This window comes from Taudactylus pleione, unplaced genomic scaffold, assembly GCF_031769625.1.
Source record: "Taudactylus pleione unplaced genomic scaffold, aTauple2 ptg000284l, whole genome shotgun sequence".
NCBI lineage: Eukaryota > Metazoa > Chordata > Amphibia > Anura > Myobatrachidae > Taudactylus > Taudactylus pleione.
Window position 1 is genome coordinate 1,614,771 of NW_028284686.1, and position 72,089 is coordinate 1,686,859.

Genomic DNA, 72,089 nt, shown 5'->3' on the forward strand with positions numbered 1-72,089 from the left:
CTCTTTGCTGTTGCTACCACTCTTAGCTGCCCAGGACACTGACATAGCATTATCATTGCTGTCATTAACATACTCCAAATACATCTCTTGCACCCAGGCCACTGAGGGAAAGATATCCTCTTGAGGTAAGTATCTCATCAAAGATAAGGGCGTTTCACTTGGATGTGCCTGCAGACTTGGAGCTTGACTACCCTAAAATATGACCTTGAGCTTGTTTATTTCTATAATTGGAGGTTCCAGCAGCACAGCACATCTATCGAAATGTAGTAGCCATTCGGGTAAACTCGGTGCTTCTCAAAAGGGGATGACCGTCCTCTTTAGAAAATTGCGCAGCTTTGGGAGGAATGTAAATTGGGTAATCTCAGGAGATGTGGACTGGAGCTACATTAATGACGTCAGCCAATGTTATTTATTAATGTGGTGAAATGTACACTGCATTTTAGTGTCAAATGTTCATATTTTAAATAAGTTTGGAAATATAACTCTGCATAGCCTCCTAGTGCCCAGAGGGACGGGCAGTCCTTCAAGCCATGGGTCCCCAGAGGTTTCCTCCACAGGGGTTTTTTCCTCTCCTGAGTGCTTCAAGGATGATTCTTCGTGAGTCATGAGGCTTCCACCATCTTGGTCTTCTTATAGGACAAGCTTGTAAGAGCCTCCAGCTAATCTTGGGCACTAATTTATTTTACAATGCAGAGTAAAAATAAAGTGTTGTTTTCCTTGTGCTAAAAATTCATAATAAATATATTTTAAAATTGATTTTGCTTGATGTGGTCTTTGTTTTTTTCATAATGGAGGTTCTTAGAAGGTTAAGAGGCTGTGAGGTCTAGCAAAGTAATTGAGGTGATAAACTCTTCTTACAGTAAATACTGTATATCTGCTACTATAGAATCAGGAATATGGTCTTACTCCGTACTTGTTGTTACCCACTTGTCTAGTTTACAACAATGGTAAAATGAGTTATATGGAAAATATTAAGAGGATCCAGTGACGTTTTGCAATTTCTTTACAAAGAAACAACATCTGACCAAAACAAAGAAGAAACTCAAATAAAAACAAAAATGTTATGTTCATTTCATGACACTCACAAAACACTAAAGGCCTTGTATTCTGAATGACATAAAATATTTCTATGAAGCTCATATGGATTACTGGCACCTGAGGAGCGATATGATAACTTTAGGCTGTGGTAAGGGTCCCAATGACAAAAACTTTGTTTGCACACAATCCGGGTCAAGATTTTACAGGGATTCCCTACCGTGTATTTCTTTTCTCATATAAATATTAAGTAATGAATATATTCAAATAATCTTAATACAGAACATGGTGCAATTTATATGTTGGTACTACTAAGACTGCTTATCCAATTCATCATTTGCTACATTTCCAATCTTCTGCTTTCTTTCACCCAAAATCTGTTTCACGCCTCCCAGAACTATCCTGTAACTAGAATTGAGATTTGATAATATTGGCACTACATAATTGTTTAAGGTGATGACCTGATGGCGATGTGCAGGATATGGCGGTAGTACATGATGTCATTGGGGAAGTAGTCCAGTCCAGAAAGGACACAAAAAATGAAAGAGATCAGGTGAAATTGAAATAATATAAAATTTTTCTAACATGTATACTCTTCTGTGCTGGAGAAAAAGAAGCAAACGACATATGGAAGGTTACAGTCCCTTTAAATAGCAACTATTAAGGATGGTTTTCAAGGCATTTCTTAAAGAGGTTGGATACCCTGTCCAACTGCATTATTTAATGCAATCATCCTGCAGACTCGGAAGCAGTGGGGTGCACCTGCAAAACAGGTAGCCATTATGAATGGATTAAAAATGACATATTTGGCTCACATTCACTTCCGAGATGCCTAATTGAGTCTGCCAAGTCCCAGGCAATTGCTCAATGTTATGATCCTGTGCTGTTGACACGATAAGAAGAAAACCCAAAGCAAGGGGTCCTCCTGTCACCTAGTCCAAGCCTATTCTGCAGGGGGATGTGCGCCTCTTCCCTAGGAAAGAAAAGAGCCAGAGGCATCACTAGGGCCTTTGGAGCCCAGAGCAAGTTGAAGAACGGCGTGCCCCGCACCCCCACAGACACACATAGAGAAAGATATCTGCGCGCCCCATGGCGCGCTGCAAAAAAAATGGATGTGGTCACATACCAAAGGGGCATGTCCATTAAAAATGGGGCGTGCCAACATGGCACACCACCCATTTCTTGTCACTCTGGGAACATTACTTTCCATTCCATATATACCTTACCTATACGGTGGTTTCTCAGAATGTGGAACCTCTGAAGAAATATATCCTCCATGGGAAGACGGCGTCCTCAGTCAGCATTTATTATTCATGTAGGTCACATCGTCCGGAAGATGCCTGTTTGTGTGGGAATATTAACAAGGTCATCGTCTTACAACAGCGGTTCAACCAGACTCGTTTCCCCTGTCTACCTTCCTGCACCCTGCATCTCTTAGCCTCACCATCTCCCTCTTCATCGTCTCTCAGCACACCATAACCTCCCCAGACACACACACGCAGACCCACACTGACAAAAGCCTACACAGACACACACACCTTTTCCACACAAATGCAGCCAGCCAAATAAATAAAACGGCTCGCGCATGCAGGCGCTTTTAGCACTACAAGTGCCTGCATACCCATGGCTGAAAAATCACGTTGCAGCTTGAAGAAATCATCCAGGACCAGCTGGGACCTGTAGTGCCACAGAAAAAAAACACATATAAACTAGATATGTGTGCCGGACCATTTCTTTCTTTTTTTTTTGCACACAAAGCCACTTGTGAGTCTGGACACAGCCCCTTTAATCAGCAAAGTATAGCGCAGCATACATCAGCGAGCAGTGTGCACCCTATATACAGTCACTTTACCAGCACAGCCACTTGTGAGTCTCTGGACTCAGCACTTAATCAGCAGAGTATAACGCAGCATACATCAGCGTACAGTGTGCCCCCTTACACAGTCACTTTGCCAGCACAGCCACCTGTGAGTCTCTGGACACAGCACTTAATCAACAGAGTATAACGCAGCATACATCAGCGTACAGTGTGCCCCCTTACACAGTCACTTTGCCAGCACAGCCACCTGTGAGTCTCTGGACACAGCACTTAATCAGCAGAGTATAGCGCAGCATCTATCAGCGTGCAGTGTGCCCCCTCACAAAATCACTTTGCCATCACAGCCAACTCTAAACGACCCCCAGAGTGTACGTATATTTAGCACAGTGGGCCTAATCTGTATAGTGGCCAAACATAACAGGGATATATTGCATACTGATCAAGTTACATTAGGCTAAACTGAATATTTATCAATCCTGAAAGTCTACTGTATAATGGGCATAATGGGTCCTCCACTGTATCTTCATCATTGCCAATTATATTCTATACTGGGAACAGAGACTATTGGGGAAATTCAATTAGCAGCACGTTTCCATCAGAATATTGCACGCTGGTGTAATGCTGGTCATCCTGCAGGAAATCCTCGCTCGGCTTTGCTCACACCTATAAAGGTGCAGAAATAACTAGCCTTGGCCTAGCTATTAATGTCATTTCAATATATAAATATCCTAAGAATATTTTCATTTCAATTGTGTTTTTTATATTAATTCAATCCCTTGCTTGTTTTCTACCCAAGTAGCAGTCTTGAAAAATAAAAATTGGACAGAAGCAGCAGGTTAATGAAATGAGAAAGAGCTGCTACGAACTGATTGATTCAATGAGTGGATGCAGTAAAAGAGAACTTTGGCGAATAATGAGATGGCAAAGGGACAGATGTGTAATAAATGGCAGGTGTATCATGGGAAGCAGAGGTGATGCAGAATATAAACATATCACACATCAGTAGAGATTATTTTGTGCACTTCTCCTTTAAGGAATGTAGAACACGAGTGAGGTCATGCTGTGATGTCATAATGGTAGCTCTTTGCTGTTGCTACCACCCTTATCTGCCCAGGACACTGACATAGCATTATCATTGCTGTCATTAACATACTCCAAATACATCTCTTGCACCCAGGCCACTGAGGGAAAGATATCCTCTTGAGGTAAGTATCTCATCAAAGATAAGGGCGTTTCACTTGGATGTGCCTGCAGACTTGGAGCTTGACTACCCTAAAATATGACCTTGAGCTTGTTTATTTCTATAATTGGAGGTTCTAGCAGCACAGCACATCTATCGAAATGTAGTAGCCATTCGGGTAAACTCGGTGCTTCTCAAAAGGGGATGACCGTCCTCTTCAGAAAATTGCGCAGCTTTGGGAGGAATGTAAATTGGGTAATCTCAGGAGATGTGGACTGGAGCTACATTAATGACGTCAGCCAATGTTATTTATTAATGTGGTGAAATGTATACTGCATTTTAGTGTCAAATGTTCATATATTAAATAAGTTTAGAAATATAACTCTGCATAGCCTCCTAGTGCCCAGAGGGACGGGCAGTCCTTCAAGCCATGGGTCCCCAGAGGTTTCCTCCATAGGGGGTTTTTCCTCTCCTGAGTGCTTGAAGGATGATTCTTTGTGAGTCATGAGGCTTCCAACATCTTGGTCTTCTTATAGGACAAGCTTGTAAGAGCCTCCGGCTAATCTTGGGCACTAATTTATTTTACAATGCAGAGTAAAAATAAAGTGTTGTTTTCCTTGTGCTAAAAATTCATAATAAATATATTTTAAAATTGATTTTGCTTGATGTGGTCTTTGTTTTTTTCATAATGGAGGTTCTTAGAAGGTTAAGAGGCTGTGAGGTCTAGCAAAGTAAATGAGGTGATAAACTCTTCTTACAGTAAATACTGTATATCTGCTACTATAGAATCAGGAATATGGTCTTACTCCGTACTTGTTGTTACCCACTTGTCTAGTTTACAACAATGGTAAAATGAGTTATATGGAAAATATTAAGAGGATCCAGTGACGTTTTGCAATTTCTTTACAAAGAAACAACATCTGACCAAAACAAAGAAGAAACTAAAATAAAAACAAAAATGTTATGTTCATTTCTTGACACTCACAAAACACTAAAGGCCTTGTATTCTGAATGACATAAAATATTTCTATGAAGCTCATATGGATTACTGGCACCTGAGGAGCGATATGATAACTTTAGGCTGTGGTAAGGGTCCCAATGACAAAAACTTTGTTTGCACACAATCCGGGTCAAGATTTTACAGAGATTCCCTACCATGTATTTCTTTTCTCATATAAATATTAAGTAATGAATATATTCAAATAATCTTAATACAGAACATGGTGCAATTTATATGTTGGTACTACTAAGACTGCTTATCCAATTCATAATTTGCTACATTTCCAATCTTCTGCTTTCTTTCACCCAAAATCTGTTTCACGCCTCCCAGAACTATCCTGTAACTAGAATTGAGATTTGATAATATTGGCACTACATAATTGTTTAAGGTGATGACCTGATGGTGATGTGCAGGATATGGCGGTAGTACATGATGTCATTGGGGAAGTGGTCCAGTCCAGAAGGACACAAAAAATGAAAGAGATCAGGTGAAATTGAAATAATATAAAATTTTTCTAACATGTATACTCTTCTGTGCTGGAGAAAATGAAGCAAACGACATATGGAAAGTTACAGTCCCTTTAAATAGCAACTATTTAGGATGGTTTTCAAGGCATTTCTTAAAGAGGTTGGATACCCTGTCCAACTGCATTATTTAATGCAATCATCCTGCAGACTCGGAAGCAGTGGGGTGCACCTGCAAAACAGGTAGCCATTATGAATGGATTAAAAATGACATATTTGGCTCACATTCACTTCCGAGATGCCTAATTGAGTCTGCCAAGTCCCAGGCAATTGCTCAATGTTATGATCCTGTGCTGTTGACACGATAAGAAGAAAACCCAAAGCAAGGGGTCCTCCTGTCACCTAGTCCAAGCCTATTCTGCAGGGGGATGTGCGCCTCTTCCCTAGGAAAGAAAAGAGCCAGAGGCATCACTAGGGCCTTTGGAGCCCAGAGCAAGTTGAAGAACGGCGTGCCCCGCACCCCCACAGACATATATAGAGAAATATATCTGCGCGCCCCACGGCGCGCAGCAAAAAAAATGGATGTGGTCACATACCAAAGGGGCATGTCCATTAAAAATGGGGCGTGCCAACATGGCACACCACCCATTTCTTGTCACTCTGGGAACATTACTTTCCATTCCATATATACCTTACCTATACGGTGGTTTCTCAGAATGTGGAACCTCTGAAGAAATATATCCTCCATGGGAAGACGGCGTCCTCAGTCAGCATTTATTATTCATGTAGGTCACATCGTCCGGAAGATGCCTGTTTGTGTGGGAATATTAACAAGGTCATCGTCTTACAACAGCGGTTCAACCAGACTCGTTTCCCCTGTCTACCTTCCTGCACCCTGCATCTCTTAGCCTCACCATCTCCCTCTTCATCGTCTCTCAGCACACCATAACCTCCCCAGACACACACACGCAGACCCACACTGACAAAAGCCTACACAGACACACACACCTTTTCCACACAAATGCAGCCAGCCAAATAAATAAAACGGCTCGCGCATGCAGGCGCTTTTAGCACTACAAGTGCCTGCATACCCATGGCTGAAAAATCACGTTGCAGCTTGAAGAAATCATCCAGGACCAGCTGGGACCTGTAGTGCCACAGAAAAAAAACACATATAAACTAGATATGTGTGCCGGACCATTTCTTTCTTTTTTTTTTGCACACAAAGCCACTTGTGAGTCTGGACACAGCCCCTTTAATCAGCAAAGTATAGCGCAGCATACATCAGCGAGCAGTGTGCACCCTATATACAGTCACTTTACCAGCACAGCCACTTGTGAGTCTCTGGACTCAGCACTTAATCAGCAGAGTATAACGCAGCATACATCAGCGTACAGTGTGCCCCCTTACACAGTCACTTTGCCAGCACAGCCACCTGTGAGTCTCTGGACACAGCACTTAATCAACAGAGTATAACGCAGCATACATCAGCGTACAGTGTGCCCCCTTACACAGTCACTTTGCCAGCACAGCCACCTGTGAGTCTCTGGACACAGCACTTAATCAGCAGAGTATAGCGCAGCATCTATCAGCATGCAGTGTGCCCCCTCACAAAATCACTTTGCCAGCACAGCCAACTCTAAACGACCCCCAGAGTGTACGTATATTTAGCACAGTGGGCCTAATCTGTATAGTGGCCAAACATAACAGGGATATATTGCATACTGATCAAGTTACATTAGGCTAAACTGAATATTTATCAATCCTGAAAGTCTACTGTATAATGGGCATAATGGGTCCTCCACTGTATCTTCATCATTGCCAATTATATTCTATACTGGGAACAGAGACTATTGGGGAAATTCAATTAGCAGCACGTTTCCATCAGAATATTGCACGCTGGTGTAATGCTGGTCATCCTGCAGGAAATCCTCGCTCGGCTTTGCTCACACCTATAAAGGTGCAGAAATAACTAGCCTTGGCCTAGCTATTAATGTCATTTCAATATATAAATATCCTAAGAATATTTTCATTTCAATTGTGTTTTTTATATTAATTCAATCCCTTGCTTGTTTTCTACCCAAGTAGCAGTCTTGAAAAATAAAAATTGGACAGAAGCAGCAGGTTAATGAAATGAGAAAGAGCTGCTACGAACTGATTGATTCAATGAGTGGATGCAGTAAAAGAGAACTTTGGCGAATAATGAGATGGCAAAGGGACAGATGTGTAATAAATGGCAGGTGTATCATGGGAAGCAGAGGTGATGCAGAATATAAACATATCACACATCAGTAGAGATTATTTTGTGCACTTCTCCTTTAAGGAATGTAGAACACGAGTGAGGTCATGCTGTGATGTCATAATGGTAGCTCTTTGCTGTTGCTACCACCCTTAGCTGCCCAGGACACTGACATAGCATTATCATTGCTGTCATTAACATACTCCAAATACATCTCTTGCACCCAGGCCACTGAGGGAAAGATATCCTCTTGAGGTAAGTATCTCATCAAAGATAAGGGCGTTTCACTTGGATGTGCCTGCAGACTTGGAGCTTGACTACCCTAAAATATGACCTTGAGCTTGTTTATTTCTATAATTGGAGGTTCTAGCAGCACAGCACATCTATCGAAATGTAGTAGCCATTCGGGTAAACTCGGTGCTTCTCAAAAGGGGATGACCGTCCTCTTCAGAAAATTGCGCAGCTTTGGGAGGAATGTAAATTGGGTAATCTCAGGAGATGTGGACTGGAGCTACATTAATGACGTCAGCCAATGTTATTTATTAATGTGGTGAAATGTATACTGCATTTTAGTGTCAAATGTTCATATTTTAAATAAGTTTAGAAATATAACTCTGCATAGCCTCCTAGTGCCCAGAGGGACGGGCAGTCCTTCAAGCCATGGGTCCCCAGAGGTTTCCTCCATAGGGGGTTTTTCCTCTCCTGAGTGCTTGAAGGATGATTCTTTGTGAGTCATGAGGCTTCCAACATCTTGGTCTTCTTATAGGACAAGCTTGTAAGAGCCTCCGGCTAATCTTGGGCACTAATTTATTTTACAATGCAGAGTAAAAATAAAGTGTTGTTTTCCTTGTGCTAAAAATTCATAATAAATATATTTTAAAATTGATTTTGCTTGATGTGGTCTTTGTTTTTTTCATAATGGAGGTTCTTAGAAGGTTAAGAGGCTGTGAGGTCTAGCAAAGTAAATGAGGTGATAAACTCTTCTTACAGTAAATACTGTATATCTGCTACTATAGAATCAGGAATATGGTCTTACTCCGTACTTGTTGTTACCCACTTGTCTAGTTTACAACAATGGTAAAATGAGTTATATGGAAAATATTAAGAGGATCCAGTGACGTTTTGCAATTTCTTTACAAAGAAACAACATCTGACCAAAACAAAGAAGAAACTAAAATAAAAACAAAAATGTTATGTTCATTTCTTGACACTCACAAAACACTAAAGGCCTTGTATTCTGAATGACATAAAATATTTCTATGAAGCTCATATGGATTACTGGCACCTGAGGAGCGATATGATAACTTTAGGCTGTGGTAAGGGTCCCAATGACAAAAACTTTGTTTGCACACAATCCGGGTCAAGATTTTACAGAGATTCCCTACCATGTATTTCTTTTCTCATATAAATATTAAGTAATGAATATATTCAAATAATCTTAATACAGAACATGGTGCAATTTATATGTTGGTACTACTAAGACTGCTTATCCAATTCATAATTTGCTACATTTCCAATCTTCTGCTTTCTTTCACCCAAAATCTGTTTCACGCCTCCCAGAACTATCCTGTAACTAGAATTGAGATTTGATAATATTGGCACTACATAATTGTTTAAGGTGATGACCTGATGGTGATGTGCAGGATATGGCGGTAGTACATGATGTCATTGGGGAAGTGGTCCAGTCCAGAAAGGACACAAAAAATGAAAGAGATCAGGTGAAATTGAAATAATATAAAATTTTTCTAACATGTATACTCTTCTGTGCTGGAGAAAATGAAGCAAACGACATATGGAAGGTTACAGTCCCTTTAAATAGCAACTATTTAGGATGGTTTTCAAGGCATTTCTTAAAGAGGTTGGATACCCTGTCCAACTGCATTATTTAATGCAATCATCCTGCAGACTCGGAAGCAGTGGGGTGCACCTGCAAAACAGGTAGCCATTATGAATGGATTAAAAATGACATATTTGGCTCACATTCACTTCCGAGATGCCTAATTGAGTCTGCCAAGTCCCAGGCAATTGCTCAATGTTATGATCCTGTGCTGTTGACACGATAAGAAGAAAACCCAAAGCAAGGGGTCCTCCTGTCACCTAGTCCAAGCCTATTCTGCAGGGGGATGTGCGCCTCTTCCCTAGGAAAGAAAAGAGCCAGAGGCATCACTAGGGCCTTTGGAGCCCAGAGCAAGTTGAAGAACGGCGTGCCCCGCACCCCCACAGACATATATAGAGAAATATATCTGCGCGCCCCACGGCGCGCAGCAAAAAAAATGGATGTGGTCACATACCAAAGGGGCATGTCCATTAAAAATGGGGCGTGCCAACATGGCACACCACCCATTTCTTGTCACTCTGGGAACATTACTTTCCATTCCATATATACCTTACCTATACGGTGGTTTCTCAGAATGTGGAACCTCTGAAGAAATATATCCTCCATGGGAAGACGGCGTCCTCAGTCAGCATTTATTATTCATGTAGGTCACATCGTCCGGAAGATGCCTGTTTGTGTGGGAATATTAACAAGGTCATCGTCTTACAACAGCGGTTCAACCAGACTCGTTTCCCCTGTCTACCTTCCTGCACCCTGCATCTCTTAGCCTCACCATCTCCCTCTTCATCGTCTCTCAGCACACCATAACCTCCCCAGACACACACACGCAGACCCACACTGACAAAAGCCTACACAGACACACACACCTTTTCCACACAAATGCAGCCAGCCAAATAAATAAAACGGCTCGCGCATGCAGGCGCTTTTAGCACTACAAGTGCCTGCATACCTATGGCTGAAAAATCACGTTGCAGGATGAAGAAATCATCCAGGACCAGCTGGGACCTGTAGTGCCACAGAAAAAAAACACATATAAACTAGATATGTGTGCCGGACCATTTCTTTCTTTTTTTTTTGCACACAAAGCCACTTGTGAGTCTGGACACAGCCCCTTTAATCAGCAAAGTATAGCGCAGCATACATCAGCGAGCAGTGTGCACCCTATATACAGTCACTTTACCAGCACAGCCACTTGTGAGTCTCTGGACACAGCACTTAATCAGCAGAGTATAACGCAGCATACATCAGCATACAGTGTGCCCCCTTACACAGTCACTTTGCCAGCACATCCACCTGTGAGTCTCTGGACACAGCACTTAATCAGCAGAGTATAACGCAGCATACATCAGCGTACAGTGTGCCCCCTTACACAGTCACTTTGCCAGCACAGCCACCTGTGAGTCTCTGGACACAGCACTTAATCAGCAGAGTATAGCGCAGCATCTATCAGCGTGCAGTGTGCCCCCTCACAAAATCACTTTGCCAGCACAGCCAACTCTAAACGACCCCCAGAGTGTACGTATATTTAGCACAGTGGGCCTAATCTGTATAGTGGCCAAACATAACAGGGATATATTGCATACTGATCAAGTTACATTAGGCTAAACTGAATATTTATCAATCCTGAAAGTCTACTGTATAATGGGCATAATGGGTCCTCCACTGTATCTTCATCATTGCCAATTATATTCTATACTGGGAACAGAGACTATTGGGGAAATTCAATTAGCAGCACGTTTCCATCAGAATATTGCACGCTGGTGTAATGCTGGTCATCCTGCAGGAAATCCTCGCTCGGCTTTGCTCACACCTATAAAGGTGCAGAAATAACTAGCCTTGGCCTAGCTATTAATGTCATTTCAATATAGAAATATCCTAAGAATATTTTCATTTCAATTGTGTTTTTTATATTAATTCAATCCCTTGCTTGTTTTCCACCCAAGTAGCAGTCTTGAAAAATAAAAATTGGACAGAAGCAGCAGGTTAATGAGATGAGAAAGAGCTGCTACGAACTGATTGATTCAATGAGTGGATGCAGTAAAAGAGAACTTTGGCGAATAATGAGATGGCAAAGGGACAGATGTGTAATAAATGGCAGGTGTATCATGGGAAGCAGAGGTGATGCAGAATATAAACATATCACACATCAGTAGAGATTATTTTGTGCACTTCTCCTTTAAGAAATGTAGAACACGAGTGAGGTCATGCTGTGATGTCATAATGGTAGCTCTTTGCTGTTGCTACCACCCTTAGCTGCCCAGGACACTGACATAGCATTATCATTGCTGTCATTAACATACTCCAAATACATCTCTTGCACCCAGGCCACTGAGGGAAAGATATCTTCTTGAGGTAAGTATCTCATCAAAGATAAGGGCGTTTCACTTGGATGTGCCTGCAGACTTGGAGCTTGACTACCCTAAAATATGACCTTGAGCTTGTTTATTTCTATAATTGGAGGTTCTAGCAGCACAGCAAATCTATCGAAATGTAGTAGCCATTCGGGTAAACTCAGTGCTTCTCAAAAGGGGATGACCGTCCTCTTCAGAAAATTGCGCAGCTTTGGGAGGAATGTAAATTGGGTAATCTCAGGAGATGTGGACTGGAGCTACATTAATGACGTCAGCCAATGTTATTTATTAATGTGGTGAAATGTATACTGCATTTTAGTGTCAAATGTTCATATTTTAAATAAGTTTGGAAATATAACTCTGCATAGCCTCCTAGTGCCCAGAGGGACAGGCAGTCCTTCAAGCCATGGGTCCCCAGAGGTTTCCTCCACAGGGGGTTTTTCCTCTCCTGAGTGCTTGAAGGATGATTCTTTGTGAGTCATGAGGCTTCCAACATCTTGGTCTTCTTATAGGACAAGCTTGTAAGAGCCTCCGGCTAATCTTGGGCACTAATTTATTTTACAATGCAGAGTAAAAATAAAGTGTTGTTTTCCTTGTGCTAAAAATTCATAATAAATATATTTTAAAATTGATTTTGCTTGATGTGGTCTTTGTTTTTTTCATAATGGAGGTTCTTAGAAGGTTAAGAGGCTGTGAGGTCTAGCAAAGTAAATGAGGTGATAAACTCTTCTTACAGTAAATACTGTATATCTGCTACTATAGAATCAGGAATATGGTCTTACTCCGTACTTGTTGTTACCCACTTGTCTAGTTTACAACAATGGTAAAATGAGTTATATGGAAAATATTAAGAGGATCCAGTGACGTTTTGCAATTTCTTTACAAAGAAACAACATCTGACCAAAACAAAGAAGAAACTAAAATAAAAACAAAAATGTTATGTTCATTTCATGACACTCACAAAACACTAAAGGCCTTGTATTCTGAATGACATAAAATATTTCTATGAAGCTCATATGGATTACTGGCACCTGAGGAGCGATATGATAACTTTAGGCTGTGGTAAGGGTCCCAATGACAAAAACTTTGTTTGCACACAATCCGGGTCAAGATTTTACAGGGATTCCCTACCGTGTATTTCTTTTCTCATATAAATATTAAGTAATGAATATATTCAAATAATCTTAATACAGAACATGGTGCAATTTATATGTTGGTACTACTAAGACTGCTTATCCAATTCATCATTTGCTACATTTCCAATCTTCTGCTTTCTTTCACCCAAAATCTGTTTCACGCCTCCCAGAACTATCCTGTAACTAGAATTGAGATTTGATAATATTCGCACTACATAATTGTTTAAGGTGATGACCTGATGGCGATGTGCAGGATATGGCGGTAGTACATGATGTCATTGGGGAAGTGGTCCAGTCCAGAAAGGACACAAAAAATGAAAGAGATCAGGTGAAATTGAAATAATATAAAATTTTTCTAACATGTATACTCTTCTGTGCTGGAGAAAATGAAGCAAACGACATATGGAAGGTTACAGTCCCTTTAAATAGCAACTATTTAGGATGGTTTTCAAGGCATTTCTTAAAGAGGTTGGATACCCTGTCCAACTGCATTATTTAATGCAATCATCCTGCAGACTCGGAAGCAGTGGGGTGCACCTGCAAAACAGGTAGCCATTATGAATGGATTAAAAATGACATATTTGGCTCACATTCACTTCCGAGATGCCTAATTGAGTCTGCCAAGTCCCAGGCAATTGCTCAATGTTATGATCCTGTGCTGTTGACACGATAAGAAGAAAACCCAAAGCAAGGGGTCCTCCTGTCACCTAGTCCAAGCCTATTCTGCAGGGGGATGTGCGCCTCTTCCCTAGGAAAGAAAAGAGCCAGAGGCATCACTAGGGCCTTTGGAGCCCAGAGCAAGTTGAAGAACGGCGTGCCCCGCACCCCCACAGACACACATAGAGAAATATATCTGCGCGCCCCATGGCGCGCAGCAAAAAAAATGGATGTGGTCACATACCAAAGGGGCGTGTCCATTAAAAATGGGGCGTGCCAACATGGCACACCACCCATTTCTTGTCACTCTGGGAACATTACTTTCCATTCCATATATACCTTACCTATACGGTGGTTTCTCACAATGTGGAACCTCTGAAGAAATATATCCTCCATGGGAAGACGGAGTCCTCAGTCAGCATTTATTATTCATGTAGGTCACATCGTCCGGAAGATGCCTGTTTGTGTGGGAATATTAACAAGGTCATCGTCTTACAACAGCGGTTCAACCAGACTCGTTTCCCCTGTCTACCTTCCTGCACCCTGCATCTCTTAGCCTCACCATCTCCCTCTTCATCGTCTCTCAGCACACCATAACCTCCCCAGACACACACACGCAGACCCACACTGACAAAAGCCTACACAGACACACACACCTTTTCCACACAAATGCAGCCAGCCAAATAAATAAAACGGCTCGCGCATGCAGGCGCTTTTTAGCACTACAAGTGCCTGCATACCCATGGATGAAAAATCACGTTGCAGCTTGAAGAAATCATCCAGGACCAGCTGGGACCTGTAGTGCCACAGAAAAAAAACACATATAAACTAGATATGTGTGCCGGACCATTTCTTTCTTTTTTTTTTGCACACAAAGCCACTTGTGAGTCTGGACACAGCCCCTTTAATCAGCAAAGTATAGCGCAGCATACATCAGCGAGCAGTGTGCACCCTATATACAGTCACTTTACCAGCACAGCCACTTGTGAGTCTCTGGACACAGCACTTAATCAGCAGAGTATAACGCAGCATACATCAGCGTACAGTGTGCCCCCTTACACAGTCACTTTGCCAGCACAGCCACCTGTGAGTCTCTGGACACAGCACTTAATCAACAGAGTATAACGCAGCATACATCAGCGTACAGTGTGCCCCCTTACACAGTCACTTTGCCAGCACAGCCACCTGTGAGTCTCTGGACACAGCACTTAATCAGCAGAGTATAGCACAGCATCTATCAGCGTGCAGTGTGCCCCCTCACAAAATCACTTTGCCAGCACAGCCAACTCTAAACGACCCCCAGAGTGTACGTATATTTAGCACACTGGGCCTAATCTGTATAGTGGCCAAACATAACAGGGATATATTGCATACTGATCAAGTTACATTAGGCTAAACTGAATATTTATCAATCCTGAAAGTCTACTGTATAATGGGCATAATGGGTCCTCCACTGTATCTTCATCATTGCCAATTATATTCTATACTGGGAACAGAGACTATTGGGGAAATTCAATTAGCAGCACGTTTCCATCAGAATATTGCACGCTGGTGTAATGCTGGTCATCCTGCAGGAAATCCTCGCTCGGCTTTGCTCACACCTATAAAGGTGCAGAAATAACTAGCCTTGGCCTAGCTATTAATGTCATTTCAATATATAAATATCCTAAGAATATTTTCATTTCAATTGTGTTTTTTATATTAATTCAATCCCTTGCTTGTTTTCTACCCAAGTAGCAGTCTTGAAAAATAAAAATTGGACAGAAGCAGCAGGTTAATGAAATGAGAAAGAGCTGCTACGAACTGATTGATTCAATGAGTGGATGCAGTAAAAGAGAACTTTGGCGAATAATGAGATGGCAAAGGGACAGATGTGTAATAAATGGCAGGTGTATCATGGGAAGCAGAGGTGATGCAGAATATAAACATATCACACATCAGTAGAGATTATTTTGTGCACTTCTCCTTTAAGGAATGTAGAACACGAGTGAGGTCATGCTGTGATGTCATAATGGTAGCTCTTTGCTGTTGCTACCACCCTTAGCTGCCCAGGACACTGACATAGCATTATCATTGCTGTCATTAACATACTCCAAATACATCTCTTGCACCCAGGCCACTGAGGGAAAGATATCCTCTTGAGGTAAGTATCTCATCAAAGATAAGGGCGTTTCACTTGGATGTGCCTGCAGACTTGGAGCTTGACTACCCTAAAATATGACCTTGAGCTTGTTTATTTCTATAATTGGAGGTTCTAGCAGCACAGCACATCTATCGAAATGTAGTAGCCATTCGGGTAAACTCGGTGCTTCTCAAAAGGGGATGACCGTCCTCTTCAGAAAATTGCGCAGCTTTGGGAGGAATGTAAATTGGGTAATCTCAGGAGATGTGGACTGGAGCTACATTAATGACGTCAGCCAATGTTATTTATTAATGTGGTGAAATGTACACTGCATTTTAGTGTCAAATGTTCATATTTTAAATAAGTTTGGAAATATAACTCTGCATAGCCTCCTAGTGCCCAGAGGGATGGGCAGTCCTTCAAGCCATGGGTCCCCAGAGGTTTCCTCCACAGGGGGTTTTTCCTCTCCTGAGTGCTTGAAGGATGATTCTTTGTGAGTCATGAGGCTTCCAACATCTTGGTCTTCTTATAGGACAAGCTTGTAAGAGCCTCTGGCTAATCTTGGGCACTAATTTATTTTACAATGCAGAGTAAAAATAAAGTGTTGTTTTCCTTGTGCTAAAAATTCATAATAAATATATTTTAAAATTGATTTTGCTTGATGTGGTCTTTGTTTTTTTCATAATGGAGGTTCTTAGAAGATTAAGAGGCTGTGAGGTCTAGCAAAGTAAATGAGGTGATAAACTCTTCTTACAGTAAATACTGTATATCTGCTACTATAGAATCAGGAATATGGTCTTACTCCGTACTTGTTGTTACCCACTTGTCTAGTTTACAACAATGGTAAAATTAGTTATATGGAAAATATTAAGAGGATCCAGTGACGTTTTGCAATTTCTTTACAAAGAAACAACATCTGACCAAAACAAAGAAGAAACTAAAATAAAAACAAAAATGTTATGTTCATTTCATGACACTCACAAAACACTAAAGGCCTTGTATTCTGAATGACATAAAATATTTCTATGAAGCTCATATGGATTACTGGCACCTGAGGAGCGATATGATAACTTTAGGCTGTGGTAAGGGTCCCAATGACAAAAACTTTGTTTGCACACAATCCGAGTCAAGATTTTACAGGGATTCCCTACCGTGTATTTCTTTTCTCATATAAATATTAAGTAATGAATATATTCAAATAATCTTAATACAGAACATGGTGCAATTTATATGTTGGTACTACTAAGACTGCTTATCCAATTCATCATTTGCTACATTTCCAATCTTCTGCTTTCTTTCACCCAAAATCTGTTTCACGCCTCCCAGAACTATCCTGTAACTAGAATTGAGATTTGATAATATTCGCACTACATAATTGTTTAAGGTGATGACCTGATGGCGATGTGAAGGATATGGCGGTAGTACATGATGTCATTGGGGAAGTGGTCCAGTCCAGAAACGACACAAAAAATGAAAGAGATCAGGTGAAATTGAAATATTATAAAATTTTTCTAACATGTATACTCTTCTGTGCTGGAGAAAATGAAGCAAACGACATATGGAAGGTTACAGTCCCTTTAAATAGCAACTATTTAGGATGGTTTTCAAGGCATTTCTTAAAGAGGTTGGATACCCTGTCCAACTGCATTATTTAATGCAATCATCCTGCAGACTCGGAAGCAGTGGGGTGCACCTGCAAAACAGGTAGCCATTATGAATGGATTAAAAATGACATATTTGGCTCACATTCACTTCTGAGATGCCTAATTGAGTCTGCCAAGTCCCAGGCAATTTCTCAATGTTATGATCCTGTGCTGTTGACACGATAAGAAGAAAACCCAAAGCAAGGGGTCCTCCTGTCACCTAGTCCAAGCCTATTCTGCAGGGGGATGTGCGCCTCTTCCCTAGGAAAGAAAAGAGCCAGAGGCATCACTAGGGCCCTTGGAGCCCAGAGCAAGTTGAAGAACGGCGTGCCCCGCACCCCCACAGACACACATAGAGAAATATATCTGCGCGCCCCATGGCGCGCAGCAAAAAAAATGGATGTGGTCACATACCAAAGGGGCGTGTCCATTAGAAATGGGGCGTGCCAACATGGCACACCACCCATTTCTTGTCACTCTGGGAACATTACTTTCCATTCCATATATACCTTACCTATACGGTGGTTTCTCACAATGTGGAACCTCTGAAGAAATATATCCTCCATGGGAAGACGGCGTCCTCAGTCAGCATTTATTATTCATGTAGGTCACATCGTCCGGAAGATGCCTGTTTGTGTGGGAATATTAACAAGGTCATCGTCTTACAACAGCGGTTCAACCAGACTCGTTTCCCCTGTCTACCTTCCTGCACCCTGCATCTCTTAGCCTCACCATCTCCCTCTTCATCGTCTCTCAGCACACCATAACCTCCCCAGACACACACACGCAGACCCACACTGACAAAAGCCTACACAGACACACACACCTTTTCCACACAAATGCAGCCAGCCAAATAAATAAAACGGCTCACGCATGCAGGCGCTTTTAGCACTACAAGTGCCTGCATACCCATGGCTGAAAAATCACGTTGCAGCTTGAAGAAATCATCCAGGACCAGCTGGGACCTGTAGTGCCACAGAAAAAAAACACATATAAACTAGATATGTGTGCCAGACCTTTTCTTTCTTTTTTTTTTGCACACAAAGCCACTTGTGAGTCTGGACACAGCCCCTTTAATCAGCAAAGTATAGCGCAGCATACATCAGCGAGCAGTGTGCACCCTATATACAGTCACTTTACCAGCACAGCCACCTGTGAGTCTCTGGACACAGCACTTAATCAGCAGAGTATAACGCAGCATACATCAGCGTACAGTGTGCCCCCTTACACAGTCACTTTGCCAGCACAGCCACCTGTGAGTCTCTGGACACAGCACTTAATCAGCAGAGTATAGCGCAGCATCTATCAGCGTGCAGTGTGCCCCCTCACAAAATCACTTTGCCAGCACAGCCAACTCTAAACGACCCCCAGAGTGTACGTATATTTAGCACAGTGGGCCTAATATGTATAGTGGCCAAACATAACAGGGATATATTGCATACTGATCAAGTTACATTAGGCTAAACTGAATATTTATCAATCCTGAAAGTCTACTGTATAATGGGCATAATGGGTCCTCCACTGTATCTTCATCATTGCCAATTATATTCTATACTGGGAACAGAGACTATTGGGGAAATTCAATTAGCAGCACGTTTCCATCAGAATATTGCACGCTGGTGTAATGCTGGTCATCCTGCAGGAAATCCTCGCTCGGCTTTGCTCACACCTATAAAGGTGCAGAAATAACTAGCCTTGGCCTAGCTATTAATGTCATTTCAATATATAAATATCCTAAGAATATTTTCATTTCAATTGTGTTTTTTATATTAATTCAATCCCTTGCTTGTTTTCTACCCAAGTAGCAGTCTTGAAAAATAAAAATTGGACAGAAGCAGCAGGTTAATGAAATGAGAAAGAGCTGCTACGAACTGATTGATTCAATGAGTGGATGCAGTAAAAGAGAACTTTGGCGAATAATGAGATGGCAAAGGGACAGATGTGTAATAAATGGCAGGTGTATCATGGGAAGCAGAGGTGATGCAGAATATAAACATATCACACATCAGTAGAGATTATTTTGTGCACTTCTCCTTTAAGGAATGTAGAACACGAGTGAGGTCATGCTGTGATGTCATAATGGTAGCTCTTTGCTGTTGCTACCACTCTTAGCTGCTCAGTACACTGACATAGCATTATCATTGCTGTCATTAACATACTCCAAATACATCTCTTGCACCCAGGCCACTGAGGGAAAGATATCCTCTTGAGGTAAGTATCTCATCAAAGATAAGGGCGTTTCACTTGGATGTGCCTGCAGACTTGGAGCTTGACTACCCTAAAATATGACCTTGAGCTTGTTTATTTCTATAATTGGAGGTTCTAGCAGCACAGCACATCTATCGAAATGTAGTAGCCATTCGGGTAAACTCGGTGCTTCTCAAAAGGGGATGACCGTCCTCTTCAGAAAATTGCGCAGCTTTGGGAGGAATGTAAATTGGGTAATCTCAGGAGATGTGGACTGGAGCTACATTAATGACGTCAGCCAATGTTATTTATTAATGTGGTGAAATGTACACTGCATTTTAGTGTCAAATGTTCATATTTTAAATAAGTTTGGAAAAATAACTCTGCATAGCCTCCTAGTGCCCAGAGGGATGGGCAGTCCTTCAAGCCATGGGTCCCCAGAGGTTTCCTCCACAGGGGGTTTTTCCTCTCCTGAGTGCTTGAAGGATGATTCTTTGTGAGTCATGAGGCTTCCAACATCTTGGTCTTCTTATAGGACAAGCTTGTAAGAGCCTCCGGCTAATCTTGGGCACTAATTTATTTTACAATGCAGAGTAAAAATAAAGTGTTGTTTTCCTTGTGCTAAAAATTCATAATAAATATATTTTAAAATTGATTTTGCTTGATGTGGTCTTAGTTTTTTTCATAATGGAGGTTCTTAGAAGGTTAAGAGGCTGTGAGGTCTAGCAAAGTAAATGAGGTGATAAACTCTTCTTACAGTAAATACTGTATATCTGCTACTATAGAATCAGGAATATGGTCTTACTCCGTACTTGTTGTTACCCACTTGTCTAGTTTACAACAATGGTAAAATGAGTTATATGGAAAATATTAAGAGGATCCAGTGACGTTTTGCAATTTCTTTACAAAGAAACAACATCTGACCAAAACAAAGAAGAAACTAAAATAAAAACAAAAATGTTATGTTCATTTCATGACACTCACAAAACACTAAAGGCCTTGCATTCTGAATGACATAAAATATTTCTATGAAGCTCATATGGATTACTGGCACCTGAGGAGCGATATGATAACTTTAGGCTGTGGTAAGGGTCCCAATGACAAAAACTTTGTTTGCACACAATCCGGGTCAAGATTTTACAGGGATTCCCTACCGTGTATTTCTTTTCTCATATAAATATTAAGTAATGAATATATTCAAATAATCTTAATACAGAACATGGTGCAATTTATATGTTGGTACTACTAAGACTGCTTATCCAATTCATCATTTGCTACATTTCCAATCTTCTGCTTTCTTTCACCCAAAATCTGTTTCACGCCTCCCAGAACTATCCTGTAACTAGAATTGAGATTTGATAATATTCGCACTACATAATTGTTTAAGGTGATGACCTGATGGCGATGTGCAGGATATGGCGGTAGTACATGATGTCATTGGGGAAGTGGTCCAGTCCAGAAAGGACACAAAAAATGAAAGAGATCAGGTGAAATTGAAATATTATAAAATTTTTCTAACATGTATACTCTTCTGTGCTGGAGAAAATGAAGCAAACGACATATGGAAGGTTACAGTCCCTTTAAATAGCAACTATTTAGGATGGTTTTCAAGGCATTTCTTAAAGAGGTTGGATACCCTGTCCAACTGCATTATTTAATGCAATCATCCTGCAGACTCGGAAGCAGTGGGGTGCACCTGCAAAACAGGTAGCCATTATGAATGGATTAAAAATGACATATTTGGCTCACATTCACTTCCGAGATGCCTAATTGAGTCTGCCAAGTCCCAGGCAATTGCTCAATGTTATTATCCTGTGCTGTTGACACGATAAGAAGAAAACCCAAAGCAAGGGGTCCTCCTGTCACCTAGTCCAAGCCTATTCTGCAGGGGGATGTGCGCCTCTTCCCTAGGAAAGAAAAGAGCCAGAGGCATCACTAGGGCCCTTGGAGCCCAGAGCAAGTTGAAGAACGGCGTGCCCCGCACCCCCACAGACACACATAGAGAAATATATCTGCGCGCCCCATGGCGCGCAGCAAAAAAAATGGATGTGGTCACATACCAAAGGGGCGTGTCCATTAGAAATGGGGCGTGCCAACATGGCACACCACCCATTTCTTGTCACTCTGGGAACATTACTTTCCATTCCATATATACCTTACCTATACGGTGGTTTCTCACAATGTGGAACCTCTGAAGAAATATATCCTCCATGGGAAGACGGCGTCCTCAGTCAGCATTTATTATTCATGTAGGTCACATCGTCCGGAAGATGCCTGTTTGTGTGGGAATATTAACAAGGTCATCGTCTTACAACAGCGGTTCAACCAGACTCGTTTCCCCTGTCTACCTTCCTGCACCCTGCATCTCTTAGCCTCACCATCTCCCTCTTCATCGTCTCTCAGCACACCATAACCTCCCCAGACACACACACGCAGACCCACACTGACAAAAGCCTACACAGACACACACACCTTTTCCACACAAATGCAGCCAGCCAAATAAATAAAACGGCTCGCGCATGCAGGCGCTTTTAGCACTACAAGTGCCTGCATACCCATGGCTGAAAAATCACGTTGCAGCTTGAAGAAATCATCCAGGACCAGCTGGGACCTGTAGTGCCACAGAAAAAAAACACATATAAACTAGATATGTGTGCCGGACCTTTTCTTTCTTTTTTTTTTGCACACAAAGCCACTTGTGAGTCTGGACACAGCCCCTTTAATCAGCAAAGTATAGCGCAGCATACATCAGCGAGCAGTGTGCACCCTATATACAGTCACTTTACCAGCACAGCCACTTGTGAGTCTCTGGACACAGCACTTAATCAGCAGAGTATAACGCAGCATACATCAGCGTACAGTGTGCCCCCTTACACAGTCACTTTGCCAGCACAGCCACCTGTGAGTCTCTGGACACAGCACTTAATCAGCAGAGTATAGCGCAGCATCTATCAGCGTGCAGTGTGCCCCCTCACAAAATCACTTTGCCAGCACAGCCAACTCTAAACGACCCCCAGAGTGTACGTATATTTAGCACAGTGGGCCTAATCTGTATAGTGGCCAAACATAACAGGGATATATTGCATACTGATCAAGTTACATTAGGCTAAACTGAATATTTATCAATCCTGAAAGTCTACTGTATAATGGGCATAATGGGTCCTCCACTGTATATTCATCATTGCCAATTATATTCTATACTGGGAACAGAGACTATTGGGGAAATTCAATTAGCAGCACGTTTCCATCAGAATATTGCACGCTGGTGTAATGCTGGTCATCCTGCAGGAAATCCTCGCTCGGCTTTGCTCACACCTATAAAGGTGCAGAAATAACTAGCCTTGGCCTAGCTATTAATGTCATTTCAATATATAAATATCCTAAGAATATTTTCATTTCAATTGTGTTTTTTATATTAATTCAATCCCTTGCTTGTTTTCTACCCAAGTAGCAGTCTTGAAAAATAAAAATTGGACAGAAGCAGCAGGTTAATGAAATGAGAAAGAGCTGCTACGAACTGATTGATTCAATGAGTGGATGCAGTAAAAGAGAACTTTGGCGAATAATGAGATGGCAAAGGGACAGATGTGTAATAAATGGCAGGTGTATCATGGGAAGCAGAGGTGATGCAGAATATAAACATATCACACATCAGTAGAGATTATTTTGTGCACTTCTCCTTTAAGGAATGTAGAACACGAGTGAGGTCATGCTGTGATGTCATAATGGTAGCTCTTTGCTGTTGCTACCACTCTTAGCTGCCCAGGACACTGACATAGCATTATCATTGCTGTCATTAACATACTCCAAATACATCTCTTGCACCCAGGCCACTGAGGGAAAGATATCCTCTTGAGGTAAGTATCTCATCAAAGATAAGGGCGTTTCACTTGGATGTGCCTGCAGACTTGGAGCTTGACTACCCTAAAATATGACCTTGAGCTTGTTTATTTCTATAATTGGAGGTTCTAGCAGCACAGCACATCTATCGAAATGTAGTAGCCATTCGGGTAAACTCGGTGCTTCTCAAAAGGGGATGACCGTCCTCTTCAGAAAATTGCGCAGCTTTGGGAGGAATGTAAATTGGGTAATCTCAGGAGATGTGGACTGGAGCTACATTAATGACGTCAGCCAATGTTATTTATTAATGTGGTGAAATGTACACTGCATTTTAGTGTCAAATGTTCATATTTTAAATAAGTTTGGAAATATAACTCTGCATAGCCTCCTAGTGCCCAGAGGGATGGGCAGTCCTTCAAGCCATGGGTCCCCAGAGGTTTCCTCCACAGGGGGTTTTTCCTCTCCTGAGTGCTTGAAGGATGATTCTTTGTGAGTCATGAGGCTTCCAACATCTTGGTCTTCTTATAGGACAAGCTTGTAAGAGCCTCCGGCTAATCTTGGGCACTAATTTATTTTACAATGCAGAGTAAAAATAAAGTGTTGTTTTCCTTGTGCTAAAAATTCATAATAAATATATTTTAAAATTGATTTTGCTTGATGTGGTCTTTGTTTTTTTCATAATGGAGGTTCTTAGAAGGTTAAGAGGCTGTGAGGTCTAGCAAAGTAAATGAGGTGATAAACTCTTCTTACAGTAAATACTGTATATCTGCTACTATAGAATCAGGAATATGGTCTTACTCCGTACTTGTTGTTACCCACTTGTCTAGTTTACAACAATGGTAAAATGAGTTATATGGAAAATATTAAGAGGATCCAGTGACGTTTTGCAATTTCTTTACAAAGAAACAACATCTGACCAAAACAAAGAAGAAACTAAAATAAAAACAAAAATGTTATGTTCATTTCATGACACTCACAAAACACTAAAGGCCTTGTATTCTGAATGACATAAAATATTTCTATGAAGCTCATATGGATTACTGGCACCTGAGGAGCGATATGATAACTTTAGGCTGTGGTAAGGGTCCCAATGACAAAAACTTTGTTTGCACACAATCCGGGTCAAGATTTTACAGGGATTCCCTACCGTGTATTTCTTTTCTCATATAAATATTAAGTAATGAATATATTCAAATAATCTTAATACAGAACATGGTGCAATTTATATGTTGGTACTACTAAGACTGCTTATCCAATTCATCATTTGCTACATTTCCAATCTTCTGCTTTCTTTCACCCAAAATCTGTTTCACGCCTCCCAGAACTATCCTGTAACTAGAATTGAGATTTGATAATATTCGCACTACATAATTGTTTAAGGTGATGACCTGATGGCGATGTGAAGGATATGGCGGTAGTACATGATGTCATTGGGGAAGTGGTCCAGTCCAGAAAGGACACAAAAAATGAAAGAGATCAGGTGAAATTGAAATATTATAAAATTTTTCTACCATGTATACTCTTCTGTGCTGGAGAAAATGAAGCAAACGACATATGGAAGGTTACAGTCCCTTTAAATAGCAACTATTTAGGATGGTTTTCAAGGCATTTCTTAAAGAGGTTGGATACCCTGTCCAACTGCATTATTTAATGCAATCATCCTGCAGACTCGGAAGCAGTGGGGTGCACCTGCAAAACAGGTAGCCATTATGAATGGATTAAAAATGACATATTTGGCTCACATTCACTTCCGAGATGCCTAATTAAGTCTGCCAAGTCCCAGGCAATTGCTCAATGTTATGATCCTGTGCTGTTGACACGATAAGAAGAAAACCCAAAGCAAGGGGTCCTCCTGTCACCTAGTCCAAGCCTATTCTGCAGGGGGATGTGCGCCTCTTCCCTAGGAAAGAAAAGAGCCAGAGGCATCACTAGGGCCCTTGGAGCCCAGAGCAAGTTGAAGAACGGCGTGCCCCGCACCCCCACAGACACACATAGAGAAATATATCTGCGCGCCCCATGGCGCGCAGCAAAAAAAATGGATGTGGTCACATACCAAAGGGGTGTGTCCATTAGAAATGGGGCGTGCCAACATGGCACACCACCCATTTCTTGTCACTCTGGGAACATTACTTTCCATTCCATATATACCTTACCTATACGGTGGTTTCTCACAATGTGGAACCTCTGAAGAAATATATCCTCCATGGGAAGACGGCGTCCTCAGTCAGCATTTATTATTCATGTAGGTCACATCGTCCGGAAGATGCCTGTTTGTGTGGGAATATTAACAAGGTCATCGTCTTACAACAGCGGTTCAACCAGACTCGTTTCCCCTGTCTACCTTCCTGCACCCTGCATCTCTTAGCCTCACCATCTCCCTCTTCATCGTCTCTCAGCACACCATAACCTCCCCAGACACACACACGCAGACCCACACTGACAAAAGCCTACACAGACACACACACCTTTTCCACACAAATGCAGCCAGCCAAATAAATAAAACGGCTCGCGCATGCAGGCGCTTTTAGCACTACAAGTGCCTGCATACCCATGGCTGAAAAATCACGTTGCAGCTTGAAGAAATCATCCAGGACCAGCTGGGACCTGTAGTGCCACAGAAAAAAAACACATATAAACTAGATATGTGTGCCGGACCTTTTCTTTCTTTTTTTTTTGCACACTAAGCCACTTGTGAGTCTGGACACAGCCCCTTTAATCAGCAAAGTATAGCGCAGCATACATCAGCGAGCAGTGTGCACCCTATATACAGTCACTTTACCAGCACAGCCACTTGTGAGTCTCTGGACACAGCACTTAATCAGCAGAGTATAACGCAGCATACATCAGCGTACAGTGTGCCCCCTTACACAGTCACTTTGCCAGCACAGCCACCTGTGAGTCTCTGGACACAGCACTTAATCAGCAGAGTATAATGCAGCATACATCAGCGTACAGTGTGCCCCCTTACACAGTCACTTTGCCAGCACAGCCACCTGTGAGTCTCTGGACACAGCACTTAATCAGCAGAGTATAGCGCAGCATCTATCAGCGTGCAGTGTGCCCCCTCACAAAATCACTTTGCCAGCACAGCCAACTCTAAACGACCCCCAGAGTGTACGTATATTTAGCACAGTGGGCCTAATCTGTATAGTGGCCAAACATAACAGGGATATATTGCATACTGATCAAGTTACATTAGGCTAAACTGAATATTTATCAATCCTGAAAGTCTACTGTATAATGGGCATAATGGGTCCTCCACTGTATCTTCATCATTGCCAATTATATTCTATACTGGGAACAGAGACTATTGGGGAAATTCAATTAGCAGCACGTTTCCATCAGAATATTGCACGCTGGTGTAATGCTGCTCATCCTGCAGGAAATCCTCGCTCGGCTTTGCTCACACCTATAAAGGTGCAGAAATAACTAGCCTTGGCCTAGCTATTAATGTCATTTCAATATATAAATATCCTAAGAATATTTTCATTTCAATTGTGTTTTTTATATTAATTCAATCCCTTGCTTGTTTTCTACCCAAGTAGCAGTCTTGAAAAATAAAAATTGGACAGAAGCAGCAGGTTAATGAAATGAGAAAGAGCTGCTACGAACTGATTGATTCAATGAGTGGATGCAGTAAAAGAGAACTTTGGCGAATAATGAGATGGCAAAGGGACAGATGTGTAATAAATGGCAGGTGTATCATGGGAAGCAGAGGTGATGCAGAATATAAACATATCACACATCAGTAGAGATTATTTTGTGCACTTCTCCTTTAAGGAATGTAGAACACGAGTGAGGTCATGCTGTGATGTCATAATGGTAGCTCTTTGCTGTTGCTACCACTCTTAGCTGCCCAGGACACTGACATAGCATTATCATTGCTGTCATTAACATACTCCAAATACATCTCTTGCACCCAGGCCACTGAGGGAAAGATATCCTCTTGAGGTAAGTATCTCATCAAAGATAAGGGCGTTTCACTTGGATGTGCCTGCAGACTTGGAGCTTGACTACCCTAAAATATGACCTTGAGCTTGTTTATTTCTATAATTGGAGGTTCTAGCAGCACAGCACATCTATCGAAATGTAGTAGCCATTCGGGTAAACTCGGTGCTTCTCAAAAGGGGATGACCGTCCTCTTCAGAAAATTGCGCAGCTTTGGGAGGAATGTAAATTGGGTAATCTCAGGAGATGTGGACTGGAGCTACATTAATGACGTCAGCCAATGTTATTTATTAATGTGGTGAAATGTATACTGCATTTTAGTGTCAAATGTTCATATTTTAAATAAGTTTGGAAATATAACTCTGCATAGCCTCCTAGTGCCCAGAGGGACGGGCAGTCCTTCAAGCCATGGGTCCCCAGAGGTTTCCTCCACAGGGGGTTTTTCCTCTCCTGAGTGCTTGAAGGATGATTCTTTGTGAGTCATGAGGCTTCCAACATCTTGGTCTTCTTATAGGACAAGCTTGTAAGAGCCTCCGGCTAATCTTGGGCACTAATTTATTTTACAATGCAGAGTAAAAATAAAGTGTTGTTTTCCTTGTGCTAAAAATTCATAATAAATATATTTTAAAATTGATTTTGCTTGATGTGGTCTTTGTTTTTTTCATAATGGAGGTTCTTAGAAGGTTAAGAGGCTGTGAGGTCTAGCAAAGTAAATGAGGTGATAAACTCTTCTTACAGTAAATACTGTATATCTGCTACTATAGAATCAGGAATATGGTCTTACTCCGTACATGTTGTTACCCACTTGTCTAGTTTACAACAATGGTAAAATGAGTTATATGGAAAATATTAAGAGGATCCAGTGACGTTTTGCAATTTCTTTACAAAGAAACAACATCTGACCAAAACAAAGAAGAAACTAAAATAAAAACAAAAATGTTATGTTCATTTCATGACACTCGCAAAACACTAAAGGCCTTGTATTCTGAATGACATAAAATATTTCTATGAAGCTCATATGGATTACTGGCACCTGAGGAGCGATATGATAACTTTAGGCTGTGGTAAGGGTCCCAATGACAAAAACTTTGTTTGCACACAATCAGGGTCAAGATTTTACAGGGATTCCCTACCGTGTATTTCTTTTCTCATATAAATATTAAGTAATGAATATATTCAAATAATCTTAATACAGAACATGGTGCAATTTATATGTTGGTACTACTAAGACTGCTTATCCAATTCATCATTTGCTACATTTCCAATCTTCTGCTTTCTTTCACCCAAAATCTGTTTCACGCCTCCCAGAACTATCCTGTAACTAGAATTGAGATTTGATAATATTCGCACTACATAATTGTTTAAGGTGATGACCTGATGGCGATGTGCAGGATATGGCAGTAGTACATGATGTCATTGGGGAAGTGGTCCAGTCCAGAAAGGACACAAAAAATGAAAGAGATCAGGTGAAATTGAAATAATATAAAATTTTTCTAACATGTATACTCTTCTGTGCTGGAGAAAATGAAGCAAACGACATATGGAAGGTTACAGTCCCTTTAAATAGCAACTATTTAGGATGGTTTTCAAGGCATTTCTTAAAGAGGTTGGACACCTTGTCCAACTGCATTATTTAATGCAATCATCCTGCAGACTCGGAAGCAGTGGGGTGCACCTGCAAAACAGGTAGCCATTATGAATGGATTAAAAATGACATATTTGGCTCACATTCACTTCCGAGATGCCTAATTGAGTCTGCCAAGTCCCAGGCAATTGCTCAATGTTATGATCCTGTGCTGTTGACACGATAAGAAGAAAACCCAAAGCAAGGGGTCCTCCTGTCACCTAGTCCAAGCCTATTCTGCAGGGGGATGTGCGCCTCTTCCCTAGGAAAGAAAAGAGCCAGAGGCATCACTAGGGCCTTTGGAGCCCAGAGCAAGTTGAAGAACGGCGTGCCCCGCACCCCCACAGACACACATAGAGAAATATATCTGCGCGCCCCATGGCGCGCAGCAAAAAAAATGGATGTGGTCACATACCAAAGGGGCGTGTCCATTAGAAATGGGGCGTGCCAACATGGCACACCACCCATTTCTTGTCACTCTGGGAACATTACTTTCCATTCCATATATACCTTACCTATACGGTGGTTTCTCACAATGTGGAACCTCTGAAGAAATATATCCTCCATGGGAAGACGGCGTCCTCAGTCAGCATTTATTATTCATGTAGGTCACATCGTCCGGAAGATGCCTGTTTGTGTGGGAATATTAACAAGGTCATCGTCTTACAACAGCGGTTCAACCAGACTCGTTTCCCCTGTCTACCTTCCTGCACCCTGCATCTCTTAGCCTCACCATCTCCCTCTTCATCGTCTCTCAGCACACCATAACCTCCCCAGACACACACACGCAGACCCACACTGACAAAAGCCTACACAGACACACACACCTTTTCCACACAAATGCAGCCAGCCAAATAAATAAAACGGCTCGCGCATGCAGGCGCTTTTAGCACTACAAGTGCCTGCATACCCATGGCTGAAAAATCACGTTGCAGCTTGAAGAAATCATCCAGGACCAGCTGGGACCTGTAGTGCCACAGAAAAAAAACACATATAAACTAGATATGTGTGCCGGACCATTTCTTTCTTTTTTTTTTGCACACAAAGCCACTTGTGAGTCTGGACACAGCCCCTTTAATCAGCAAAGTATAGCGCAGCATACATCAGCGAGCAGTGTGCACCCTATATACAGTCACTTTACCAGCACAGCCACTTGTGAGTCTCTGGACACAGCACTTAATCAGCAGAGTATAACGCAGCATACATCAGCGTACAGTGTGCCCCCTTACACAGTCACTTTGCCAGCACAGCCACCTGTGAGTCTCTGGACACAGCACTTAATCAGCAGAGTATAATGCAGCATACATCAGCGTACAGTGTGCCCCCTCACAAAATCACTTTGCCAGCACAGCCAACTCTAAACGACCCCCAGAGTGTACGTATATTTAGCACAGTGGGCCTAATCTGTATAGTGGCCAAACATAACAGGGATATATTGCATACTGATCAAGTTACATTAGGCTAAACTGAATATTTATCAATCCTGAAAGTCTACTGTATAATGGGCATAATGGGTCCTCCACTGTATCTTCATCATTGCCAATTATATTCTATACTGGGAACAGAGACTATTGGGGAAATTCAATTAGCAGCACGTTTCCATCAGAATATTGCACGCTGGTGTAATGCTGCTCATCCTGCAGGAAATCCTCGCTCGGCTTTGCTCACACCTATAAAGGTGCAGAAATAACTAGCCTTGGCCTAGCTATTAATGTCATTTCAATATATAAATATCCTAAGAAAATTTTCATTTCAATTGTGTTTTTTATATTAATTCAATCCCTTGCTTGTTTTCTACCCAAGTAGCAGTCTTGAAAAATAAAAATTGGACAGAAGCAGCAGGTTAATGAAATGAGAAAGAGCTGCTACGAACTGATTGATTCAATGAGTGGATGCAGTAAAAGAGAACTTTGGCGAATAATGAGATGGCAAAGGGACAGATGTGTAATAAATGGCAGGTGTATCATGGGAAGCAGAGGTGATGCAGAATATAAACATATCACACATCAGTAGAGATTATTTTGTGCACTTCTCCTTTAAGGAATGTAGAACACGAGTGAGGTCATGCTGTGATGTCATAATGGTAGCTCTTTGCTGTTGCTACCACTCTTAGCTGCCCAGGACACTGACATAGCATTATCATTGCTGTCATTAACATACTCCAAATACATCTCTTGCACCCAGGCCACTGAGGGAAAGATATCCTCTTGAGGTAAGTATCTCATCAAAGATAAGGGCGTTTCACTTGGATGTGCCTGCAGACTTGGAGCTTGACTACCCTAAAATATGACCTTGAGCTTGTTTATTTCTATAATTGGAGGTTCTAGCAGCACAGCACATCTATCGAAATGTAGTAGCCATTCGGGTAAACTCGGTGCTTCTCAAAAGGGGATGACCGTCCTCTTCAGAAAATTGCGCAGCTTTGGGAGGAATGTAAATTGGGGAATCTCAGGAGATGTGGACTGGAGCTACATTAATGACATCAGCCAATGTTATTTATTAATGTGGTGAAATGTATACTGCATTTTAGTGTCAAATGTTCATATTTTAAATAAGTTTGGAAATATAACTCTGCATAGCCTCCTAGTGCCCAGAGGGACGGGCAGTCCTTCAAGCCATGGGTCCCCAGAGGTTTCCTCCACAGGGGTTTTTTCCTCTCCTGAGTGCTTGAAGGATGATTCTTTGTGAGTCATGAGGCTTCCAACATCTTGGTCTTCTTATAGGACAAGCTTGTAAGAGCCTCCGGCTAATCTTGGGCACTAATTTATTTTACAATGCAGAGTAAAAATAAAGTGTTGTTTTCCTTGTGCTAAAAATTCATAATAAATATATTTTAAAATTGATTTTGCTTGATGTGGTCTTTGTTTTTTTCATAATGGAGGTTCTTAGAAGGTTAAGAGGCTGTGAGGTCTAGCAAAGTAAATGAGGTGATAAACTCTTCTTACAGTAAATACTGTATATCTGCTACTATAGAATCAGGAATATGGTCTTACTCCGTACTTGTTGTTACCCACTTGTCTAGTTTACAACAATGGTAAAATGAGTAAGTCACCCATTTGTTTTATTATTCCCTTTTGTTACCTTAACTTAATCCTCAACCTAGAAATAAACACACTGACACATGTATGGAATTCAAAGAGGTCACAGCCAGAATTTATTGATCAAATTGAAATTTTAGAATAGGTGGCAAGAAGAAAGCAGTGCTCCAAGGCCACAGCCCAGTGGATATCAATACAAATAAAAAGGGGCGGATCCCCTCCCTGCACAGACTGACCTGGGGCAGTACCATCCTTCCCTAATTGGCACAGCATTGGTCCCTCCCTTGGAACAATGACCATGTCCCCCCTTTAGGCGGTGACAAACTGGCCGCTCTCAAAGGAAGAATGCTACCACAGGCACTCCTGCACTAATAATAGGCCGCCCATGAGCACTGCTTCCCGCCAGGCTGCACCTCTACCTGTTGGAAGCAAACACAGACAAATGCACAAACCAACAACAGAAAAATTTACACAAACCAGCTTAAACGGGTGGGTGGGTGGGGTTGAAATAAACTGGAAAGAGGAAGATGGCTCCCCTCACCAGGCTATTTATATGGGACCTCTAAGCCCTCCCAGAAATCCTACCATAGGCTTATACTCCTCAAGTGACGAATACTAACCACATCCCTCTCCAGCTTTTAACCCTTAACTTACCTAACAAAATTACATATCAAACAGGGTGCTTATCTATCCTCAAACTTATTCAAGTATTCGGATGCATTAAGTCACCCATTTGTTTTATTATTCCCTTTTGTTAACTTAACTTAATCCTCAACCTAGAAATAAACACACTGACACATGTATGGAATTCAAAGAGGTCACAGCCAGAATTTATTGATCAAATTGAAATTTTAGAATAGGTGGCAAGAAGAAAGCAGTGCTCCAAGGCCACAGCCCAGTGGATATCAATACAAATAAAAAGGGGCGGATCCCCACCCTGCACAGACTGACCTGGGGCAGTACCATCCTTCCCTAATTGGCACAGCATTGGTCCCTCCCTTGGAACAAAGACCATGTCTCCCCTTTAGGCGGTGACAAACTGGCCGCTCTCAAAGGAAGAATGCTACCACAGGCACTCCTGCGCTAATAATAGGCCGCCCATGAGCACTGCTTCCCGCCAAAGCCCGGTTCGCAGAACCAGGCCCGCCACCAAAACTGTGACCTTCTTAATGAAATTGAAAACTGCAGAGGTCATCGGTCAACCGCTCTAGCCGCGCGCTCGTGAGATGTACCCCGTCGGGCCTATGCAAGCTCTCTGCCCCGTGACATAAACTTGGGTATTGTATGACGCGTCCACCAAACGCTAAATGACAAGCGTGCAATGGCCATATCTGTTCAATACCCACGAACGCGACCAAATCATTGCCTCCCAAGTCTGGCCCCAAACTTCTCCTCTGCTGCCCATGGGGCATCTAGCAGGCACTTACAGTGCATTTCTCGTAATCCTAAGCAATGCCACTTACGCACTCACAACCAAAATTGGGCATGTAACTCCAAAGGGTGCTGGCTAGCCCAGTAAATATAGGAATTTTCCCACACCCGACAGTTAGCACTCACGGACAACCCTGTCCGAAAGTTCACCTAGACAGAATTGGCATTTATACAGACAGATATTGGTATTTAATACAAACAGAAATTGCTATGTATAATAACAACAATAATCTAACCACAAGGAAAGGGAAACAAATAGTTGGATGACCCATCTGAAGATGAAAAACAGCAAAACCTCCTTGAGGGCAAAAGCTGAAAATCCTTTCAGAATCCCTAGCGGCAGTAGGCATAAGGCCCCTGGGTTTCCCAACAAACTCGCAAGGAGCGCAACTACTTAATGCTACTTGTTTTAAATACGACTTCCACTGCCCTAGCTATAATATAATTCTGAAACACCCTCGTAAACTACGACCTGGACAAAAGGGAGTTAGATTAACATGGATAACCACTGCCCGCCACCTGGAGGGCAAACCCTATTAAAGTACCCCAAAGAGCAACTGGCCAAATCACTGGATCTGTATGCATCTGAATAGAAATCCCTCGCTCCCTGCCAGTTAATCTGTCTTAGACCCATTTATTCAGCACAAGCTCAATAACGGTTTGATAACCACCTTATTTTAACATTAAACCTGATAGCGCAGAAATCTTAGTAGCAGCAACTAGCTCGCCCATTCTAAAAGCCCTAAAGTAAGCTAATGAAAATGCTAACCAAAAAGGGGGGGGGGGGGAAGGCGCCTAGCACTTGACCGAAGCCACTCCTTTACTGGCCCAATCAAATCCTGTAATAGGGCTGCGTTGATGGGGCTCCGCGCAACGCCTTTGTTAGGACGCTCCCTTGCCCACCCTATTAAATACCTTTGTTAATACTCTCTTGCCCACCCTATTAAATGCCTTGTTTAATACAAATAATTTGTCAGGATCCGCCAAACGTGCAACTTGGAAAATTATACTGGGTAACGCTGGAGACAAGCCGCCTTGGAACGGCCCCTGTCATAGCAGCTACAGACAAACTCTGCCATACAATCATTAACCATCTGAAACCGCCCGCTCTTGGAAGCTAAACACCTTGCCAATCGCACAAAACTAGCGTGTAGGTCTTAATGTACTTGGTGCCCATGACTTCCGTGCTAGTCCCTGGATGCCGGCGTGACTATCCGCCAGGCATGGAAGGGGAAGGAGAAACCATGTAAATTAGCAGGAGGCGCGAGCGAATGAAACATGTCCTACTGAACGATATAAGATGTCCACTATCTTGGTAGCAACGCCCGAAACATGCCGTGCCCTAAACTCAATATTCCTTAAACACATAGATGCCTAACCACTGCGAGGCCGGATCCAAGTCCGTCCTAGATTAGAGCCTTCTTATACCACACCTAAGTTATCACCAAACAGGATTTGCCTAATGCAAGGCTTGCTGGACCGCAGTTCGACCGCCACTACAATTGAAAAATTTTCAAGAATAAGGATGTTCCTGTCTAGGCCCTGAACCCCACAGGAAACCGGCCAAGGCTCCGTGCCACACTCCCCTTCAAATGCACCACTTAATGAACAGGATACATACGTAACGGTCTAAGTTCGGACTTGGCTACGGGTGACGTGTGCAGAACTGTACTCCGTTGAATTTGCGCATAAAAAACAAACAAATGCGCAGCATGTCCACTCCGCTCCAGAGGGACACATATGAGGTGACGAGGCTTCCTAACCCCTGCTGTGGCTCCTTCTAGCCGTCTACTGAAAAACCGACCCCTATGTATGACTCTAAATGCCAAACTGAGGGGGCCCGATAGCGACTGCAACTGTACTAGCGAAACTTTTTTTTTTTTTTTTGCCAAAATGAAATGCTACTAGCAACTCCCCAAAACGCCACGCCTTCGCCCTAGGCAAGTGGCATAATCCTATCAAGGTATCGATTTCTATCCGCAAATAAGATAATGCGCATAACTGAACCTTCTTACCTGTCACGAGCCATCGGGGCTCCCATAACGACTAAACTAAGGAAATTAATTGAATACTGGCAAACTCTGGTATCTACTAGCCCCATAACATGAAAACATCCAGGTAGCGGGACACAACAGTATGTCCCAATACCTGCATGGACAACTACTGCAAAAAGTAACTAAAACCTTCAACTAAAGTACACGAAATGAAAAAGCCAATCGGCCGGCATGTAAAAACAGTCATCTTAACCACAAGGCCATAAGGGCTTTCCCTCTGTGTAACGTAATTGAGCCCTGCAACTCCAAACCCCAAATATTTAAAGGACTCGGGGTGAAATGGGCAGCAGTCAAAAAGCAGATGCGATATCTGCCTTAGCTAGTAGAGCCCTCCCCCCATTTGTTAAACGGCGCAGTGATCTGACAGATATTTTGTGTGATTGCCGAACCCTTCCATTTATGTAAGAGACTCTGTAACAACCCCAATTTATCCAATTCCTTCTACGACACCCCCTTGAAGGCGGTGCACCTAAACCCTACCAAAAGTGGGTGGAGCAAAAGGGGCCACGCATGGGCCCCCACCCGACTTCCGCTTTCAGATTCCTCTCAGAAACCACAGACATTCCTGTGTCAAAGATAAATGCAAACCCACGCCAAAAACCCCCAAATTAATCAATGACGGTGCTTTTCTGAACACCTCTGCGCTGCTGCTGCAATATTCTCCTTGACCCTGTGCGGCAGACCAACGCGCACACCTTGGCTGGATGAATGCTCCCACAGAGCATGCAGATATGACTGTATCCACAGCCTGCCCCATATGACCCTGCATGTTATTACACGCGTAGCACTACCAGCGGCTGATGCCCACAGATCTGGGCAGGCCAGAAAGGGCTGCTTCCGACCAACCGAGGATTCCGCAGGCAAGCTAGGAGGTTGGTCGAGCAAGCCAAACCTCAACATCCTTGAAACCTAATTGAAAACACTGCCTGTCCCTCCTGTTGTGTCTGGACTCAAGGTAGCACGCCGCAAAAAACATAACATACCCGAAGGCCCCCGCCATTACTCCTGCTGACTTAGCCTGAACTAAACCTACGTGCGTCAGCCGTAATCACAAACATATCCACAAATTTACTCTTCACTAACCGCTCCCTACTTTAAAACTTTAAATCTTTAAGGATAGCCGTATTCGCTCAGTGAACCATAACCCGCGCTTCATCCGGTACCTCAATTGCTGACACTGTGTTAAATCTCTAAGGGCTTCCCATTAAATTTGCACTAAGTAACGCCTAAGCTTGCGCGGATTTACAAATGAACTGGAAGAATCGCTAGAATCATCAGTGGAAGGGGAATGTGTGCTGCGCAAATGGGTTAACACCATGCTCACCTGATCCTGACGTGGAAGGCCCAGCCACTGGCTCCTTTGTGTTCGCCAACAGTCCCTCGCTGCGCGGTGCGCCCACCACGACTTGATTCGACATCAGCACCATCTGTCCGCTGGACTTTGACAATGGTCCTAGATGCTCAAAAAACTGTGACCTGGGGACTCGAAAAAATATCCGGTGAAACCCACGCAACAAAGTCCCTCCGCAGAAGAAAGAGCAGGAGATGCTGTAGCCAGCGGGGGTACGGATCAGGTTTTGGGGGGAGGGGTGTGAGGAGGGGGTGGAAACATGTATGGGTTCAGGAATACAGCTGTAGTGGCATGCAGCTGGATGGGCATAGCTATTGCGCCTTGTAGTGAGGCGCCAATCCCTGGGAAAAAGGGGGGGGGCCGCGTTAGCAGTGGAGGGGGCGAACTGGAGGAGAGTGGGGGGCAGTGGCTGGCAGTGCATAAGCGGGGCGGATGATAAGGGGCTGAAAAATGCATTGGGCTTATGTGCAGCATCCCGGTGGCAGGGAAATAAGGGGTGGGGGCAGCCCGGCGGTGCGTCATTGTAGGCTTGAATGGGGCAGGATTATTGTGCTGTGCACCAGCCGCCCCTAAATGCAAGGGGGGGTGTAACCCCCACCCCAGGGTGCGAGGGGGGAAGGGGACAAGTTGGTGGGTGGCGCGCTAGGGGACACCGCACCAAGGGGGTCTCTGGTGCTGGCAGAGCAGGGGGGGCTGTGCAGGGAGGTGCCCCCCTGTTCTTAAGTAGTGGGGGCATGGGGGGGTCGGAGGGGTGCGGCAGAGCACCATGCGGCGCCTGGCTGCACAAGATGGCCGCCGCAACCCTGTGGGTGGAGCTAGCCACCGGTGCAGGGAGTGGGATGGCCGCACTTAGCGTGAGGGGAGATGGGGAGTGGGGGCCGTCACGCTAATATCGCTGCCGCTTGAGAGCAGGCGGCCGCGGGGAAGGGGTGGTCGATGTGGGGGGGCGGCAATCGAGAGCCGGCAGCAGGAGTGCAGGCAGGTGGAGCCTTGCGCCTGAGCGGACCATGGCCCTCGCCTGGCTGGGGAAGCAGCCACGGAGGTGAGAGGCCTGGCAGCCGGGGGCGGGGGGGACACGGGGCCTGTGTATCTGTAAATGGCAGGGAGGGAGGGCACTGGCAGGTAACAGGGACTATATGGAAACAGAAGCAGGGGAAGGGGGAGGAAAAGTATGGAACATGTGCAGAAAGGAAAGGACAGGGGGGAAATTAGAAAAAGGAAGGTAGTAAAAGATAAAATTAACAGGAGACAGAGAGGGTGATAGACCAGGGGAAATAAATGGGGTGTGAAATGTGAAAGAAGAAGAGAAAGACAGACATATAAAATACAATACATATGCCACTTAGCCAGCCTGGTTGAAATAAACTGGAAAGAGGAAGATGGCTCCCCTCACCAGGCTATTTATATGGGACCTCTAAGCCCTCCCAGAAATCCTACCATAGGCTTATACTCCTCAAGTGACGAATACTAACCACATCTCTCTCCAGCTTTTAACCCTTAACTTACCTAACAAAATTACATATCAAACAGGGTGCTTATCTATCCTCAAACTTATTCAAGTATTCGGATGCATTTATATGGAAAATATTAAGAGGATCCAGTGACGTTTTGCAATTTCTTTACAAAGAAACAACATCTGACCAAAACAAAGAAGAAACTAAAATAAAAACAAAAATGTTATGTTCATTTCATGACACTCGCAAAACACTAAAGGCCTTGTATTCTGAATGACATAAAATATTTCTATGAAGCTCATATGGATTACTGGCACCTGAGGAGCGATATGATAACTTTAGGCTGTGGTAAGGGTCCCAATGACAAAAACTTTGTTTGCACACAATCCGAGAGAAGATTTTACAGGGATTCCCTACCGTGTATTTCTTTTCTCATATAAATATTAAGTAATGAATATATTCAAATAATCTTAATACAGAACATGGTGCAATTTATATGTTGGTACTACTAAGACTGCTTATCCAATTCATCATTTGCTACATTTCCAATCTTCTGCTTTCTTTCACCCAAAATCTGTTTCACGCCTCCCAGAACTATCCTGTAACTAGAATTGAGATTTGATAATATTCGCACTACATAATTGTTTAAGGTGATGACCTGATGGCGATGTGCAGGATATGGCGGTAGTACATGATGTCATTGGGGAAGTGGTCCAGTCCAGAAAGGACACAAAAAATGAAAGAGATCAGGTGAAATTGAAATAATATAAAATTTTTCTAACATGTATACTCTTCTGTGCTGGAGAAAATGAAGCAAACGACATATGGAAGGTTACAGTCCCTTTAAATAGCAACTATTTAGGATGGTTTTCAAGGCATTTCTTAAAGAGGTTGGATACCCTGTCCAACTGCATTATTTAATGCAATCATCCTGCAGACTCGGAAGCAGTGGGGTGCACCTGCAAAACAGGTAGCCATTATGAATGGATTAAAAATGACATATTTGGCTCACATTCACTTCCGAGATGCCTAATTCAGTCTGCCAAGTCCCAGGCAATTGCTCAATGTTATGATCCTGTGCTGTTGACACGATAAGAAGAAAACCCAAAGCAAGGGGTCTTCCTGTCACCTAGTCCAAGCCTATTCTGCAGGGGGATGTGCGCCTCTTCCCTAGGAAAGAAAAGAGCCAGAGGCATCACTAGGGCCTTTGGAGCCCAGAGCAAGTTGAAGAACGGCGTGCCCCGCACCCCCACAGACACACATAGAGAAATATATCTGCGTGCCCCATGGCACGCAGCAAAAAAAAATGGATGTGGTCACATACCAAAGGGGCGTGTCCATTAAAAATGGGGCGTGCCAACATGGCACACCACCGATTTCTTGTCACTCTGGGAACATTACTTTCCATTCCATATATACCTTACCTATACGGTGGTTTCTCACAATGTGGAACCTCTGAAGAAATATATCCTCCATGGGAAGACGGCGTCCTCAGTCAGCATTTATTATTCATGTAGGTCACATCGTCCGGAAGATGCCTGTTTGTGTGGGAATATTAACAAGGTCATCGTCTTACAACAGCGGTTCAACCAGACTCATTTCCCCTGTCTACCTTCCTGCACCCTGCATCTCTTAGCCTCACCATCTCCCTCTTCATCGTCTCTCAGCACACCATAACCTCCCCAGACACACACACGCAGACCCACACTGACAAAAGCCTACACAGACACACACACCTTTTCCACACAAATGCAGCCAGCCAAATAAATAAAACGGCTCGCGCATGCAGGCGCTTTTAGCACTACAAGTGCCTGCATACCCATGGCTGAAAAATCATGTTGCAGCTTGAAGAAATCATCCAGGACCAGCTGGGACCTGTAGTGCCACAGAAAAAAAACACATATAAACTAGATATGTGTGCCGGACCATTTCTTTCTTTTTTTTTTGCACACAAAGCCACTTGTGAGTCTGGACACAGCCCCTTTAATCAGCAGAGTATAGCGCAGCATACATCAGCGAGCAGTGTGCACCCTATATACAGTCACTTTACCAGCACAGCCACTTGTGAGTCTCTGGACACAGCACTTAATCAGCAGAGTATAACGCAGCATACATCAGCGTACAGTGTGCCCCCTTACACAGTCACTTTGCCAGCACAGCCACCTGTGAGTCTCTGGACACAGCACTTAATCAGCAGAGTATAACGCAGCATACATCAGCGTACAGTGTGCCCCCTTACACAGTCACTTTGCCAGCACAGCCACCTGTGAGTCTCTGGACACAGCACTTAATCAGCAGAGTATAGCGCAGCATCTATCAGCGTGCAGTGTGCCCCCTCACAAAATCACTTTGCCAGCACAGCCAACTCTAAACGACCCCCAGAGTGTACGTATATTTAGCACAGTGGGCCTAATCTGTATAGTGGCCAAACATAACAGGGATATATTGCATACTGATCAAGTTACATTAGGCTAAACTGAATATTTATCAATCCTGAAAGTCTACTGTATAATGGGCATAATGGGTCCTCCACTGTATCTTCATCATTGCCAATTATATTCTATACTGGGAACAGAGACTATTGGGGAAATTCAATTAGCAGCACGTTTCCATCAGAATATTGCACGCTGGTGTAATGCTGCTCATCCTGCAGGAAATCCTCGCTCGGCTTTGCTCACACCTATAAAGGTGCAGAAATAACTAGCCTTGGCCTAGCTATTAATGTCATTTCAATATATAAATATCCTAAGAATATTTTCATTTCAATTGTGTTTTTTATATTAATTCAATCCCTTGCTTGTTTTCTACCCAAGTAGCAGTCTTGAAAAATAAAAATTGGACAGAAGCAGCAGGTTAATGAAATGAGAAAGAGCTGCTACGAACTGATTGATTCAATGAGTGGATGCAGTAAAAGAGAACTTTGGCGAATAATGAGATGGCAAAGGGACAGATGTGTAATAAATGGCAGGTGTATCATGGGAAGCAGAGGTGATGCAGAATATAAACATATCACACATCAGTAGAGATTATTTTGTGCACTTCTCCTTTAAGGAATGTAGAACACGAGTGAGGTCATGCTGTGATGTCATAATGGTAGCTCTTTGCTGTTGCTACCACTCTTAGCTGCCCAGGACACTGACATAGCATTATCATTGCTGTCATTAACATACTCCAAATACATCTCTTGCACCCAGGCCACTGAGGGAAAGATATCCTCTTGAGGTAAGTATCTCATCAAAGATAAGGGCGTTTCACTTGGATGTGCCTGCAGACTTGGAGCTTGACTACCCTAAAATATGACCTTGAGCTTGTTTATTTCTATAATTGGAGGTTCTAGCAGCACAGCACATCTATCGAAATGTAGTAGCCATTCGGGTAAACTCGGTGCTTCTCAAAAGGGGATGACCGTCCTCTTCAGAAAATTGCGCAGCTTTGGGAGGAATGTAAATTGGGGAATCTCAGGAGATGTGGACTGGAGCTACATTAATGACATCAGCCAATGTTATTTATTAATGTGGTGAAATGTATACTGCATTTTAGTGTCAAATGTTCATATTTTAAATAAGTTTGGAAATATAACTCTGCATAGCCTCCTAGTGCCCAGAGGGACGGGCAGTCCTTCAAGCCATGGGTCCCCAGAGGTTTCCTCCACAGGGGGTTTTTCCTCTCCTGAGTGCTTGAAGGATGATTCTTTGTGAGTCATGAGGCTTCCAACATCTTGGTCTTCTTATAGGACAAGCTTGTAAGAGCCTCCGGCTAATCTTGGGCACTAATTTATTTTACAATGCAGAGTAAAAATAAAGTGTTGTTTTCCTTGTGCTAAAAATTCATAATAAATATATTTTAAAATTGATTTTGCTTGATGTGGTCTTTGTTTTTTTCATAATGGAGGTTCTTAGAAGGTTAAGAGGCTGTGAGGTCTAGCAAAGTAAATGAGGTGATAAACTCTTCTTACAGTAAATACTGTATATCTGCTACTATAGAATCAGGAATATGGTCTTACTCCGTACTTGTTGTTACCCACTTGTCTAGTTTACAACAATGGTAAAATGAGTAAGTCACCCATTTGTTTTATTATTCCCTTTTGTTACCTTAACTTAATCCTCAACCTAGAAATAAACACACTGACACATGTATGGAATTCAAAGAGGTCACAGCCAGAATTTATTGATCAAATTGAAATTTTAGAATAGGTGGCAAGAAGAAAGCAGTGCTCCAAGGCCACAGCCCAGTGGATATCAATACAAATAAAAAGGGGCGGATCCCCTCCCTGCACAGACTGACCTGGGGCAGTACCATCCTTCCCTAATTGGCACAGCATTGGTCCCTCCCTTGGAACAATGACCATGTCCCCCCTTTAGGCGGTGACAAACTGGCCGCTCTCAAAGGAAGAATGCTACCACAGGCACTCCTGCACTAATAATAGGCCGCCCATGAGCACTGCTTCCCGCCAGGCTGCACCTCTACCTGTTGGAAGCAAACACAGACAAATGCACAAACCAACAACAGAAAAATTTACACAAACCAGCTTAAACGGGTGGGTGGGTGGGGTTGAAATAAACTGGAAAGAGGAAGATGGCTCCCCTCACCAGGCTATTTATATGGGACCTCTAAGCCCTCCCAGAAATCCTACCATAGGCTTATACTCCTCAAGTGACGAATACTAACCACATCCCTCTCCAGCTTTTAACCCTTAACTTACCTAACAAAATTACATATCAAACAGGGTGCTTATCTATCCTCAAACTTATTCAAGTATTCGGATGCATTAAGTCACCCATTTGTTTTATTATTCCCTTTTGTTAACTTAACTTAATCCTCAACCTAGAAATAAACACACTGACACATGTATGGAATTCAAAGAGGTCACAGCCAGAATTTATTGATCAAATTGAAATTTTAGAATAGGTGGCAAGAAGAAAGCAGTGCTCCAAGGCCACAGCCCAGTGGATATCAATACAAATAAAAAGGGGCGGATCCCCACCCTGCACAGACTGACCTGGGGCAGTACCATCCTTCCCTAATTGGCACAGCATTGGTCCCTCCCTTGGAACAAAGACCATGTCTCCCCTTTAGGCGGTGACAAACTGGCCGCTCTCAAAGGAAGAATGCTACCACAGGCACTCCTGCGCTAATAATAGGCCGCCCATGAGCACTGCTTCCCGCCAAAGCCCGGTTCGCAGAACCAGGCCCGCCACCAAAACTGTGACCTTCTTAATGAAATTGAAAACTGCAGAGGTCATCGGTCAACCGCTCTAGCCGCGCGCTCGTGAGATGTACCCCGTCGGGCCTATGCAAGCTCTCTGCCCCGTGACATAAACTTGGGTATTGTATGACGCGTCCACCAAACGCTAAATGACAAGCGTGCAATGGCCATATCTGTTCAATACCCACGAACGCGACCAAATCATTGCCTCCCAAGTCTGGCCCCAAACTTCTCCTCTGCTGCCCATGGGGCATCTAGCAGGCACTTACAGTGCATTTCTCGTAATCCTAAGCAATGCCACTTACGCACTCACAACCAAAATTGGGCATGTAACTCCAAAGGGTGCTGGCTAGCCCAGTAAATATAGGAATTTTCCCACACCCGACAGTTAGCACTCACGGACAACCCTGTCCGAAAGTTCACCTAGACAGAATTGGCATTTATACAGACAGATATTGGTATTTAATACAAACAGAAATTGCTATGTATAATAACAACAATAATCTAACCACAAGGAAAGGGAAACAAATAGTTGGATGACCCATCTGAAGATGAAAAACAGCAAAACCTCCTTGAGGGCAAAAGCTGAAAATCCTTTCAGAATCCCTAGCGGCAGTAGGCATAAGGCCCCTGGGTTTCCCAACAAACTCGCAAGGAGCGCAACTACTTAATGCTACTTGTTTTAAATACGACTTCCACTGCCCTAGCTATAATATAATTCTGAAACACCCTCGTAAACTACGACCTGGACAAAAGGGAGTTAGATTAACATGGATAACCACTGCCCGCCACCTGGAGGGCAAACCCTATTAAAGTACCCCAAAGAGCAACTGGCCAAATCACTGGATCTGTATGCATCTGAATAGAAATCCCTCGCTCCCTGCCAGTTAATCTGTCTTAGACCCATTTATTCAGCACAAGCTCAATAACGGTTTGATAACCACCTTATTTTAACATTAAACCTGATAGCGCAGAAATCTTAGTAGCAGCAACTAGCTCGCCCATTCTAAAAGCCCTAAAGTAAGCTAATGAAAATGCTAACCAAAAAGGGGGGGGGGGGGGGAAGGCGCCTAGCACTTGACCGAAGCCACTCCTTTACTGGCCCAATCAAATCCTGTAATAGGGCTGCGTTGATGGGGCTCCGCGCAACGCCTTTGTTAGGACGCTCCCTTGCCCACCCTATTAAATACCTTTGTTAATACTCTCTTGCCCACCCTATTAAATGCCTTGTTTAATACAAATAATTTGTCAGGATCCGCCAAACGTGCAACTTGGAAAATTATACTGGGTAACGCTGGAGACAAGCCGCCTTGGAACGGCCCCTGTCATAGCAGCTACAGACAAACTCTGCCATACAATCATTAACCATCTGAAACCGCCCGCTCTTGGAAGCTAAACACCTTGCCAATCGCACAAAACTAGCGTGTAGGTCTTAATGTACTTGGTGCCCATGACTTCCGTGCTAGTCCCTGGATGCCGGCGTGACTATCCGCCAGGCATGGAAGGGGAAGGAGAAACCATGTAAATTAGCAGGAGGCGCGAGCGAATGAAACATGTCCTACTGAACGATATAAGATGTCCACTATCTTGGTAGCAACGCCCGAAACATGCCGTGCCCTAAACTCAATATTCCTTAAACACATAGATGCCTAACCACTGCGAGGCCGGATCCAAGTCCGTCCTAGATTAGAGCCTTCTTATACCACACCTAAGTTATCACCAAACAGGATTTGCCTAATGCAAGGCTTGCTGGACCGCAGTTCGACCGCCACTACAATTGAAAAATTTTCAAGAATAAGGATGTTCCTGTCTAGGCCCTGAACCCCACAGGAAACCGGCCAAGGCTCCGTGCCACACTCCCCTTCAAATGCACCACTTAATGAACAGGATACATACGTAACGGTCTAAGTTCGGACTTGGCTACGGGTGACGTGTGCAGAACTGTACTCCGTTGAATTTGCGCATAAAAAACAAACAAATGCGCAGCATGTCCACTCCGCTCCAGAGGGACACATATGAGGTGACGAGGCTTCCTAACCCCTGCTGTGGCTCCTTCTAGCCGTCTACTGAAAAACCGACCCCTATGTATGACTCTAAATGCCAAACTGAGGGGGCCCGATAGCGACTGCAACTGTACTAGCGAAACTTTTTTTTTTTTTTTTGCCAAAATGAAATGCTACTAGCAACTCCCCAAAACGCCACGCCTTCGCCCTAGGCAAGTGGCATAATCCTATCAAGGTATCGATTTCTATCCGCAAATAAGATAATGCGCATAACTGAACCTTCTTACCTGTCACGAGCCATCGGGGCTCCCATAACGACTAAACTAAGGAAATTAATTGAATACTGGCAAACTCTGGTATCTACTAGCCCCATAACATGAAAACATCCAGGTAGCGGGACACAACAGTATGTCCCAATACCTGCATGGACAACTACTGCAAAAAGTAACTAAAACCTTCAACTAAAGTACACGAAATGAAAAAGCCAATCGGCCGGCATGTAAAAACAGTCATCTTAACCACAAGGCCATAAGGGCTTTCCCTCTGTGTAACGTAATTGAGCCCTGCAACTCCAAACCCCAAATATTTAAAGGACTCGGGGTGAAATGGGCAGCAGTCAAAAAGCAGATGCGATATCTGCCTTAGCTAGTAGAGCCCTCCCCCCATTTGTTAAACGGCGCAGTGATCTGACAGATATTTTGTGTGATTGCCGAACCCTTCCATTTATGTAAGAGACTCTGTAACAACCCCAATTTATCCAATTCCTTCTACGACACCCCCTTGAAGGCGGTGCACCTAAACCCTACCAAAAGTGGGTGGAGCAAAAGGGGCCACGCATGGGCCCCCACCCGACTTCCGCTTTCAGATTCCTCTCAGAAACCACAGACATTCCTGTGTCAAAGATAAATGCAAACCCACGCCAAAAACCCCCAAATTAATCAATGACGGTGCTTTTCTGAACACCTCTGCGCTGCTGCTGCAATATTCTCCTTGACCCTGTGCGGCAGACCAACGCGCACACCTTGGCTGGATGAATGCTCCCACAGAGCATGCAGATATGACTGTATCCACAGCCTGCCCCATATGACCCTGCATGTTATTACACGCGTAGCACTACCAGCGGCTGATGCCCACAGATCTGGGCAGGCCAGAAAGGGCTGCTTCCGACCAACCGAGGATTCCGCAGGCAAGCTAGGAGGTTGGTCGAGCAAGCCAAACCTCAACATCCTTGAAACCTAATTGAAAACACTGCCTGTCCCTCCTGTTGTGTCTGGACTCAAGGTAGCACGCCGCAAAAAACATAACATACCCGAAGGCCCCCGCCATTACTCCTGCTGACTTAGCCTGAACTAAACCTACGTGCGTCAGCCGTAATCACAAACATATCCACAAATTTACTCTTCACTAACCGCTCCCTACTTTAAAACTTTAAATCTTTAAGGATAGCCGTATTCGCTCAGTGAACCATAACCCGCGCTTCATCCGGTACCTCAATTGCTGACACTGTGTTAAATCTCTAAGGGCTTCCCATTAAATTTGCACTAAGTAACGCCTAAGCTTGCGCGGATTTACAAATGAACTGGAAGAATCGCTAGAATCATCAGTGGAAGGGGAATGTGTGCTGCGCAAATGGGTTAACACCATGCTCACCTGATCCTGACGTGGAAGGCCCAGCCACTGGCTCCTTTGTGTTCGCCAACAGTCCCTCGCTGCGCGGTGCGCCCACCACGACTTGATTCGACATCAGCACCATCTGTCCGCTGGACTTTGACAATGGTCCTAGATGCTCAAAAAACTGTGACCTGGGGACTCGAAAAAATATCCGGTGAAACCCACGCAACAAAGTCCCTCCGCAGAAGAAAGAGCAGGAGATGCTGTAGCCAGCGGGGGTACGGATCAGGTTTTGGGGGGAGGGGTGTGAGGAGGGGGTGGAAACATGTATGGGTTCAGGAATACAGCTGTAGTGGCATGCAGCTGGATGGGCATAGCTATTGCGCCTTGTAGTGAGGCGCCAATCCCTGGGAAAAAGGGGGGGGGGCCGCGTTAGCAGTGGAGGGGGCGAACTGGAGGAGAGTGGGGGGCAGTGGCTGGCAGTGCATAAGCGGGGCGGATGATAAGGGGCTGAAAAATGCATTGGGCTTATGTGCAGCATCCCGGTGGCAGGGAAATAAGGGGTGGGGGCAGCCCGGCGGTGCGTCATTGTAGGCTTGAATGGGGCAGGATTATTGTGCTGTGCACCAGCCGCCCCTAAATGCAAGGGGGGGTGTAACCCCCACCCCAGGGTGCGAGGGGGGAAGGGGACAAGTTGGTGGGTGGCGCGCTAGGGGACACCGCACCAAGGGGGTCTCTGGTGCTGGCAGAGCAGGGGGGGCTGTGCAGGGAGGTGCCCCCCTGTTCTTAAGTAGTGGGGGCATGGGGGGGTCGGAGGGGTGCGGCAGAGCACCATGTGGCGCCTGGCTGCACAAGATGGCCGCCGCAACCCTGTGGGTGGAGCTAGCCACCGGTGCAGGGAGTGGGATGGCCGCGCTTAGCGTGAGGGGAGATGGGGAGTGGGGGCCGTCACGCTAATATCGCTGCCGCTTGAGAGCAGGCGGCCGCGGGGAAGGGGTGGTCGATGTGGGGGGGCGGCAATCGAGAGCCGGCAGCAGGAGTGCAGGCAGGTGGAGCCTTGCGCCTGAGCGGACCATGGCCCTCGCCTGGCTGGGGAAGCAGCCACGGAGGTGAGAGGCCTGGCAGCCGGGGGCGGGGGGGACACGGGGCCTGTGTATCTGTAAATGGCAGGGAGGGAGGGCACTGGCAGGTAACAGGGACTATATGGAAACAGAAGCAGGGGAAGGGGGAGGAAAAGTATGGAACATGTGCAGAAAGGAAAGGACAGGGGGGAAATTAGAAAAAGGAAGGTAGTAAAAGATAAAATTAACAGGAGACAGAGAGGGTGATAGACCAGGGGAAATAAATGGGGTGTGAAATGTGAAAGAAGAAGAGAAAGACAGACATATAAAATACAATACATATGCCACTTAGCCAGCCTGGTTGAAATAAACTGGAAAGAGGAAGATGGCTCCCCTCACCAGGCTATTTATATGGGACCTCTAAGCCCTCCCAGAAATCCTACCATAGGCTTATACTCCTCAAGTGACGAATACTAACCACATCCCTCTCCAGCTTTTAACCCTTAACTTACCTAACAAAATTACATATCAAACAGGGTGCTTATCTATCCTCAAACTTATTCAAGTATTCGGATGCATTTATATGGAAAATATTAAGAGGATCCAGTGACGTTTTGCAATTTCTTTACAAAGAAACAACATCTGACCAAAACAAAGAAGAAACTAAAATAAAAACAAAAATGTTATGTTCATTTCATGACACTCGCAAAACACTAAAGGCCTTGTATTCTGAATGACATAAAATATTTCTATGAAGCTCATATGGATTACTGGCACCTGAGGAGCGATATGATAACTTTAGGCTGTGGTAAGGGTCCCAATGACAAAAACTTTGTTTGCACACAATCCGAGAGAAGATTTTACAGGGATTCCCTACCGTGTATTTCTTTTCTCATATAAATATTAAGTAATGAATATATTCAAATAATCTTAATACAGAACATGGTGCAATTTATATGTTGGTACTACTAAGACTGCTTATCCAATTCATCATTTGCTACATTTCCAATCTTCTGCTTTCTTTCACCCAAAATCTGTTTCACGCCTCCCAGAACTATCCTGTAACTAGAATTGAGATTTGATAATATTCGCACTACATAATTGTTTAAGGTGATGACCTGATGGCGATGTGCAGGATATGGCGGTAGTACATGATGTCATTGGGGAAGTGGTCCAGTCCAGAAAGGACACAAAAAATGAAAGAGATCAGGTGAAATTGAAATAATATAAAATTTTTCTAACATGTATACTCTTCTGTGCTGGAGAAAATGAAGCAAACGACATATGGAAGGTTACAGTCCCTTTAAATAGCAACTATTTAGGATGGTTTTCAAGGCATTTCTTAAAGAGGTTGGATACCCTGTCCAACTGCATTATTTAATGCAATCATCCTGCAGACTCGGAAGCAGTGGGGTGCACCTGCAAAACAGGTAGCCATTATGAATGGATTAAAAATGACATATTTGGCTCACATTCACTTCCGAGATGCCTAATTCAGTCTGCCAAGTCCCAGGCAATTGCTCAATGTTATGATCCTGTGCTGTTGACACGATAAGAAGAAAACCCAAAGCAAGGGGTCCTCCTGTCACCTAGTCCAAGCCTATTCTGCAGGGGGATGTGCGCCTCTTCCCTAGGAAAGAAAAGAGCCAGAGGCATCACTAGGGCCTTTGGAGCCCAGAGCAAGTTGAAGAACGGCGTGCCCCGCACCCCCACAGACACACATAGAGAAATATATCTGCGTGCCCCATGGCACGCAGCAAAAAAAAATGGATGTGGTCACATACCAAAGGGGCGTGTCCATTAAAAATGGGGCGTGCCAACATGGCACACCACCGATTTCTTGTCACTCTGGGAACATTACTTTCCATTCCATATATACCTTACCTATACGGTGGTTTCTCACAATGTGGAACCTCTGAAGAAATATATCCTCCATGGGAAGACGGCGTCCTCAGTCAGCATTTATTATTCATGTAGGTCACATCGTCCGGAAGATGCCTGTTTGTGTGGGAATATTAACAAGGTCATCGTCTTACAACAGCGGTTCAACCAGACTCATTTCCCCTGTCTACCTTCCTGCACCCTGCATCTCTTAGCCTCACCATCTCCCTCTTCATCGTCTCTCAGCACACCATAACCTCCCCAGACACACACACGCAGACCCACACTGACAAAAGCCTACACAGACACACACACCTTTTCCACACAAATGCAGCCAGCCAAATAAATAAAACGGCTCGCGCATGCAGGCGCTTTTAGCACTACAAGTGCCTGCATACCCATGGCTGAAAAATCATGTTGCAGCTTGAAGAAATCATCCAGGACCAGCTGGGACCTGTAGTGCCACAGAAAAAAAACACATATAAACTAGATATGTGTGCCGGACCATTTCTTTCTTTTTTTTTTGCACACAAAGCCACTTGTGAGTCTGGACACAGCCCCTTTAATCAGCAGAGTATAGCGCAGCATACATCAGCGAGCAGTGTGCACCCTATATACAGTCACTTTACCAGCACAGCCACTTGTGAGTCTCTGGACACAGCACTTAATCAGCAGAGTATAACGCAGCATACATCAGCGTACAGTGTGCCCCCTTACACAGTCACTTTGCCAGCACAGCCACCTGTGAGTCTCTGGACACAGCACTTAATCAGCAGAGTATAACGCAGCATACATCAGCGTACAGTGTGCCCCCTTACACAGTCACTTTGCCAGCACAGCCACCTGTGAGTCTCTGGACACAGCACTTAATCAGCAGAGTATAGCGCAGCATCTATCAGCGTGCAGTGTGCCCCCTCACAAAATCACTTTGCCAGCACAGCCAACTCTAAACGACCCCCAGAGTGTACGTATATTTAGCACAGTGGGCCTAATCTGTATAGTGGCCAAACATAACAGGGATATATTGCATACTGATCAAGTTACATTAGGCTAAACTGAATATTTATCAATCCTGAAAGTCTACTGTATAATGGGCATAATGGGTCCTCCACTGTATCTTCATCATTGCCAATTATATTCTATACTGGGAACAGAGACTATTGGGGAAATTCAATTAGCAGCACGTTTCCATCAGAATATTGCACGCTGGTGTAATGCTGGTCATCCTGCAGGAAATCCTCGCTCGGCTTTGCTCACACCTATAAAGGTGCAGAAATAACTAGCCTTGGCCTAGCTATTAATGTAATTTCAATATATAAATATCCTAAGAATATTTTCATTTCAATTGTGTTTTTTATATTAATTCAATCCCTTGCTTGTTTTCTACCCAAGTAGCAGTCTTGAAAAATAAAAATTGGACAGAAGCAGCAGGTTAATGAAATGAGAAAGAGCTGCTACGAACTGATTGATTCAATGAGTGGATGCAGTAAAAGAGAACTTTGGTGAATAATGAGATGGCAAAGGGACAGATGTGTAATAAATGGCAGGTGTATCATGGGAAGCAGAGGTGATGCAGAATATAAACATATCACACATCAGTAGAGATTATTTTGTGCACTTCTCCTTTAAGGAATGTAGAACACGAGTGAGGTCATGCTGTGATGTCATAATGGTAGCTCTTTGCTGTTGCTACCACCCTTAGCTGCCCAGGACACTGACATAGCATTATCATTGCATTCATTAACATACTCCAAATACATCTCTTGCACCCAGGCCACTGAGGTAAAGATATCCTCTTGAGGTAAGTATCTCATCAAAGATAAGGGCGTTTCACTTGGATGTGCCTGCAGACTTGGAGCTTGACTACCCTAAAATATGACCTTGAGCTTGTTTATTTCTATAATTGGAGGTTCTAGCAGCACAGCACATCTATCGAAATGTAGTAGCCATTCGGGTAAACTCGGTGCTTCTCAAAAGGGGATGACCGTCCTCTTCAGAAAATTGCGCAGCTTTGGGAGGAATGTAAATTGGGTAATCTCAGGAGATGTGGACTGGAGCTACATTAATGACGTCAGCCAATGTTATTTATTAATGTGGTGAAATGTATACTGCATTTTAGTGTCAAATGTTCATATTTTAAATAAGTTTGGAAATATAACTCTGCATAGCCTCCTAGTGCCCAGAGGGATGGGCAGTCCTTCAAGCCATGGGTCCCCAGAGGTTTCCTCCACAGGGAGTTTTTCCTCTCCTGAGTGCTTGAAGGATGATTCTTTGTGAGTCATGAGGCTTCCAACATCTTGGTCTTCTTATAGGACAAGCTTGTAAGAGCCTCCGGCTAATCTTGGGCACTAATTTATTTTACAATGCAGAGTAAAAATAAAGTGTTGTTTTCCTTGTGCTAAAAATTCATAATAAATATATTTTAAAATTGATTTTGCTTGATGTGGTCTTTGTTTTTTTCATAATGGAGGTTCTTAGAAGGTTAAGAGGCTGTGAGGTCTAGCAAAGTAAATGAGGTGATAAACTCTTCTTACAGTAAATACTGTATATCTGCTACTATAGAATCAGGAATATGGTCTTACTCCGTACTTGTTGTTACCCACTTGTCTAGTTTACAACAATGGTAAAATGAGTTATATGGAAAATATTAAGAGGATCCAGTGACGTTTTGCAATTTCTTTACAAAGAAACAACATCTGACCAAAACAAAGAAGAAACTAAAATAAAAACAAAAATGTTATGTTCATTTCATGACACTCACAAAACACTAAAGGCCTTGTATTCTGAATGACATAAAATATTTCTATGAAGCTCATATGGATTACTGGCACCTGAGGAGCGATATGATAACTTTAGGCTGTGGTAAGGGTCCCAATGACAAAAACTTTGTTTGCACACAATCCGGGTCAAGATTTTACAGGGATTCCCTACCGTGTATTTCTTTTCTCATATAAATATTAAGTAATGAATATATTCAAATAATCTTAATACAGAACATGGTGCAATTTATATGTTGGTACTACTAAGACTGCTTATCCAATTCATCATTTGCTACATTTCCAATCTTCTGCTTTCTTTCACCCAAAATCTGTTTCACGCCTCCCAGAACTATCCTGTAACTAGAATTGAGATTTGATAATATTCGCACTACATAATTGTTTAAGGTGATGACCTGATGGCGATGTGCAGGATATGGCGGTAGTACATGATGTCATTGGGGAAGTGGTCCAGTCCAGAAAGTACACAAAAAATGAAAGAGATCAGGTGAAATTGAAATAATATAAAATTTTTCTAACATGTATACTCTTCTGTGCTGGAGAAAATGAAGCAAACGACATATGGAATGTTACAGTCCCTTTAAATAGCAACTATTTAGGATGGTTTTCAAGGCATTTCTTAAAGAGGTTGGATACCCTGTCCAACTGCATTATTTAATGCAATCATCCTGCAGACTCGGAAGCAGTGGGGTGCACCTGCAAAACAGGTAGCCATTATGAATGGATTAAAAATGACATATTTGGCTCACATTCACTTCCGAGATGCCTAATTGAGTCTGCCAAGTCCCAGGCAATTGCTCAAACGATAAGAAGAAAACCCAAAGCAAGGGGTCCTCCTGTCACCTAGTCCAAGCCTATTCTGCAGGGGGATGTGCGCCTCTTCCCTAGGAAAGAAAAGAGCCAGAGGCATCACTAGGGCCTTTGGAGCCCAGAGCAAGTTGAAGAACGGCGTGCCCCGCACCCCCACAGACACACATAGAGAAATATATCTGCGCGCCCCATGGCGTGCAGCAAAAAAAATGGATGTGGTCACATACCAAAGGGGCGTGTCCATTAAAAATGGGGCGTGCCAACATGGCACACCACCCATTTCTTGTCACTCTGGGAACATTACTTTCCATTCCATATATACCTTACCTATACGGTGGTTTCTCACAATGTGGAACCTCTGAAGAAATATATCCTCCATGGGAAGACGGCGTCCTCAGTCAGCATTTATTATTTATGTAGGTCACATTGTCCGGAAGATGCCTGTTTGTGTGGGAATATTAACAAGGTCATCATCTTACAACAGCGGTTCAACCAGACTCGTTTCCCCTGTCTACCTTCCTGCACCCTGCATCTCTTAGCCTCACCATCTCCCTCTTCATCGTCTCTCAGCACACCATAACCTCCCCAGACACACACACGCAGACCCACACTGACAAAAGCCTACACAGACACACACACCTTTTCCACACAAATGCAGCCAGCCAAATAAATAAAACGGCTCGCGCATGCAGGCGCTTTTAGCACTACAAGTGCCTGCATACCCATGGCTGAAAAATCACATTGCAGCTTGAAGAAATCATCCAGGACCAGCTGGGACCTGTAGTGCCACAGAAAAAAAACACATATAAACTAGATATGTGTGCCGGACCATTTCTTTCTTTTTTTTTTGCACACAAAGCCACTTGTGAGTCTGGACACAGCCCCTTTAATCAGCAAAGTATAGCGCAGCATACATCAGCGAGCAGTGTGCACCCTATATACAGTCACTTTACCAGCACAGCCACTTGTGAGTCTCTGGACACAGCACTTAATCAGCAGAGTATAACGCAGCATACATCAGCGTACAGTGTGCCCCCTTACACAGTCACTTTGCCAGCACAGCCACCTGTGAGTCTCTGGACACAGCACTTAATCAGCAGAGTATAACGCAGCATACATCAGCGTACAGTGTGCCCCCTTACACAGTCACTTTGCCAGCACAGCCACCTGTGAGTCTCTGGACACAGCACTTAATCAGCAGAGTATAGCGCAGCATCTATCAGCGTGCAGTGTGCCCCCTCACAAAATCACTTTGCCAGCACAGCCAACTCTAAACGACCCCCAGAGTGTACGTATATTTAGCACAGTGGGCCTAATCTGTATAGTGGCCAAACATAACAGGGATATATTGCATACTGATCAAGTTACATTAGGCTAAACTGAATATTTATCAATCCTGAAAGTCTACTGTATAATGGGCATAATGGGTCCTCCACTGTATCTTCATCATTGCCAATTATATTCTATACTGGGAACAGAGACTATTGGGGAAATTCAATTAGCAGCACGTTTCCATCAGAATATTGCACGCTGGTGTAATGCTGGTCATCTTGCAGGAAATCCTCGCTCGGCTTTGCTCACACCTATAAAGGTGCAGAAATAACTAGCCTTGGCCTAGCTATTAATGTCATTTCAATATATAAATATCCTAAGAATATTTTCATTTCAATTGTGTTTTTTATATTAATTCAATCCCTTGCTTGTTTTCTACCCAAGTAGCAGTCTTGAAAAATAAAAATTGGACAGAAGCAGCAGGTTAATGAAATGAGAAAGAGCTGCTACGAACTGATTGATTCAATGAGTGGATGCAGTAAAAGAGAACTTTGGCGAATAATGAGATGGCAAAGGGACAGATGTGTAATAAATGGCAGGTGTATCATGGGAAGCAGAGGTGATGCAGAATATAAACATATCACACATCAGTAGAGATTATTTTGTGCACTTCTCCTTTAAGGAATGTAGAACACGAGTGAGGTCATGCTGTGATGTCATAATGGTAGCTCTTTGCTGTTGCTACCACCCTTAGCTGCCCAGGACACTGACATAGCATTATCATTGCTGTCATTAACATACTCCAAATACATCTCTTGCACCCAGGCCACTGAGGGAAAGATATCCTCTTGAGGTAAGTATCTCATCAAAGATAAGGGCGTTTCACTTGGATGTGCCTGCAGACTTGGAGCTTGACTACCCTAAAATATGACCTTGAGCTTGTTTATTTCTATAATTGGAGGTTCTAGCAGCACAGCACATCTATCGAAATGTAGTAGCCATTCGGGTAAACTCGGTGCTTCTCAAAAGGGGATGACCGTCCTCTTCAGAAAATTGCGCAGCTTTGGGAGGAATGTAAATTGGGTAATCTCAGGAGATGTGGACTGGAGCTACATTAATGACGTCAGCCAATGTTATTTATTAATGTGGTGAAATGTATACTGCATTTTAGTGTCAAATGTTCATATTTTAAATAAGTTTGGAAATATAACTCTGCATAGCCTCCTAGTGCCCAGAGGGATGGGCAGTCCTTCAAGCCATGGGTCCCCAGAGGTTTCCTCCACAGGGGTTTTTTCCTCTCCTGAGTGCTTGAAGGATGATTCTTTGTGAGTCATGAGGCTTCCAACATCTTGGTCTTCTTATAGGACAAGCTTGTAAGAGCCTCCGGCTAATCTTGGGCACTAATTTATTTTACAATGCAGAGTAAAAATAAAGTGTTGTTTTCCTTGTGCTAAAAATTCATAATAAATATATTTTAAAATTGATTTTGCTTGATGTGGTCTTTGTTTTTTTCATAATGGAGGTTCTTAGAAGGTTAAGAGGCTGTGAGGTCTAGCAAAGTAAATGAGGTGATAAACTCTTCTTACAGTAAATACTGTATATCTGCTACTATAGAATCAGGAATATGGTCTTACTCCGTACTTGTTGTTACCCACTTGTCTAGTTTACAACAATGGTAAAATGAGTTATATGGAAAATATTAAGAGGATCCAGTGACGTTTTGCAATTTCTTTACAAAGAAACAACATCTGACCAAAACAAAGAAGAAACTAAAATAAAAACAAAAATGTTATGTTCATTTCATGACACTCACAAAACACTAAAGGCCTTGTATTCTGAATGACATAAAATATTTCTATGAAGCTCATATGGATTACTGGCACCTGAGGAGCGATATGATAACTTTAGGCTGTGGTAAGGGTCCCAATGACAAAAACTTTGTTTGCACACAATCCGGGTCAAGATTTTACAGGGATTCCCTACCGTGTATTTCTTTTCTCATATAAATATTAAGTAATGAATATATTCAAATAATCTTAATACAGAACATGGTGCAATTTATATGTTGGTACTACTAAGACTGCTTATCCAATTAATCATTTGCTACATTTCCAATCTTCTGCTTTCTTTCACCCAAAATCTGTTTCACGCCTCCCAGAACTATCCTGTAACTAGAATTGAGATTTGATAATATTCGCACTACATAATTGTTTAAGGTGATGACCTGATGGCGATGTGCAGGATATGGCGGTAGTACATGATGTCATTGGGGAAGTGGTCCAGTCCAGAAAGTACACAAAAAATGAAAGAGATCAGGTGAAATTGAAATAATATAAAATTTTTCTAACATGTATACTCTTCTGTGCTGGAGAAAATGAAGCAAACGACATATGGAAGGTTACAGTCCCTTTAAATAGCAACTATTTAGGATGGTTTTCAAGGCATTTCTTAAAGAGGTTGGATACCCTGTCCAACTGCATTATTTAATGCAATCATCCTGCAGACTCGGAAGCAGTGGGGTGCACCTGCAAAACAGGTAGCCATTATGAATGGATTAAAAATGACATATTTGGCTCACATTCACTTCCGAGATGCCTAATTGAGTCTGCCAAGTCCCAGGCAATTGCTCAATGTTATGATCCTGTGCTGTTGACACGATAAGAAGAAAACCCAAAGCAAGGGGTCCTCCTGTCACCTAGTCCAAGCCTATTCTGCAGGGGGATGTGCGCCTCTTCCCTAGGAAAGAAAAGAGCCAGAGGCATCACTAGGGCCTTTGGAGCCCAGAGCAAGTTGAAGAACGGCGTGCCCCGCACCCCCACAGACACACATAGAGAAATATATCTGCGCGCCCCATGGCGCGCAGCAAAAAAAATGGATGTGGTCACATACCAAAGGGGCGTGTCCATTAAAAATGGGGCGTGCCAACATGGCACACCACCCATTTCTTGTCACTCTGGGAACATTACTTTCCATTCCATATATACCTTACCTATACGGTGGTTTCTCACAATGTGGAACCTCTGAAGAAATATATCCTCCATGGGAAGACGGCGTCCTCAGTCAGCATTTATTATTCATGTAGGTCACATCGTCCGGAAGATGCCTGTTTGTGTGGGAATATTAACAAGGTCATCATCTTACAACAGCGGTTCAACCAGACTCGTTTCCCCTGTCTACCTTCCTGCACCCTGCATCTCTTAGCCTCACCATCTCCCTCTTCATCGTCTCTCAGCACACCATAACCTCCCCAGACACACACACGCAGACCCACACTGACAAAAGCCTACACAGACACACACACGTTTTCCACACAAATGCAGCCAGCCAAATAAATAAAACGGCTCGCGCATGCAGGCGCTTTTAGCACTACAAGTGCCTGCATACCCATGGCTGAAAAATCACGTTGCAGCTTGAAGAAATCATCCAGGACCAGCTGGGACCTGTAGTGCCACAGAAAAAAAACACATATAAACTAGATATGTGTGCCGGACCATTTCTTTCTTTTTTTTTTGCACACAAAGCCACTTGTGAGTCTGGACACAGCCCCTTTAATCAGCAAAGTATAGCGCAGCATACATCAGCGAGCAGTGTGCACCCTATATACAGTCACTTTACCAGCACAGCCACTTGTGAGTCTCTGGACACAGCACTTAATCAGCAGAGTATAACGCAGCATACATCAGCGTACAGTGTGCCCCCTTACACAGTCACTTTGCCAGCACAGCCACCTGTGAGTCTCTGGACACAGCACTTAATCAGCAGAGTATAACGCAGCATACATCAGCGTACAGTGTGCCCCCTTACACAGTCACTTTGCCAGCACAGCCACCTGTGAGTCTCTGGACACAGCACTTAATCAGCAGAGTATAGCGCAGCATCTATCAGCGTGCAGTGTGCCCCCTCACAAAATCACTTTGCCAGCACAGCCAACTCTAAACGACCCCCAGAGTGTACGTATATTTAGCACAGTGGGCCTAATCTGTATAGTGGCCAAACATAACAGGGATATATTGCATACTGATCAAGTTACATTAGGCTAAACTGAATATTTATCAATCCTGAAAGTCTACTGTATAATGGGCATAATGGGTCCTCCACTGTATCTTCATCATTGCCAATTATATTCTATACTGGGAACAGAGACTATTGGGGAAATTCAATTAGCAGCACGTTTCCATCAGAATATTGCACGCTGGTGTAATGCTGGTCATCTTGCAGGAAATCCTCGCTCGGCTTTGCTCACACCTATAAAGGTGCAGAAATAACTAGCCTTGGCCTAGCTATTAATGTCATTTCAATATATAAATATCCTAAGAATATTTTCATTTCAATTGTGTTTTTTATATTAATTCAATCCCTTGCTTGTTTTCTACCCAAGTAGCAGTCTTGAAAAATAAAAATTGGACAGAAGCAGCAGGTTAATGAAATGAGAAAGAGCTGCTACGAACTGATTGATTCAATGAGTGGATGCAGTAAAAGAGAACTTTGGCGAATAATGAGATGGCAAAGGGACAGATGTGTAATAAATGGCAGGTGTATCATGGGAAGCAGAGGTGATGCAGAATATAAACATATCACACATCAGTAGAGATTATTTTGTGCACTTCTCCTTTAAGGAATGTAGAACACGAGTGAGGTCATGCTGTGATGTCATAATGGTAGCTCTTTGCTGTTGCTACCACCCTTAGCTGCCCAGGACACTGACATAGCATTATCATTGCTGTCATTAACATACTCCAAATACATCTCTTGCACCCAGGCCACTGAGGGAAAGATATCCTCTTGAGGTAAGTATCTCATCAAAGATAAGGGCGTTTCACTTGGATGTGCCTGCAGACTTGGAGCTTGACTACCCTAAAATATGACCTTGAGCTTGTTTATTTCTATAATTGGAGGTTCTAGCAGCACAGCACATCTATCGAAATGTAGTAGCCATTCGGGTAAACTCGGTGCTTCTCAAAAGGGGATGACCGTCCTCTTCAGAAAATTGCGCAGCTTTGGGAGGAATGTAAATTGGGTAATCTCAGGAGATGTGGACTGGAGCTACATTAATGACGTCAGCCAATGTTATTTATTAATGTGGTGAAATGTATACTGCATTTTAGTGTCAAATGTTCATATTTTAAATAATTTTGGAAATATAACTCTGCATAGCCTCCTAGTGCCCAGAGGGATGGGCAGTCCTTCAAGCCATGGGTCCCCAGAGGTTTCCTCCACAGGGGGTTTTTCCTCTCCTGAGTGCTTGAAGGATGATTCTTTGTGAGTCATGAGGCTTCCAACATCTTGGTTTTCTTATAGGACAAGCTTTTAAGAGCCTCCTGTTAATCTTTGGCACTAATTTATTTTACAATGCAGAGTAAAAATAAAGTGTTGTTTTCCTTGTGCTAAAAATTCATAATAAATATATTTTAAAATTGATTTTGCTTGATGTGGTCTTTGTTTTTTTCATAATGGAGGTTCTTAGGAGGTTAAGAGGCTGTGAGGTCTAGCAAAGTAAATGAGGTGATAAACTCTTCTTACAGTAAATACTGTATATCTGCTACTATAGAATCAGGAATATGGTCTTACTCCGTACTTGTTGTTACCCACTTGTCTAGTTTACAACAATGGTAAAATGAGTTATATGGAAAATATTAAGAGGATCCAGTGACGTTTTGCAATTTCTTTACAAAGAAACAACATCTGACCAAAACAAAGAAGAAACTAAAATAAAAACAAAAATGTTATGTTCATTTCATGACACTCACAAAACACTAAAGGCCTTGTATTCTGAATGACATAAAATATTTCTATGAAGCTCATATGGATTACTGGCACCTGAGGAGCGATATGATAACTTTAGGCTGTGGTAAGGGTCCCAATGACAAAAACTTTGTTTGCACACAATCCGGGTCAAGATTTTACAGGGATTCCCTACCGTGTATTTCTTTTCTCATATAAATATTAAGTAATGAATATATTCAAATAATCTTAATACAGAACATGGTGCAATTTATATGTTGGTACTACTAAGACTGCTTATCCAATTCATCATTTGCTACATTTCCAATCTTCTGCTTTCTTTCACCCAAAATCTGTTTCACGCCTCCCAGAACTATCCTGTAACTAGAATTGAGATTTGATAATATTCGCACTACATAATTGTTTAAGGTGATGACCTGATGGCGATGTGCAGGATATGGCGGTAGTACATGATGTCATTGGGGAAGTGGTCCAGTCCAGAAAGTACACAAAAAATGAAAGAGATCAGGTGAAATTGAAATAATATAAAATTTTTCTAACATGTATACTCTTCTGTGCTGGAGAAAATGAAGCAAACGACATATGGAAGGTTACAGTCCCTTTAAATAGCAACTATTTAGGATGGTTTTCAAGGCATTTCTTAAAGAGGTTGGATACCCTGTCCAACTGCATTATTTAATGCAATCATCCTGCAGACTCGGAAGCAGTGGGGTGCACCTGCAAAACAGGTAGCCATTATGAATGGATTAAAAATGACATATTTGGCTCACATTCACTTCCGAGATGCCTAATTGAGTCTGCCAAGTCCCAGGCAATTGCTCAATGTTATGATCCTGTGCTGTTGACACGATAAGAAGAAAACCCAAAGCAAGGGGTCCTCCTGTCACCTAGTCCAAGCCTATTCTGCAGGGGGATGTGCGCCTCTTCCCTAGGAAAGAAAAGAGCCAGAGGCATCACTAGGGCCTTTGGAGCCCAGAGCAAGTTGAAGAACGGCGTGCCCCGCACCCCCACAGACACACATAGAGAAATATATCTGCGCGCCCCATGGCGCGCAGCAAAAAAAATGGATGTGGTCACATACCAAAGGGGCGTGTCCATTAAAAATGGGGCGTGCCAACATGGCACACCACCCATTTCTTGTCACTCTGGGAACATTACTTTCCATTCCATATATACCTTACCTATACGGTGGTTTCTCACAATGTGGAACCTCTGAAGAAATATATCCTCCATGGGAAGACGGCGTCCTCAGTCAGCATTTATTATTCATGTAGGTCACATCGTCCGGAAGATGCCTGTTTGTGTGGGAATATTAACAAGGTCATCATCTTACAACAGCGGTTCAACCAGACTCGTTTCCCCTGTCTACCTTCCTGCACCCTGCATCTCTTAGCCTCACCATCTCCCTCTTCATCGTCTCTCAGCACACCATAACCTCCCCAGACACACACACGCAGACCCACACTGACAAAAGCCTACACAGACACACACACCTTTTCCACACAAATGCAGCCAGCCAAATAAATAAAACGGCTCGCGCATGCAGGCGCTTTTAGCACTACAAGTGCCTGCATACCCATGGCTGAAAAATCACGTTGCAGCTTGAAGAAATCATCCAGGACCAGCTGGGACCTGTAGTGCCACAGAAAAAAAACACATATAAACTAGATATGTGTGCCGGACCATTTCTTTCTTTTTTTTTTGCACACAAAGCCACTTGTGAGTCTGGACACAGCCCCTTTAATCAGCAAAGTATAGCGCAGCATACATCAGCGAGCAGTGTGCACCCTATATACAGTCACTTTACCAGCACAGCCACTTGTGAGTCTCTGGACACAGCACTTAATCAGCAGAGTATAACGCAGCATACATCAGCGTACAGTGTGCCCCCTTACACAGTCACTTTGCCAGCACAGCCACCTGTGAGTCTCTGGACACAGCACTTAATCAGCAGAGTATAACGCAGCATACATCAGCGTACAGTGTGCCCCCTTACACAGTCACTTTGCCAGCACAGCCACCTGTGAGTCTCTGGACACAGCACTTAATCAGCAGAGTATAGCGCAGCATCTATCAGCGTGCAGTGTGCCCCCTCACAAAATCACTTTGCCAGCACAGCCAACTCTAAACGACCCCCAGAGTGTACGTATATTTAGCACAGTGGGCCTAATCTGTATAGTGGCCAAACATAACAGGGATATATTGCATACTGATCAAGTTACATTAGGCTAAACTGAATATTTATCAATCCTGAAAGTCTACTGTATAATGGGCATAATGGGTCCTCCACTGTATCTTCATCATTGCCAATTATATTCTATACTGGGAACAGAGACTATTGGGGAAATTCAATTAGCAGCACGTTTCCATCAGAATATTGCACGCTGGTGTAATGCTGGTCATCTTGCAGGAAATCCTCGCTCGGCTTTGCTCACACCTATAAAGGTGCAGAAATAACTAGCCTTGGCCTAGCTATTAATGTCATTTCAATATATAAATATCCTAAGAATATTTTCATTTCAATTGTGTTTTTTATATTAATTCAATCCCTTGCTTGTTTTCTACCCAAGTAGCAGTCTTGAAAAATAAAAATTGGACAGAAGCAGCAGGTTAATGAAATGAGAAAGAGCTGCTACGAACTGATTGATTCAATGAGTGGATGCAGTAAAAGAGAACTTTGGCGAATAATGAGATGGCAAAGGGACAGATGTGTAATAAATGGCAGGTGTATCATGGGAAGCAGAGGTGATGCAGAATATAAACATATCACACATCAGTAGAGATTATTTTGTGCACTTCTCCTTTAAGGAATGTAGAACACGAGTGAGGTCATGCTGTGATGTCATAATGGTAGCTCTTTGCTGTTGCTACCACTCTTAGCTGCCCAGGACACTGACATAGCATTATCCTTGCTGTCATTAACATACTCCAAATACATCTCTTGCACCCAGGCCACTGAGGGAAAGATATCCTCTTGAGGTAAGTATCTCATCAAAGATAAGGGCGTTTCACTTGGATGTGCCTGCAGACTTGGAGCTTGACTACCCTAAAATATGACCTTGAGCTTGTTTATTTCTATAATTGGAGGTTCTAGCAGCACAGCACATCTATCGAAATGTAGTAGCCATTCGGGTAAACTCGGTGCTTCTCAAAAGGGGATGACCGTCCTCTTCAGAAAATTGCGCAGCTTTGGGAGGAATGTAAATTGGGTAATCTCAGGAGATGTGGACTGGAGCTACATTAATGACGTCAGCCAATGTTATTTATTAATGTGGTGAAATGTATACTGCATTTTAGTGTCAAATGTTCATATTTTAAATAAGTTTGGAAATATAACTCTGCATAGCCTCCTAGTGCCCAGAGGGATGGGCAGTCCTTCAAGCCATGGGTCCCCAGAGGTTTCCTCCACAGGGGGTTTTTCCTCTCCTGAGTGCTTGAAGGATGATTCTTTGTGAGTCATGAGGCTTCCAACATCTTGGTCTTCTTATAGGACAAGCTTGTAAGAGCCTCCGGCTAATCTTGGGCACTAATTTATTTTACAATGCAGAGTAAAAATAAAGTGTTGTTTTCCTTGTGCTAAAAATTCATAATAAATATATTTTAAAATTGATTTTGCTTGATGTGGTCTTTGTTTTTTTCATAATGGAGGTTCTTAGAAGGTTAAGAGGCTGTGAGGTCTAGCAAAGTAAATGAGGTGATAAACTCTTCTTACAGTAAATACTGTATATCTGCTACTATAGAATCAGGAATATGGTCTTACTCCGTACTTGTTGTTACCCACTTGTCTAGTTTACAACAATGGTAAAATGAGTTATATGGAAAATATTAAGAGGATCCAGTGACGTTTTGCAATTTCTTTACAAAGAAACAACATCTGACCAAAACAAAGAAGAAACTAAAATAAAAACAAAAATGTTATGTTCATTTCATGACACTCACAAAACACTAAAGGCCTTGTATTCTGAATGACATAAAATATTTCTATGAAGCTCATATGGATTACTGGCACCTGAGGAGCGATATGATAACTTTAGGCTGTGGTAAGGGTCCCAATGACAAAAACTTTGTTTGCACACAATCCGGGTCAAGATTTTACAGGGATTCCCTACCGTGTATTTCTTTTCTCATATAAATATTAAGTAATGAATATATTCAAATAATCTTAATACAGAACATGGTGCAATTTATATGTTGGTACTACTAAGACTGCTTATCCAATTCATCATTTGCTACATTTCCAATCTTCTGCTTTCTTTCACCCAAAATCTGTTTCACGCCTCCCAGAACTATCCTGTAACTAGAATTGAGATTTGATAATATTCGCACTACATAATTGTTTAAGGTGATGACCTGATGGCGATGTGCAGGATATGGCGGTAGTACATGATGTCATTGGGGAAGTGGTCCAGTCCAGAAAGTACACAAAAAATAAAGAGATCAGGTGAAATTGAAATAATATAAAATTTTTCTAACATGTATACTCTTCTGTGCTGGAGAAAATGAAGCAAACGACATATGGAAGGTTACAGTCCCTTTAAATAGCAACTATTTAGGATGGTTTTCAAGGCATTTCTTAAAGAGGTTGGATACCCTGTCCAACTGCATTATTTAATGCAATCATCCTGCAGACTCGGAAGCAGTGGGGTGCACCTGCAAAACAGGTAGCCATTATGAATGGATTAAAAATGACATATTTGGCTCACATTCACTTCCGAGATGCCTAATTGAGTCTGCCAAGTCCCAGGCAATTGCTCAATGTTATGATCCTGTGCTGTTGACACGATAAGAAGAAAACCCAAAGCAAGGGGTCCTCCTGTCACCTAGTCCAAGCCTATTCTGCAGGGGGATGTGCGCCTCTTCCCTAGGAAAGAAAAGAGCCAGAGGCATCACTAGGGCCTTTGGAGCCCAGAGCAAGTTGAAGAACGGCGTGCCCCGCACCCCCACAGACACACATAGAGAAATATATCTGCGCGCCCCATGGCGCGCAGCAAAAAAAATGGATGTGGTCACATACCAAAGGGGCGTGTCCATTAAAAATGGGGCGTGCCAACATGGCACACCACCCATTTCTTGTCACTCTGGGAACATTACTTTCCATTCCATATATACCTTACCTATACGGTGGTTTCTCACAATGTGGAACCTCTGAAGAAATATATCCTCCATGGGAAGACGGCGTCCTCAGTCAGCATTTATTATTTATGTAGGTCACATTGTCCGGAAGATGCCTGTTTGTGTGGGAATATTAACAAGGTCATCATCTTACAACAGCGGTTCAACCAGACTCGTTTCCCCTGTCTACCTTCCTGCACCCTGCATCTCTTAGCCTCACCATCTCCCTCTTCATCGTCTCTCAGCACACCATAACCTCCCCAGACACACACACGCAGACCCACACTGACAAAAGCCTACACAGACACACACACCTTTTCCACACAAATGCAGCCAGCCAAATAAATAAAACGGCTCGCGCATGCAGGCGCTTTTAGCACTACAAGTGCCTGCATACCCATGGCTGAAAAATCACGTTGCAGCTTGAAGAAATCATCCAGGACCAGCTGGGACCTGTAGTGCCACAGAAAAAAAACACATATAAACTAGATATGTGTGCCGGACCATTTCTTTCTTTTTTTTTTGCACACAAAGCCACTTGTGAGTCTGGACACAGCCCCTTTAATCAGCAAAGTATAGCGCAGCATACATCAGCGAGCAGTGTGCACCCTATATACAGTCACTTTACCAGCACAGCCACTTGTGAGTCTCTGGACACAGCACTTAATCAGCAGAGTATAACGCAGCATACATCAGCGTACAGTGTGCCCCCTTACACAGTCACTTTGCCAGCACAGCCACCTGTGAGTCTCTGGACACAGCACTTAATCAGCAGAGTATAACGCAGCATACATCAGCGTACAGTGTGCCCCCTTACACAGTCACTTTGCCAGCACAGCCACCTGTGAGTCTCTGGACACAGCACTTAATCAGCAGAGTATAGCGCAGCATCTATCAGCGTGCAGTGTGCCCCCTCACAAAATCACTTTGCCAGCACAGCCAACTCTAAACGACCCCCAGAGTGTACGTATATTTAGCACAGTGGGCCTAATCTGTATAGTGGCCAAACATAACAGGGATATATTGCATACTGATCAAGTTACATTAGGCTAAACTGAATATTTATCAATCCTGAAAGTCTACTGTATAATGGGCATAATGGGTCCTCCACTGTATCTTCATCATTGCCAATTATATTCTATACTGGGAACAGAGACTATTGGGGAAATTCAATTAGCAGCACGTTTCCATCAGAATATTGCACGCTGGTGTAATGCTGGTCATCCTGCAGGAAATCCTCGCTCGGCTTTGCTCACACCTATAAAGGTGCAGAAATAACTAGCCTTGGCCTAGCTATTAATGTCATTTCAATATATAAATATCCTAATATCCTAATAAGACTCCAAAGGAAACTGGCCCGCCACCCAACACGACCTAGCCCAAAACAAGAATTCCTAAATAAGGAAACTGAATCCAAGTCATCAAGATGCCCTCAATCAGGATTGAAAAATACCGAGTTAAATCTCCAACTAAAAGCTATGACTCACAACCAAGCCACCCAGTGACTCCTAATGACAGTCTTCTGACACAATCACCTTCTTCTTCGTCCTGTCTAACGCATCATGCTTATACACCACTCTCCAAGTCAAACTATGCACCATACAGATCACACATCCTCCAATTTGGCTTGAAGCCCACAAAATCTCTCACTACGAACGATCACCTCGCACCTTTCTGCTGACGCACCTTGTTGCTCCTGACAGGCAACACCTCCTAGTCAGACACATCCTATTTAGTCACTGAGGACACAAGAAACCCAAGCAGGAAACTCAACACCAAAACCGCGCACATCATACACAACCCAAATTGTCAATGCTGCAATCCCAGTGGGCCACAAAGACCCGTACCATGAGTATCGCAACAAACCCAAACCATCCCGACACAACTTTAAAAAACACATAGCAACTAAATAGCAGGGATGCATAAGAGGGGAAACAAGTAACCCGAGTGAAGGGGAAAAACTAAAAAACCTACCCGTGAACCAAATTGGGCCGGATCAAGGCTTCCGGGAGGAAAAATTAAAAAATCCCTTCACCACCCCCCAATTGTTGAATGCTAGTCGTTCAACGATTGGTTGGTAAACAACGTTTCAGGTTGTCGCCAGGTGCGCAACTAGTTCTATACGCAACTGAATACTTGTCTCATAGGAAGCCATTTGTACGCCCTAAACTCTGCAGGAAAATGCCCCCGCAATCGCTGCGCCGATCCGAAGAAAATGAGTACTAGAAACTGAAGCATAGAAACTGCCCCAATAAAAACTTAGGCCAAAAACCGCAGAAAACTAACATGTAGTATGTAGGATAAGAGTGGCTTGTAAACCACCCTCGTGCTCTAGGTGAACTGTAGAATGCAGGGTAAGATTGGCATGTAAACTCTCCTTGTGTTCACTAGCAGGGCACCGCATCTGTAATGCACCGCAAGGTGTACCGGGCAAATAAACCTCTGTATGTTGAGAAACGGAAACTATCCACCCCCACCTTTATGGTCTGAACTGCCCAAGAAAAACTTGCAAAGCACCACTAATCTCCTGAAAAACAATATTTTAAACCAAATCCCTAATGAAACTAAACACTCCAAAATTGCAGCTGGAAAGTTCAAATGTAAAAGCGAGGCCTCACGCCCTCCTTGTAAACTCTCCTTGTGTTCACTAGCAGGGCGCCACATCTGTAATGCACCGCAAGGCGTACCGGGCAAATAAACCTCTGGATGTTGAGAAACGGAAACTATCCACCCCCACCTTTATGGTCTGAACTGCCCAATGAAAACTTGCAAAGCACCACCAATCCCTGAAAAACAATATCTTTACACAAAATCCCTGAAGAAACTAAACACTCCAAAATTGCAGCTGGAAAGTTCAAATGTAAAAACGAGGCCTACCACCCATCAGAAGCCACCTGCCCCTAACCACAAGCAACGCATCAAAAATGCACATCAAAAAGCTGACGGGAGACGACGTGAACGGGGAAACCATTCACCCAACATGTAATAACTGACTGGGTATGTACATGAATACATTTACGCTTACAATAGATGAGATCCCCGCTGGCGCCGCCACCGCAGAGACTTTGAAGCCGCTCCACTATGAATGGCTCCAAACAAAGAAGTAAAGCAAATATTGAAAAACGTAGATGGCTGAGCCCATAAACTCACCAAAATTGCCAGTTAGACGAATACCTCCTAGGTATCATTGGGACGAGAGACCGAAGCGCAATTTGTATGTAGAAATATAATATTCTGAACCTAAACGCACAAAATTAAATGACAAAACAAATGCAAAAGGAACGAGTTTCGGTTGTAGATGGCATGAGCTGCACCCAATTCCGTAGATTAGAAAATAATTAATCCTCAGCGCACTGACCAGCCTTATATGGCCATGAAAATTGGGAACGGCTCCAACAGCAACAATTACTCGAAAAAACCTGTATCGTAATAAACCACGCTGAAAAATTTCCCTCCAATTGAAAGCCCAAAACACCTGGCCAGCCAGCCGCATTGGTAAACAAATTGCAGCAACAACTGCCGCTGAAGTACAAATTAGTTCACCGTTAAATTGAACAAGAAACCATGCCTAACAACGAAATGAAAACAACTTACCAACCCCGTACATCATTCTTTTTTTTTTTTTTTTTTTATATGTTTCCACTGAGGCTCAAAACCTTAAATGCCTAGTGTGATATGTGGTACATTTCCCACTACGCTACAAAATCTACCAAACAACCATAACCTGCTATCGTGACTATCTTCTTCTCCAACCTACCAACTGGACACAAAAACCTATCAACATATCACGCGCAACTGGAACACCCAAAACACGGAAAAAAGGTGACTGTGCCAAAAGAGGAGGTCCAAACAGACGTCACTCCTTCCCGCCCCCATGAAGAGAAATCCGTACAGACGATGTGCTACACCGACGTGGTCAGTGCCGGCCTGAACATGCGAAAGTAAGAAAAATGGCTTTCTCGATATAGGTGCCGGAAACCGCACCGCCTGAAGGCAAACATTATTTTGCTAATTCACCTGAACACCACTAAAACCCCACGCATTGAAACAGAATACATGTAGGAACACAAACAGAGGGAGATATCAGGCCAAGGTGGAAACCGAACCCATAACCTCTTCGCTGGGAGGGAGGAACGCTAACCACCACACCACCTGCGCTGCACAGAGAAAAACAGCCAAACAAAAAGGCGCCTGAGCCCGACTAGCTCCCTTAGAGCTAACCCCTGAGACGGGAGATAAAACCACCTATACACGTAGGCTATCCTTGGACAGGAGCTACCCCCGCAAGTGCGGCATGAGGGCAAACGACAGCCCAACCTACAACGCATCGGGGACCATAACTGGCGAAACATATACCTTAATAAACCAGGATTACCCCTGTTTCGAAGAGGTAATGCGGAGGCAGCCCCGTGACCAAGGAGGGTCGACGCTGCTCCGTGACCTATAAACAAATTGAAACACCCTTTGTACCCAAAAGGCATAACCACCCTACCGCCATGGTTCCGCCCACATTGGGCATCGAAATCGCCCCATGCCAAATTCCTGGACTAGACAAACATGTTACTACAACACAAATGTATAATAAATCCACCTGTGATCCGCACTCTGTTCGACAAATAGCCCATGGCACAGATGAGAATGTAACTCCACCCCCAACCCAATTTATTATATTCACAAAAATTGCGACACTCGCCTAAGTCGCCTGATTCCACACTATGACATCCCAAAATTGCACAAGAAAAATCAGCAAATTTACTTCTGCAGATCCTTATTCGCTGAAACGCAAAAAGCACAGCAAAAGCTGAATTCACACAATGAACAGTACCCTTGTTTCCTAACCCCCATAACTGCGTCATAAGCCTCCCTGTAATTACCGCCTAACCCCCTTTCTAACCTCTGCGCAACACTCCTGTCAATCTAACGCGAGCGCGCCAGGCAAACGTTAGATGTAAAACAAAAACTGGAGTCATAACAAAATTTGTGACACAATCATACTCGCCAGCACCAGGTGGACCCAGAACCTCCTCTACCATGCTTCTGCGAGGCGCCATCTTTGATGTTTTAACGCGGCGGAGCCACCAGCTCGACCACCATAACCGTCTCCAAACGCACCGGATCACTAGAGTCTTCTCCCAACACTCTTCCGTAATCCCGGGCCATCTCGACGCGCACTGTAACAGCAGCCGTACAAACTACTGCATTGACTTGAGTGACCACATCTGAGTCCGGCAGACCTGTAACTAAAGGAGAAAGGTGAGCAGAAGAAAAGGGTGCAGGCACAGGGGGGGGGGAAACATTAGGTGCAGGAGCAGGGGTTGCAAGCAGAGGGGGTACAGGGGACCAACCGGGGTGGAAGTATGCTGAAACGAAATAGGAAGATGGGGTGCGAAAATGCCGGGCGGCAGACCCGAAATAAGGTGCAGTGTGCCAATGGGGTAAACAAATAAGGCAGGGATAAAGGTGGAAGGAAGGTTAGCCAAAAGAATGGGGGGGAGCGATACAACAGAAGAAAAATATGGGGGGGGGCAGAAACAAAAACACATAAACCTAGGACGGGGGGAACGGGGGGGGCTGGTGGAAGAGAAAAAGGGGTGAGAGGCAGTGAGGATGACATAAAAAAGACAGGGAGCAGGAGATGGGGGAAGAAAAACTGGGGCGGTGGCTAGGGTGGGCGGCAGGTGTGTAGATGAGCTGACAGCGCAGCTGGGGAAACAGCCTGGGATTACACGCTGGGGCTGGGTCCCCCTACAAATGTGGGACCCAAAACGGCCGCCATGTAAAATGGCCGCTGGGCATGTAGTTAAAGCAGGGCCGCTGGTGAACTGGGGGAGAAAGAAAGGCCCGCCAAGTGCAGGGGACCCGGACAGCGAGGGAGCTGCCGAGTGGGCGGGGCGTAGAGGAGAAAGAATAGCGGCGGAGGCCTGAGGGGGACGCAGCGGGGGGAGCTCACGCCCGCCGGAGAGGTATGTGACAGGGAGTCTGGAGGGCAGGGCGGAGGAGCGCACTGGGCGATGGAGGAGGGGGAGGGGACCGCTGTACTGGCCGCCGGGATAATGCTGGAGGAGCGCCGACAAAATGGCCACCGGGAGAGAAAATGTCCGCCGAGCCCGCCGCGCGGGCAGGGCCCGGGCCGGCGGCAGACAGAGGGCAAGTGAGGGATCTGAGAGATGCGCAATGGCGCAAACCTCCGGGGGGGGGGTAACA